Here is a 72,089-nt window from a genome sequence, read left to right as displayed (position 1 = left end):
TGTTTGACATGTTTAAACAAACGTAAATAGATTATTTACTAGGTTTTCTTTAGCTTTTCGGCGTGAATTTACACTGCCCACCTCATTTTGTGGGAGCCTACTGAACGCTAACTATTTGGACATAAATTATGAACTTTGTCAAAAGAAACCACATTTGTTCTGGACCTGGGATCGCTGGCAGCGACTTCTGATAAAGATAATCAAAGGTAAGGGGATATTTAGAATGTTATTATCGATATTAGATGATGCTAATGCTAACTGTATAGCTTAGCTTAGCTTATAGCTTAGCTTGCTGTTGTTAGCATAGTACCCAGTTTATTGCAAAATGTGATTTCCCAGTAAAGTTATTTTGAGATCTGGCCATTCGGTAGCAATTACGAGATGATAATATATTATTCTTTGAATGACAATATTATAATTTACCAATGTTTTCGAATAGTAATTCCGTGATTTGTAATGCTGGATTCACTGGGAGCATTCGAGCCGAAACAAATTCTGAATTTCACCGCGACTGTAAATGCTGTTTTTGGATATAAATATGAACTTGATGGAACTAAAAATGCATGTATTGTATAACATAATGTCCTATGAGTGTCATCTGATGCAGATTGTCAAAGGTAAGTGCATAATTCTAGCTAGTTTTCTGTCTGTTGATGCCCTTCTTTGAAATGGCTAAACATTACACACAGCTATTGTCAATGTACTCTCCTAACATAACCTAACTTTATGAATTCTCCGTAAAGCCTCTGAAAATCGGACAGCGTGGTTAGATTTAGGAGATATATCTTTCAAATGGAGGAAAATAGTTGATTATTTGATTATTTGAAATGATTACTCTTGCAGTTTTGAATTCCCCGCCATGGTCACATGACAATGAATCCCAATACCGGGATAAGATCCTGCCCCCTGGCCTCAACAGGTTTTAACTTCTTGAGGCTACCTGGGACGTTAGCGTGCCACCTGTGGCGCACCCTATCAACAGCAGGTGCATTTCAAGAGCGGCAAATTTGAAACCAAATAAATGTACAAATTCAAATTTCTCAAACATACAACTAACTTACAGCCTTTGAAAGATAAACATCTTCTTAATCTAACCACGTTTACCGATTTCAAAAAGGTTTTACGGGGAAAGCATAAAGTTAGGTTATGTTAGGAGAGTACATTGACAATAGCGGTGTGCAATGCATTGTCGATTCAAAGACAGGCTTTACCAAAACCATACAATCAGCTAAAATTATGCACTAACCTTTTACAATCTCCATCAGATGACACTCCTAGGACATTTTGTTAGACAATGCATGCATTTTTAGTTCTATCAAGTTCATATTTATATCTAAAAACAGTGTTTTACTATGGCGTTGATGTTCAGGAAATCGTTTCCCTCCAATACCGGCAGTCAAGTCATGACGACAAAATAATTAATTAATATTAGAAAACATTGCTAAAATATTATATTGTCATTCAAAGAATTATAGATTTACATCTCTTGAACGCAATGGACTTGTCAGATTTTAAATTAACCTTACTGGGAAATCACACTTTGCAATAATCTGAGCACTGCGCCAGAAAAATACGCATAGCGATACAGACTAACCGCCATGTTGGAGGAATCTAAAATCGAAAATACTATATAAATAATCCATTACCTTTGATTCTCTTCATCAGATGTCACTTCCAAAGAGTCCCAGGTCCATAACGAATGTAGTTTTGTTCAAAAAAGCTCATCATTTATGTCGAAAAACCTCCGTGTTGTAGCGCATGATCTAAGCCAGCCGGACTTCACTTCACTTCAAGAACGGAAAAAATATATTTCCGTTCGTTCAAACATGTCAAACGTTGTATCGCATAAATCATTAGGGCCTTTTTTAACCAGAACATGAATAAAATTCAAGGCGGACCATTGGGTTTTCTTTTAAAACGTTTCGGAATGAGAGTACCCACCATCAAATCGCGCGCCAGGGTGAATGATGGACCATCACGTTCCATGGCTCTTATTCGGTCAGATCTCACTGTAGAACACTCAAAACACTTTGTAAAGGCTGGGGACATCTTGTGGAAGCAATAGGAAGTGCCAGAATTTACCTCACCCCCTTTGTTTTTCAATGGCATAGGCTCAAAGTCAATTCAACACATCAGGTATCCACTTCCTGTCAGAATCTGTCTCAGGGTTTTGCCTGCCAAATGAGTTCTGTTATACTCACAGACACCATTCAAACAGTTTTTGAAACTTTAGGGTGTTTTCTATCCATATATAATAAGTATATGCATATTGTAGTTACTGGGTAGGTGTAGGAGGCATTTAAAAATGGGCACATCTTTTTTCAAAAAGTCTCAATACTGCCCCCTATACCCTAACAGGTTAAAGACTTCGTCTGGAATTTGCTTTGGCCAACCTGACATTACATACTGCTTAACCATTTTCAATAACAGATCTTTCTCAGTTTCAAGTGCTATATCCTTAGCAGTGACTGGCAAGTCATCTATAAATGACACTTTATTCACTGGATTTGGTGAAGGACCCCTACAATCACTCAGTGGGAGTCTGGACAATGCATCTGCATTGCCATGCTGCTCTGATGGTTTGTAGTATATCTAATATGTGTGAGCTGCTAAAATCAAAGACCATCGTAGCATTCTAGCTGCTGCAAGTGTTGGGACACCTGTCTTAGGACCAAGAATCTTAAGAAGAGGCTGATGGTCTGTCAGCAAGGTAAATTTCCTACCATACAGATACTCATGAAATGTCATAACTTCAAACACCAGTCCTAGTGCTTCTTTCTCTATCTGAGAATAGTTCCTTTCTTTTTTAGTAAGCATCCTAGAGGCGAATGCGATAGGTTTCTCAGAACCATCCTTCATTTTGTGAGAAATCACTGCACCTACACCTACAGGTGAAGCATTACAGGCTAGTATGAGTGGTAGCTCCAGTTTGTAGTGAACTAACACCTGGCAAGTAAGTAGATGTCTGTTAGCTTCTTCCGAAGCACTTTGGCTTTTCTGTGACCATTCCCATTTTACATCTTTCTGTAGTAGAGCAGTCATAGGCTTAACTATGGTAGACAGATTTGGAATGAATTTGCCATAATAGTTAAGTAACGAAAAAAAAGCCCTGAGCTCAGTGGTGTTTGTAGGAATGGGAGCCTTCTCAATAGCTTCAGTTTTCTGTTTCATGGTGTGTATCCCCTCTGCATCTATCACATGACCTAAATAGGCTAGGTTGTTCTGGGAGAAAGAACATTTCTCTATTTTTACCTTCAGATTGCAGACTTTCAATCTTTTTAGCACTTCTTCAAGATTTCAAGTGCTCTTCTATGTCACTCCCTTTGATAAGTATATCATCAAGATAACAGATTACCCCATCTATACCTTATAGGATCTGATCCATCATTTTATGAAAAATAGCTGGCGCACATGCAACACCATCAGGAAGGCCGTTGACTTTAAACCAACCCCTTATGCATATTAACGGTGAGATAGTGCTTAGAGCTCTCCTCTAGTTGTACTTGCTGGTATACCTGTGACAAATCCAGCTTCGGGAATAAGTCATGCGTTTTTGGTAATGGATACTGATCTACTTCCAGCCACAGATTGATAGTTCCCTTGAAATCTCCACATATTCTTACAGTATTGTCTGTTTTCGGTATACACACAATTAGAGCAACCCATTCACTGTAGTTAACTGGTGTAAGGATCCCTTCTGACTCCAATTTGACTAGCTGTGTTTCAACAGCTTCTCTAAGTACATACGGCACTGGGTGAGGCTTGCAGAACTTAGGTACAGCCCCCTTAGTTACATGTATCTAAGCTGTGATACCTTTTAGCATTCCCTGCTCTGGATTAAACACAGAGGAATATTTTTCACACAAACCCTCTACTGTCTCTACAGCTGTTACTCTGTGGACATGTGACCAGTCTAGCTTCAGTTGACTGATCCAGGCTCTACACAGCAGGGCAGTACTATTTCCTTTCACCACCAGCAAATCAAACATTTTAATGCTCCTATTACATGTGACCTTGACTGAGAGTTCCTCTCTTAGAACTATTGACTGTTTACTGTATGTTTTTAACACACACTTTGCAGGGCTCAATTTTGCCTTTTTGAACCTGTGGTTGTACAACCTCTCTGATATCACAGAAACTGCTGTACCTGTATCAACTTCCATTTTGAGTCTCACATCATCTACCCTTATATACACATAATACGGTTTAGTAATGTCTTTACCTGTATCTAATGTAAACAGTTCATCTACCCTTACATACACATAGTACGGTTTAGTAATGTCTTTACCTGGATCTAATGCGAACAGTTCAGTTCCTTTTACGTCACCCAACTCATAGTCAGTGGTGAAAACAGCTGAAGTCCCTTTATTAGAAGCCTCGCTCTCATTTGAGATGTACATGTAATGATCATCACTCTGGCACTTGAGTGTGACGCAATTCTCGTCTCTGTTGCACTGACGTTCTTGTCCTCTCTCTCGCTGGTGTGCGTTGCCCTGGTGCTGATCATCGTTGCTCCTCTCGTCTTCCTGCAGGCACAGGAAGTAGGCCTCTCCCTCAGTAGCATCCAGGTGCTTGATCCATTTCGCTTGATTAGCGTCATTGTTTCCCACTTGACGCGAGCGGCACGCCCTGGCTATGTGTCCTTTGTTCTTGCACTCCCGACACTCAAAATCTTTGGAGTGGCACTCATCTGGCATTTTTCCCACGCAACGGTAACATGGTTTACCGGTTGCCTCTGTTTTCTTGGCAACGCTTTTCTTCTCAACTGCATTTGCTTTAAAAGTATTTTGTGAAAACTGCTGTGCACTTTTCTTTGCTACTTCAAAAGAAAATCCCATATCCACAGCCAGTGCTAATGTTGTCTTTTGTATTGAGCTTTGTTCAGTAAACGGTCTCTCAGCTCTGTACTTTTAATACCGCACACATCTATCACGTAATGACGCTTCAAGAAACGGACTGAATTTACATGTGGCTGATTGTTTTCTTAAACTAGCCAAGTACCCACTAATCGACCCTCGAGTTGACTCCTTGCATGAAACTTGCAACTTTCAGCAATAAAATCTGTCCTTGGTATGTAGTGACTTTTCAACAACGCGACCAACTCTGTCAACGTTTTTTCACTTGGTTTCTGTGGCTCGCATAAGTCCATTAACAAATTGTGATACTTTCTGCCAACAATCGTTAGAAAAATGGCTTTAGACTTATCATCCTTGTACTTGAAAATTCATGAGTCCATCTGCACCCGCTCAAAGGAAGCACACTTGAATACCTTGGCCAACAACTAATGAGGCCTGCCAATAAAACTGTGCATCCAATCAGATACATATTTCCAATATCACACACTGAACACGTGCATACCATTTTAAACAGGTGTGCATAATAACATGCTGCTTATCTCTCAAACACTACACTCTGTCTGCTCAGTATGGACGACCTGGCTGTGGACAGTGACGAGGAGGTGGACTACAGTTAGATGGACCAGGTGGGTGCTTTGGATCTGTAGTCCCCTCTTAGCTAGACCTTTGAGTTCATTGTCTGCTGCTATGTATTATATTCATGTGATAGCTGGTTGTGTGCTATGTTGTGGTTGATTTGCTTTTTGACCTCAGTTTTGCTGTCTGTCCTCTATAGGGTAACAAGAAGGGTCCTCTGGGTTGCTGGGACTTTGACACTCAGGATGTATACAGTGAATACATGAACAACAAGGAGGCACTTCCAAAGTACGTTATCTTAGAGCTTTGTCCCAACAATAAACCTGGAATCCCTCGTTCCAGGTCTTTGTTTCATCACAGCATACATAATAATATCAACATATTTGGATTATTTTGCATTTCTATGAAATGCTTTTAATCAGGCCAAGTAATTTAATTTTAATTGCTAACAAACTGTGTTTGTCCTCTCAGGGCTACTTTCCAGTATGGCATCAAGATGTCTGAGGGGAGGAAGACTCGCGGCTGTAAGGAGAGAGAGTAGACCAAGGCGCAGCGGAGTTAGTGTTCATCATGATTGTATTTAATTAACGTATGAACACTATACAAAAACAAGATAACCGACAGCAAAACAGTCCTGTTCGGAAATAATCTAAACAGAAACAATTACCCACAAAACCCCAACGGAAAAACAGGCACTTATGTGTGACTCCCAATCAGCAACAACACTCTACAGCTGTGCCTGATTGGAAGCCACACGGCCAAAATCAACGAAACAAACCAACATAGAAAAATGCACATAGAACGCCCACCCAATGTAACACCCTGGCCTAACCAAAATAAAGAACAAAAAAACCCTCTCTATGGCCAGGGCGTTACAGCGGCTTCAGGGAGAACTATGAGAAGGCAGAGCTGGATAGGTAGTGGAAGAAGATCAGTGCTGTGATTGGATTGTTTAATTGCTCAATTTACAGGGTTGTGACAGTGTTGTCAGGTAGGATATAATGAGGTTGTGACTTATTAATCGTGTGCTTTGTCCCTCACAGATCATCGAGAAGAGAATCTACTGCAGCCCTCATCCTCCACATACAACACCTGTTCTGCCAGTCACATTCTGTTAAAGTTCCCCAAAGCACACACATCCCTGGGTCGCTCGTCTTTTCAGTTTGCTGCAGCTAGTGACTGGAACGAGCTGCAACAAACACTCAAACTGGACAGTTTTATCTCAATCTCTGGACAGTTTTATCTAAATCATGGTCACTCTTACTGACAGTTGTGGCTGCTTTGCTTGATGTATTGTTGTCTCTACCTTCTTGCCCTTTGTGCTGTTGTCTGTGCTCAATAATGTTTGTACCATGTTTTGTGCTGCTACCATGTTGTGCTGCTGCCATGTTGTGTTGTTGTCATGTTGTGTTACTATCATGCTGTGTTGTCATGTGTTGCTGCCTTGCTATGTTGTTGTCTTAGGTCTCTCTTTATGTAGTCTTGTATTGTTTCTCTTGTCGTGATGTGTGTTTTGTCGTATATTTTTATTCCATTTTTTATCTCAGCCCCTGTCCCCGCAGGAGGCCTTTTGCCTTTTGGTAGGCCGTCATTGAAAGTAAGAATTTGTTCTTAACTGACTTGCCTAAAATAAAGGTTAAATAAAAATAAGAGGAAGAACGCTGAGGCAGATGGGTGAGTACATTTCCTTCAGTCTGTTTTTCATCCTACTGTTAGTGTACGTGACTGAGAGCAGACAGAAAGACCGTACGATGATGCGAAGATGACGGTGTTAGCTGAGAGACTGTCAGAGCTGCTCAATGTGCTGTAAAGTGGTGACCTACTTTCTGCTCACACTCAGAAAGCAGGAGAAAAATCTCTAGCGTGATACTTGTACCAAGCAATGATGCAGTATTGCAAACCACTCTGGATAGTACCAAGCAGTGATGCAGTACTGCAGACCACTCTGGATAGTACCAAACAGTGATGTGGTACTGCAGAACACTCTGGATAGTACCAAGCAGTGATGCAGCACTGCAAACCACTCTGGATAGTACCAAGCAGTGATGTGGTACTGCTGACCATCCTGGATAGTATCATGTACTGACGCAGTATGGCAGAACACTCTGGATAGTACCAAGCAGTGATGCAGTACTGCAAACCAATTTGGATAGTACCAAGCAGGGATGCAGTACTGCAGACCACTCTGGATAGTACCAAGCAGTGATGCAGTACTGCAAACCACTCTGGATAGTACCAAGCAGTACTGCAGACCACTCTGGATAGTCCCAAGCAGTGATGCAGAACACTCTGGATAGTACCAAGCAGTGATGCAGTACTGCAAACCACTCTGGATAGTACCAAGCAGTGATGCAGTACTACAGAACACTCTGGACAGTTCCAAGCAGTAATGCAGAACACTCTGGAAGTACCAAGCAGTGATGCAGTACTGCAAACCACTCTGGATAGTACCAAGCAGTGATGCAGTACTGCAAACCACTCTGGATAGTACCAAGGAGTGATACAGTACTGAAAACCACTCTGGATAGTACCATGCAGTGATGCAGTACTGCAAACCACTCTGGATTGTACCAAGCAGGGATGTAGTACTGCAAACCACTCTAGATAGTACCAAGCAGTGATGCAGTACTGCAGACCACTCTGGATAGTACCAAGCAGTGATGCAGTACTGCAAACCACTCTGGATAGTACCAAGCAGTGATGCAGTACTGCAAACCACTCTGGATAGTACCAAGCAGGGATGCAGTACTGCAGACCACTCTAGATAGTACCAAGCAGTGATGCAGTACTGCAGAACACTCTGGATAGTATCATGTAGTGATGCAGTACTGCAGAACACTCTGGATAGTACCAAGCAGTGATGCAGGACACTCTGGATAGTACCAAGCAGTGATGCAGTGCTGCAGAACACTCTGGATAGTACCAAGCGGAGATGCAGTGCTGCAGAACACTCTGGATAGTACCAAGCAGTGATGCAGTGCTGCAGAACACTCTGGATAGGACCAAGCAGTGATGCAGAACACTCTGGACATTTCCAAGCAGTAATGCAGAACACTCTGGAAGTACCAAGCAGTGATGCAGTACTGCAAACCACTCTGGATAGTACCAAGCAGTGATGTGGTACTGCAGACCACTCTGGATAGTATCATGTAGTGATGCAGTACTGCAGAACACTCTGGATTGTACCAAGCAGTGATGCAGAACACTGGATAGTACCAAGCAGTGATGCAGTATTGCAAAGCACTCTGGATAGTACCAAGCAGTGATGCAGTACTGCAAACCACTCTGGATAGTACCAAGGAGTTATGCAGTACTGAAAACCACTCTGGATAGTACCAAGCAGTGATGCAGTACTGCAAACCACTCTGGATAGTACCAAGGAGTTATGCAGTACTGAAAACCACTCTGGATAGTACCATGCAGTACTGCACACCACTCTGGATAGTACCATGCAGTACTGCAGACCACTCTGGATAGTACCAAGCAGTGATGCAGAACACTCTTGATAGTACCAAGCAGTGATGCAGTACTGCAAACCACTCTGGATAGTACCAAACAGTGATGTGGTACTGCAGACCACTCTGGATAGAATCATGTAGTGGTGCAGTACGGCAGAACACTCTGGATAGTACCAAGCAGTGATGCAGTACTGCAAACAACTCTGGATAGTAATAAACAGGGATGTAGTACTACAAATCACTCTGGATAGTACCAAGCAGTGATGCAAACTGCAAACCACTCTGGATAATACCAAGCAGTGATGCAGTTCTGCAAACCACTCTGGATAGCACCAAGCAGGGATGCAGTACTGCAGACCACTCTGGATAGTACCAAGCAGTACTGCAGACAACTCTGGATAGTACCAAGCACTGATGTAGTACTGCAGACCACTCTGAATAGTACCAAGCAGTAATGCAGTACTGCAGGCAACTCTGGATAGTACCAAGCAGTGATGTGGTACTGCAAACCACTCTGGATAGTTCCATGCAGTACTGCAGACCACTCTGGATAGTACAATGCAGTAATGCAGTACTGCAGACCACTCTGGATAGTACCATGCAGTGATGCAGACCACTCTGGATAGTACCATGCAGTGATGCAGAACACTCTGGATAGTACCAAGCAGTGATGCAGAACACTCTGGATAGTACCAAGCAGTGATGCAGTACTGCAAACCACTCTGGATAGTACCAAGCAGGGATGTGGTACTGCAGAACACTCTGGATAGTACCAAGCAGTGATGCAGAACACTCTGGATAGTACCAAGCAGTGATGCAGTACTGCAGAACACTCTGGATAGTACTAAGCAGTGATGCAGAACACTCTGGATAGTACCAAGCAGTACTGCAGACCACTCTGGATGGTACCAAGCGGTAATGCAGCACTGCAGACCACTCTGGATAGTACCAATCAGTAATGCAGCACTGCAGACCACTCTGGATAGTACCATGCAGTATTGCAGTACTGCAGACCACTCTGGATAGTACCATGCAGTGATGCAGACCACTCTGGATAGTACCATGCAGTGATGCAGAACACTCTGGATAGTACCAAGCAGTGATGCAGAACACTCTGGATAGTACCAAGCAGTGATGCAGTACTGCAAACCACTCTGGATAGTACCAAACAGTGATGTGATACTGCAGAACACTCTGGATAGTACCAAGCAGTGATGCAGTACTGCAAACCACTCTGGATAGTACCAATCACTGATGTGGTACTGCTGACCATCCTGGATAGTATCATGTACTGATGCAGTTTGGCAGAACACTCTGGATAGTACCAAGCAGTGATGCAGTACTGCAAACCAATTTGGATAGTGCAAACCACTCTGGATAGTACCAAGCAGTGATGCAGTACTGCAAACCACTCTGGATAGCACCAATCAGGGATGCAGTACTGCAGACCACTCTGGATAGTACCAAGCAGTACTGCAGACCACTCTGGATAGTACCAAGCAGTACTGCAGACCACTCTGGATAGTACCATGCAGTGATGCAGTACTGCAGACCACTCTGGATAGTACCAAGCGGTAATGCAGTACTGCGGACCACTCTGGATAGTACCAAGCAGTGATGTGGTACTGCAGACCACTCTGAATACTACCAAGCAGTGATGTGGTACTGCAGACCACGCTGGATAGTACCATGCAGTAATGCAGTACTGCAGACCACTCTGGATAGTACCATGCAGTGATGCAGTACTGCAGACCACTCTGGATAGTACCAAGCAGTACTGCAGACCACTCTGAACAGTACCAAGCAGTGATGTGGTACTGCAGACCACGCTGGATAGTACCATGCAGTAATGCAGTACTGCAGACCACTCTGGATAGTACCATGCAGTGATGCAGTACTGCAGACCACTCTGGATAGTACCAAGCAGTACTGCAGACCACTCTGAACAGTACCAAGCAGTGATGTGGTACTGCAGACCACGCTGGATAGTACCAAGCAGTGATGCAGTACTGCAAACCACTCTGGATAGTACCAAGCAGTACTGCAGACCACTCTGAACAGTACCAAGCAGTGATGTGGTACTGCAGACCACTCTGGATAGTACCAAGCAGTGATGCAGTACTGCAGAACACTCTGGATAGTACCAAGCAGTAATGCAGTACTGCAGACCACTCTGGATAGTATCATGTAGTGATGCAGTACTGCAGAACACTCTGGATAGTACCAAGCAGTGATGCAGAACACTCTGGATAGTACCAAGCAGTGATGCAGTGCTGCAGAACACTCTGGATAGTACCAAGCGGTGATGCAGTGCTGCAGAACACTTTGGATAGTACCAAGCAGTGATGCAGAACACTCTGGATAGTACCAAGCAGTGATGCAGTATGGCAAAGCACTCTGGATAGTACCAAGCAGTGATGCAGTACTGCAAACACCTCTGGATAGGACCAAGGAGTGATGCAGTACTGAAAACCACTCTGGATAGTACCATGCAGTACTGCACACCACTCTGGATAGTACCATGCAGTACTGCAGACCACTCTGGATAGTACCAAGCAGTGATGCAGAACACTCTTGATAGTACCAAGCAGTGATGCAGTACTGCAAACCACTCTGGATAGTACCAAGCAGTGATGTGGTACTGCAGACCACTCTGGATAGAATCATGTAGTGGTGCAGTACGGCAGAACACTCTGGATAGTACCAAGCAGTGATGCAGTACTGAAAACAACTCTGGATAGTAATAAACAGGGATGTAGTACTACAAATCACTCTGGATAGTACCAAGCAGTGATGCAAACTGCAAACCACTCTGGATAGTACCAAGCGGTGATGCAGTTCTGCAAACCACTCTGGATAGCACCAAGCAGGGATGCAGTACTGCAGACCACTCTGGATAGTACCAAGCAGTGATGCAGTACTGAAAACCACTCTGGATAGTACCAAGCAGTACTGCAGACCACTCTGGATAGTACCAAGCAGTACTGCAGACCACTCTGGATAGTACCAAGCACTGATGTGGTACTGCAGACCACTCTGAATAGTACCAAGCAGTGATGTGGTACTGCAGACCATGCTGGATAGTACCATGCAGTAATGCAGTACTGCAGACCACTCTGGATAGTACCATGCAGTGATGCAGTACTGCAGACCACTCTGGATAGTACCAAGCAGTAATGCAGTACTGCAGACCACTCTGGATAGTACCATGCAGTAATGCAGTACTGCAGACCACTCTGGATAGTACCATGCAGGGATGCAGACCACTCTGGATAGTACCATGCAGTGATGCAGAACACTCTGGATAGTACCAAGCAGTGATGCAGAACACTCTGGATAGTACCAAGCAGTGATGCAGTACTGCAAACCACTCTGGATAGTACCAAGCAGTGATGTGGTACTGCAGAACACTCTGGATAGTACCAAGCAGTGATGCAGAACACTCTGGATAGTAGCAAGCAGTGATGCAGTACTGCAGAACACTCTGGATAGTACTAAGCAGTGATGCAGAACACTCTGGATAGTACCAAGCAGTACTGCAGACCACTCTGGATGGTACCAAGCGGTATTGCAGCACTGCAGACCACTCTGGATAGTACCAATCAGTAATGCAGCACTGCAGACCACTCTGTATAGTACCATGCAGTATTGCAGTACTGCAGACCACTCTGGATAGTACCATGCAGTGATGCAGACCACTCTGGATAGTACCATGCAGTGATGCAGAACACTCTGGATAGTACCAAGCAGTGATGCAGAACACTCTGGATAGTACGAAGCAGTGATGCAGTACTGCAAACCACTCTGGATAGTACCAAGCAGTGATGTGGTACTGCAGAACACTCTGGATAGTACCAAGCAATGATGCAGTACTGCAAACCACTCTGGATAGTACCAAGCAGTGATGTGGTACTGCTGACCATCCTGGATAGTATCATGTACTGATGCAGTATGGCAGAACACTCTGGATAGTACCAAGCAGTGATGCAGTACTGCAAACCAATTTGGATAGTGCAAACCACTCTGGATAGTACCAAGCAGTGATGCAGTACTGCAAACCACTCTGGATAGCACCAATCAGGGATGCAGTACTGCAGACCACTCTGGATAGTACCAAGCAGTGATGCAGTACTGCAAACCACTCTGGATAGTACCAAGCAGTACTGCAGACCACTCTGGATAGTACCAAGCAGTCCTGCAGACCACTCTGGATAGTACCATGCAGTGATGCAGTACTGCAGACTACTCTGGATAGTACCAAGCGGTAATGCAGTACTGCGGACCACTCTGGATAGTACCAAGCAGTGATGTGGTACTGCAGACCACTCTGAATACTACCAAGCAGTGATGTGGTACTGCAGACCACGCTGGATAGTACCATGCAGTAATGCAGTACTGCAGACCACTCTGGATAGTACCATTCAGTGATGCAGTACTGCAGACCACTCTGGATAGTACCAAGCAGTACTGCAGACCACTCTGAACAGTACCAAGCAGTGATGTGGTACTGCAGACCACGCTGGATAGTACCAAGCAGTGATGCAGTACTGCAGACCACTCTGGATAGTACCAAGCAGTGATGCAGTACTGCAGACCACTCTGGATTTTACCAAGCAGTGATGCAGTACTGCAAACCACTCTGGATAACACCAATCAGGGATGCAGTACTGCAGACCACTCTGGATAGTACCAAGCAGTGATGCAGTACTGCAAACCACTCTGGATAGTACCAAGCAGTACTGCAGACCACTCTGGATAGTACCAAGCAGTACTGCAGACCACTCTGGATAGTACCATGCAGTGATGCAGTACTGCAGACCACTCTGGATAGTACCAAGCAGTAATGCAGTACTGCGGACCACTCTGGATAGTACCAAGCAGTGATGTGGTACTGCAGACCACTCTGAATACTACCAAGCAGTGATGTGGTACTGCAGACCACGCTGGATAGTACCAAGCAGTGATGCAGAACACTCTGGATAGTACCAAGCAGTGATGCAGTGCTGCAGAACACTCTGGATAGTACCAAGCAGTGATGTGGTACTGCAGACCACTCTGGATAGTATCATGTAGTGATGCAGTACTGCAGAACACTCTGGATTGTACCAAGCAGTGATGCAGTATTGCAAACCACTCTGGATAGTACCAAGCAGTGATGCAGTACTGCAAACCACTCTGGATAGTACCAAGGAGTGATGCAGTGCTGAAAACCACTCTGGACAGTACCATGCAGTGATGCAGTACTGCAAACCACTCTGGATAGTACCAAGCAGGGATGTAGTACTGCAAACCACTCTAGATAGTACCAAGCAGTGATGCAGTACTGCAGACCACTCTGGATAGTACCAAGCAGTGATGCAGTACTGCAAACCACTCTGGATAGTACCAAGCAGTGATGCAGTACTGCAAACCACTCTGGATAGTACCAAGCAGTGATGCAGTACTGCAGACCACTCTGGATAGTATCAAGCAGTAATGCAGTACTGCAGACCACTCTGGATAGTATCATGTAGTGATGCAGAACACTCTGGATAGTACCAAGCAGTGATGCAGTGCTGCAGAACACTCTGGATAGTACCAAGCGTTGATGCAGTACTGCAGAACACTGGATTGTACTAAGCAGTGATGCAGTACTGCAGAACATTCTGGATAGTGGAACAGAAGGCCAGTATTTCTGAGTTAGCCCCGAAAGACCTCAGCCTGCGGAGAAAATACATGCGCTGTTGCACCTTAGCACACACATAGTCCACGGGCTGGCAGGTAGCCTAGTGGTTAGGGTGTTCGATTAGTAACCGAAAGGTTGCAAGATCGAATCCCCGAGCTGACGAGGTAAAAATCTGTCGTTCTGCTCCGAACAAGGCATTTAACCCACTGTTCCTAGGCCATAATTGAAAACAAGAATTTCTTCTTAACTGACTTGCCTAGTTAAATATAAAACATAGTCCACATGGACAGTAGCGGTGCATGGGTAAAATCACTGAGCAAGCCAAGCCAGTAAAAAAGCAATATTGCGAGGCCTACTGAGTAGTGCAGTGGTCTAAGGCAAAGCATTGCAGTGCTAGATGCGTCACTACAGATCTGGTTCAATCCTGGGCTGTGTCGCAGCTGGCCACGACTGGGAGCCCCATGAGGCGGCATACAATTGGCCCAGTGTTGTCTTGGCTAGGGGAGGTTTTTGCCAGCTGGGATATCCTTTTCCCATCGCACTCTAGGAACTCCTTGTGGCAGCCGGGCGAATGCACGCTGACTTCAGTTGCCAGCTGTATGGTGTTTCCTCTGACACATGGTGCGGCTGGCTTCCGGGTTAAGCGAGCAGTTTGTCAAGCAGCAGTGCGGCTCGTGTTTCAGAGGACACATGACTCTCAATCTTCCGAGTCCGGAGTTGAAGCGATGGGACAAGACGGCAACTATTGTACCAATTTGGATATCACTAAAAAGTACAAAAAGAGTAAATAAAAAACAAAAACCTATGTTGTGATATTTGCTCTATAACCCATTCGTTCATATGTAACAGGGTTATATTGGTGATTCCCCTTGCCACTTTATTGTTAAGCCAATGGGTTTTTGGTTTTAGTTTTGTCTTGCCTTCACCTACTCAACATGGCATCTTATTGGCTGGTTTGCGTAGCTTGCTTACGAGGGAGGATGTTTCAGTTAAAATCGTCCCAGTGAACAAGCACCAAACCAGCGGTAAGTTGTTGGTTGCAAAGCACTGTACGTCAAAAGTGATTTTTATACTCCCAAGTGATGATTTAAATGTACAATTTATATGAATTTGTTTGTAAATGTTATTCAAACATCACACATAAGATGCAGCATTTTTGGTGAATATTGGTTGTGCATTTTGGTCAAAACCACAAGTCCAAATTCCGCTCTGCATCAATTGCTTGGGAAAGGGACAATTTAGAAAGGTATTTACTGTAGAACATCAACACAAGCAGACCAGAAACAGACAAGTTTTTCTGAAAATTACGTTTTGCTTAGGAAGTCATTTGATTGGTCTGAAACCAAATCCAAACTGACATCCCTTGGGGGACTTGTTCTGCACCAGAACAATCCACAGTTAAGCTCAGCTCAACATTGATTGGCTAATTCTTTTATATTTTTTTTATCAAGGGAGGCCAAATGCTTGCTGGCATCAATCAATCAAATGCTACGGCGGCAACATTTTGTACTATTTTGGTCCAGACAGCATCATATACAGTTGAAGTCGGAAGTTTACATACACCTTAGCCAAATACATTTAAACTCAGTTTTTCACAATTCTTGACATTTAATCCTAGTAAAGATTCCATGCCCTAGGTCAATTAAGATCACCACTTTATTTTAAGAATAAAGTGTTAGAGACAGTGATAGTAGAGAGAGTGATTTATTTCAGCTTTAATTTCTTTCATCACATTCCCAGTGGGTTAGAAGTTTATATACACTCAATTAGTATTTGGTAGCAGTGCCTTTAAATTGTTTAACTTGGGTCAAACGTTTTGGGTAGCCTTCCATAAGCTTCCCACAATAAGTTGGGTGAATTTTGGCCCATTCCTCTTGACAGAGCTGGTGTACCCGAGTCAGGTTTGTAGGCCTCCTTGCACACACATGCTTTTTCAGTTCTGCCCACACATTTTCTATGGGATTGAGGTCAGGGCTTTGTGATGGCCACTCCAATACCTTGACTTTGTTGTCCTTAAGCCATTTTGCCACAACTTTGTAAGTATGCTTGGGGTCATTGTGCATTTGGAAGACTCATTTGCAACCAAGCTGTAACTTCCTGAATGATGTCTTGAGATGTTGCTTCAATATATCCACATAATTTTCCTTCTCATGGTGCCATCTATTTTGTGAAGTGCACCAGTCCCTCCTGCAGCAAAACACCCCCACAACATGATGCTTCCACCGCCGTGCTTCACGGTTGGGATGGTGTTCTTCGGTTTGCAAGCCTCCCCCTTTTCCCTCCAAACATGATGATGGTCATTATGGCCAAACAGTTCTATTTTTGTTTCATCAGACCAGAGGACATTTCTCCAGAAAGTATGATCTTTGTCCCCATGTGCAGTTGCAAACCGTAGTCTGGCATTTTTATGGCGGTTTTGGAGCAGTGGCTTCTTCCTTGCTGAGCGGCCTTTCAGGTTATGTCGATATAGGACTTGTTTCACTGTGGATATAGATACTTTTGTACCTGTTTCCTCCAGCATCTTCACAAGGTCCTTTGCCGTTGTTCTGGTGTTGATTAGCACTTTTCGCACCAAAGTACGTTCATCTCTAGGAGACAGAACGTGTCTCCTTCCTGAGGGGTATGACGGCTGCGTGGTCCCATGGTGTTTATACTTGTGTACTATTGTTTGTACAGATGAACGTGGTACCTTCAGGCATTTGGAAATTGCTCCCAAGGATGAACCAGACTTGTGGAGGTCTACAATTGTTTTTCTGAGGTCTTGGCTGATTTCTTTTGATTTTCCCATGACGTCAAGCAAAGAGGCACTGACTTTGAAGGTAGGCCTTGAAATACATCCACAGGTACACCTCCAGTTGACTCAAATGATGTCAATTAGCCCATCAGAAGCTTCTAAAGCCATGACATCAATTTCTGGAATTTTCCAAGCTGTTTAAAGGCACAGTCAACTTAGTGTATGTAAACATCTGACCCACTGGAGTTGTGATACAGTGAATTATAAGTGAAATAATCTGTCTGTAAACAATTGTTGGAAAAATAACTTGTGTCATGCACAAACTAGATGTCCTAACCGACTTGCCAAAACTATAGTTTGTTAACAAGACATTGGTGGAGTGGTTGAAAAATGAGTTTTAATGACTCCAACCTAAGTGTATGTAAACTTCCGACTTCAACTGTACATGGGCTACACATACTGAGACAGAGGGGTGCTGTTTCTCTCGCTCTGATGATTTTTCCGGTGAGATTCTGCCACTTGATGGAAAATTATGAAAACACAGACAGAGACGAAAGATACAATTATAAAATAATGTAGCTTTTTTTATTGGTGAAATATTGGGGGAAGACTGGCTTCCCTTGGCATCCATGAATACACACCATAGCACATGGACACTCCATCTCAGGCCATGGTCAACATGTACAGGCATGGCCAAACGTTTAGAGAATGACACAAATATTAATTTTCACAAAGTCTGCTGCCTCAGTTTGTATGATGGCAATTTGTAAATACTCCAGAATGTTATGAAGTGTGATCAGATGAATTGCAATTAATTGCAAAGTCCCAATTTGATATGCAAATGAACTGAATCCCCAAAAAACATTTCCACTCCATTTCAGCCCAGCCACAAAAGGACCAGATGACATGATGTCAGTGATTCTCTCGTTAACACAGGTGTGAGTGTTGACGAGGACAAGGCTGGAGATCACTCTGTCATGATGATTGAGTTCGAATAACAAACTGGAAGCTTCAAAAGGAGGGTGGTGCTTGGAATCATTGTTCTTCCTCTGTCAACCATGATTACCTGCAAGGAAACACGTGCCGTCATCATTGCTTCGCACAAAAAAGGGCTTCACAGGCAAGGATATTGCTGAAAGTAAGATTGCACCTAAATCAACCATTTATCGGATCATCAAGAACTTCAAGGAGAGTGGTTCAATCGTTGTGAAGAAGGCTTCAGGGCGCCCAAGAAAGTACAGCAAGCGCCAGGACCGTCTCCTAAAGTTGATTCAGCTGTGGGATCGGGGCACCACCAGTACAGAGCTTGCTCAGGAATGGCAGCAGGCAGGTGTGAGTGCATCTGCATGCACAGTGTGGTGAAGACTTTTGGAGGATGGCCTGGTGTCATGAAGGGCAGCAAAGAAGTAACTTCTTTCCAGGAAAATCATCAGGGACAGACTGATACACTGCAAAAGATACAGAGATTGGACTGCTGAGGACTGGGATAAAGTCATTTTCTCTGATGAGTCCCCTTTCCGATTGTTTGGGGCATCCGGAAAAAAGCTTGTCCGGAGAAGACAAGGTGAGCGCTACCATCAGTCCTGTGTCATGCCAACAGTAAAGCATCCTGAGACCATTCATGTGTGGGGTTGCTTCTCAGCCAAGGGAGTGGGCTCACTCACAATTTTGCCTAAGAACACAACCATGAATAAAGAATGGTACCAACACATCCTCCGAGAGCAACTTCTCCCAACCATCCAGGAACAGTTTGGTGACAAACAATGTCTTTTCCAGCATGATGGAGCACCTTGCCATAATGCAAAAGTGATAACTAAGTGGCTCGGGGAACAAAACATCGATATTTTGGGTCCATGGCCAGGAAACTTCCCAGACCTTAATCCCATTGAAAACTTGTGGTCAATCCTCAAGAGGCGGGTGGACAAACAAAAACTCACAAATTCTGACAAACTCCAAGCATTGATTATGCAAGAATGGGCTACCATCAGTCAGGATGTGGCCCAGAAGTTAATTGACAGCATGCCAGGGCGGATTGCAGAGGTCTTGAAAAAGAAGGGTCAACACTGCAAATATTGACTCTGCATCAACTTCATGTAATTGTCAATAAAAGCCTTTGACACTTATGAAATGCTTGTAATTCTACTTCAGTATTCCATAGTAACATCTGACAAAAATATCTAAAGACACTGGAGCAGCAACCTTTGTGGAAATTAATATTTGTATCATTCTCAAAACTTTTGGCCACGACTGTACTCCCAGGTATTTATAGGAGTCGAACTGCTGGAAGTGTTCACTGTGAGTGACGACCTGGCTCCAGTCAGCCACTGACCTGGGGTCAAAGATACCTTCCTGTGTGACATTCAGGACCAGAGAGTTTGCGTCCCACCACTGCACAAGGCTGTTTACTTTGCCTAGGTACAGTGGGAGGTCGATGTTTTAAAAAAACATATATATTTTACCTTTATTTAACTAGGCAAGTTAAGAACAAATTCTTATTTTCAATTACAGCCTAGGAACAGTGGGTTAACTGCCTTGTTCAGGGGCAGGACAACAGATTTGTACCATGTCAGCTCTGGGATTCGAACTTGCAACCTTTCGGTTACTAGCCCAATGCTCTAACCACTAGGCTATGCTGCCGCTGCCGTCATCCACTTGGGCCAGGGGGATGGTGTCGTCAGAGAAATTAATGATGTGACGCTTGGTGTTTTGACTTGTGCAATCATTGGTGTACAGAATGAAGAAGACGGCTGAGCTCACACAACCTTGCAGGGCCCCGATGAATTTATGAAATTGCTTCTTCCAATTAGTGATAAACATGCACCTGTTAAGAACCTGACTGTTACAACTGTTAAGGCTCCATGGATTGATGAGGAATTGAAAAACTGTATGGTTGAAAGAGATGGGGCAAAAGGAGTGGCTAATAAGTCTGGCTGCACATCTGACTGGCTTTCTTACTGCAGATTAAGAAATTATGTGAAAAGAAGAAGAAACTGCATTATGAAGCTAAGACCAATGACGTGAAGAATGATGAGAAAAAACTATGGAGTACTTTAAATAAAATTATGGACAGAAAGACAAATTCAACTCCATCTTTCATCGAATCAGATGGCTTATTATTAATGATTATTTCATTGGCATAGCAAACAAACTTAGGCAGGAAATGTCAACAACGAACAGTGAACAATTGTATTCATGCATAAAAAACTAATAATGGAAAGCAAGTTAGAATTTTGTAAAGTTAGTGTGGGAGAGGTGGAAAAATTATTGTTATCAATCAATAATGACAAACCTCCTGGCATTGACAACTTAGATGGAAAGCTACTGAGGATTGTAGCTGACTCCATAGCCACTCCTATCTGTCATATCTTTAATCTGAATCTAGAGGAACGTCTTTGTCCTCAGGCCTGGAGGGAAGCCAAAGTCATTCCACTACCCAAGAGTGGTAAAGTGGCCTTTACTGGTTCTAACAGCAGACCTATAAGCTTGCTGCCAGCTTTTAGCAAACTGTTGGAAAACATAGTGTTTGACTAACTACAATGCTATTTCTCTGTAAACAAATTAGCAAAAGACTTTCAGCAAGCTTATAGAGAAGGGCACTCAACAGTGCACTGACACAAATGACTGAGGATTGGTTGAAAGAAATTGATAATAAGAAGATTGTGGGAGCTGTACTGTTGGAATTCAGTGCAGACTTTGATATTATTGACCATAATTGACCATGAAAAAACGTATGTGTTATGGCTCTTCAACCTCTGCCATATCGTGGATTCAGAGCTATCTATCTAATATAACTCAAAGGGTTTTATTTAATGGAAGCTTCTCTAATGTCAAACATGTAAAGTGTGGTGTACATCAGGGCAGCTCTCTAGGCCCTCTACTCTTTTCTATTTTTACCAACAACCTGCCACTGGCATTAAATATAGCATGAAGTCACTGAAACCCTTAACAAAGAGTTGCAGTCTGTTTTGGTATGGGAGGCCAGTAAATAACTGGTCCTGAACATCTTTAAAACTAAGAGCATTGTATTTGGTACAAATCATTCCTTATGTTCTAGACCTCAGCTGAATCTGGTAATGAATTGTGTGGCTGTTGAACAAGTTGAGGAGACTAAATTACTTGGCGTTACCTTAGATTGTAAACTGTTATGGTCAATACCTATAGATTCAATGGTTGTAAAGATGGGGAGAGGTCTGGCCGTAATAAAGAGATGCTCTGTTTTTTTGACACCACAATCCAAAAAGCAAGTTCTGCAGGATCTAGTTTTGTCTAATCTTGATTATTGTCCAGTCGTGTGGTCCAGTGCTGAAAGGAAAGACCTAGTTAAGCTGCAGCTGGCCCAGAATAGAGCAGCATGTTTTGCTCTTCATTGTAATCAGAGGGCTGATATAAATACTATGCGTGCCATTCTCTCTTGGCTAAGAGTTGAGGAGAGACTGACTGCATCACTTATTTTTATAAGAAACAATGTGTTGAAAATCCCAAATTGTTTGCATAGTCAATTTACACACAGCTCTGACAGGCACACTTATCCCACCAGACATGCCACCAGGGGTCTTTTCAGTCCCTAATCCAGAACAAATTCAAGAAAGCATACAGTATTATATAGAGCCCTTATTACATGGAACTTCCATCTCATATTGCTCAAATAAACAGCAAACCTGGTTTCAAAAAACAGATAAAGCAACATCTCACGGCACAACGCCTCTCCCCTATTTGACCTAGATAGTCTGTGTCTATGCCTTAATATCTATGTTACGAGTGCCTTTTAAAAAAATGTATGGAGTTCTGTCCTTGAGCTCTTCTTGTCTATTGATGTTCTGTATTATGTCATTCTGTATTATGTTTCATGTTTTGTGTGGACCCCAGGAAGAGTAGCTACTGCTTTTGCAACAGCTAATGGTGATCCTAATAAAATACCAATTTTATTAGGTTCGATTGGGTTCAAGTCCGGGCTCTAGGTGGGCCCGGGTTGTCTTGGCTGTGTGCTTAGGGTTGTTGTCCTGTCTCCCAGTCCCTGCCACTGAAATACATCCCCACAGCATGATGCTGCCACCACCATGCTTCACCGTAAGGATGGTGCCAGGTTTCCTCCAGACATGACGCTTGGCATTCAGGCCAAAGAGTTCAATCTTGGTTTCATCAGACCAGAAAATGTTGTTTCTCATGGTCTGAGAATCTTTAGGTGCCTTTTGGCAAACTCCAAGCGGGCTGTCATGTGCTTTTCCTGAGAAGTTGCTTCCGTCTGGCCAATCTACAATAAAGGCCTGATTGGTGGAGTGCTGCAGAGTTGGTTGACCTTCTGGAAGGTTCTCCCATCTCCACAGAGGAACTCTCTGTCAGAATGAACATCAGGTTCTTGGTTGCCTCCCTGACCAAGGCCCTTCTCCCTCGATTACTCAGTTTGGCCGGGCGGTGGTTCCAAACTTGGTGGTTCCAAACTTCTTCCATTTAAGAATGATGGAGGCCACTGTGTTCTTGGGAATCTTTAATGCTGCAGGATTTGTTTGGTACCCTTCCCCAGGTCTGTGCCTCGAAACAATCCTGTCTTGGAGCTCTACGGACAATTCCTTCGACCTCATGGCTTAGTTTTTGCTCTGACATGCACTGTCAACTGTTGGACCTTATATTGACGGGTGTGTACCTTTCCAAATCATGTCCAATCAATTCAATATACCACAGGTGGACTCCAATCAAGTTGTAGATACAACTTATTTTTAATAAATGCAAAATGTCTAAAACCTGTTTTCACTTTGTCATTATGGGGTATTGTGTGTAGATTGCAAAGGATTTAAAAAAAATGTAATCCATTTTAGAATAAGTCTGTTACTTAACAAAATGTGGAAAAATTCAAGGGGTCTGAATACTTTCCGAAGGCACTGTATATACACCATTGATGCCAATGATTTATTTAGCATAGCATTGCAAATAGTGTAGAATGAATAGAATTAACAACCCGGTCAGAACCTCAGAATTAACAACTGGCTTTTGTTTTTTAATGAAAACATGTCGTTAATCTGTTTTTAATGTGTTGACAAAGCATTTATAAAAGCAATAAGGCCCTCGAAGCCGGGAATTTTTGTGAATAACACCCTCCTAAGCTCTGTTTTCCGGCCCTTGGCTTCGTGTCGGGCTGTAACGGCCGTCGTTCAAATGAGACCAAGGTGCAGCGGAGGATGTGTTCATCATGAAAGGATTTAATGATCAACGAACACTATACAAAAGAAACCAAAAAACGACTAGCAACAGTTCTGTTAGGAACACACTAAACAGAAAACACTTACCCACAAAACCCAAAGGAAAAACATGCTCCTTATGTGTGACTCCCAATCAGCAACAACGAGCTTCAGCTGTGCCTGATTGGGAGCCACACACGGCCCAAAACAAAGAAATACAAAAACATAGAGAAAGGAACATAGAACGCCCACCCAATGTAACACCCTGGACTAACTAAAATAAAGAACAAAAACCCCTCTCTATGGCCAAGGCGTTACAGTACCCCCCCCCAGGTGCGGACTCCGGCCGCAAAACTTGACACTGAAGGGGAGGGTCCGGGTGGGCCTTCTTACGGCGGTGGCTCAGGTGCGGGACGTGGCCTCTGCTCCACCCTTGGCGTCGCCCTCTTAGGTGGCGCACCTGGCCGCGCCGAAGGTCTGGTGGGCGACCCTGACTGCGCCCGGCTGGCGGGCGGCGATGGCTGCGCCCGGCTGGCGGGCGGCGATGGCTGCGCCCGGCTGGCGGGCGACCCTGGTTGCGCCTGGCGGCTCCGGCGGCACTGACCCAGGATTCACCAGGCTGAGGAGACATGTAAGAGGCCTGGCCCTAGGCGTAGGCACAGGACTCACCGGGCTGGCGGGCGGCTCTGACTGCTCTGGACAGGTGGGCGGCTCTGGCGGCTCCGGACAGGCGGGCGGCTCTGGCGGCTCCGGACAGGCGGGCGGCTCTGGCGGCTCCGGACAGGCGGGCGGCTCTGGCGGCTCCGAAACAGGCGGACGGCTCTGGCGGCTCCTGACTGGCGGGCGGCTCTGGCGGCTCCTGACTGGCGGGCGGCTCTGGCGGCTCCTGACTGGCGGGCGGCTCTGACGGCTCCTGACTGGCGGGCAGCTCTGGCGGCTCCGGACTGGCAGGCAGCTCTGGCGGCTCCGGACTGGCAGGCAGCTTTGGCGGCTCCGGACTGGCGGGCAGCTCTGGCGGCTCCGGACTTGCGAGACCCACTGGAGGCCTAGTCCTAGGAGGCGGCACAGGACGGACCAGGATGGGGAGACCCACTGGAGGCCTAGTCCTGGGAGGTGGCACAGGACGGACCAGGATGGGGAGACCCACTGGAGACCTGGTCCGTGGAGCAGGCACAGGACTGACCAGGATGGGGAGACCCACTGGAGGCCTGGTCCGAGGAGGAGGCACAGGATAAACTGGGCTGTGGGGGAGCACTGGAGTTCTGGTACGGACGCTCTTTACCCACACTCCAGGCTGAATGCCCACTTTGGCCCGGCACGGGCGGAGAGCAGGCATTGGGCGAACTGGACCCTCCCAGCGCTCTGGAGACACAGTGCGCAACGCCGGCGCAGGATAACCTGGACCGAGGAGGCGCACTGGAGACCAGACGCGCTGAGCTGGCACCATCCGCCCTGGCTCGATGCCTGCACTCGCATGGCACTTGCGGGGGGCTGGTATGTAGCGCACCGGGCTTTGAACGCGCACTGGGGACACCGTGCGCTCCACAGCATAACATGGTGTCTTACCAGTACCACGCTGCTTCTGGTAAGCACGGGGAGTTGGCTCAGGTCTACCGCCTGACTCCGCCAATCTCCCCGTGTGCCCCCACCAAAACATTTTTTGGGGCTGCCTCTCGTGTCTGCTGTGCTCCCTTTCCTCATACCAGCGCCTCTCAGCTCTCGCCGCCTCGATCTCCCACTGCAGGCTGCGATAATCCCCAGCTTGAGCCCATGGTCCTTTCCCGTCCAGGATTTCCTCCCAAGTCCACAAATCCTGAACGCTCCTCTCCTGGCGCTTCTCCTTCCTCCGCTGCTTGGTCCGTTGTTGGTGGGTAATTCTGTAACGGCCGTCGTTCAAATGAGACCAAGGTGCAGCGGAGGATGTGTTCATCATGAAAGGATTTAATGATCAACGAACACTATACAAAAGAAACCAAAAAACGACTAGCAACAGTTCTGTTAGGAACACACTAAACAGAAAACACTTACCCACAAAACCCAAAGGAAAAACATGCTCCTTATGTGTGACTCCCAATCAGCAACAACGAGCTTCAGCTGTGCCTGATTGGGAGCCACACACGGCCCAAAACAAAGAAATACAAAAACATAGAGAAAGGAACATAGAACGCCCACCCAATGTAACACCCTCGCCTAACCAAAATAAAGAACAAAAACCCCTCTCTATGGCCAGGGCGTTACACGGGCCTAAGAACAGCCCATTGTCGGGAGTTATTCACACAATAATTCCCGGATTCTCATGCCTTATTGTTTTTAACATAAAAGGCACGTTGTCAATTATGTTGAGAAATGTATGTTAAATTCACACTGCTCTATATTCATTTTACTCATTTTTATTTCAGGGAGAAACCGAAGAGGCCTAAGTATTAATGTTCTCCCCTCTTGCATCTTTTGGAACATTTTGAAAATCTGAACATCTTGCAATATATTGTTTGCTAGAAATCCTGTTTGTGTTTTGTGGAATACTAGATTGTGTATAGTTTTGATTACTTGTTATCTTTATTTTTGTTACTGTAACCATCAATGAGAATTGGAGCACAATGTTTTGCTTTTACACAAATGTCTCTATTAACTTAGCAGGGTCGATCCTGGTCTGCTGGACCAGATACTGCTGGAAATAGTGTTGGAGGGCCAGTAGGAGACACTATTTCCTCTGGTCTAAAATACAATATCCCAATGCCCAAGGACAGTAATTGGGGACATTGCCCTGTGTAGGGTGCCGTCTTTCGAATGGGACATTAAACGGGTGTCTTGACCCTCTGTGGTCACTAAAGGCCCATGGTGCTTATTGTAAGAGTAGGGTTGTTAACGCCGGGGTCCTGGCTAACTTCCCAATCTGGCACTCATACCATCATGGCCACCTAATCATCCCCAGCTTCCAATTGGCTCATTCATCCCCCCTCCTCTCCACCGTAACTATACTGCAGGTCGTTGCTGTAAATGAGAATGTGCTCTCAGTCAACTTATCGGTAAAATAAGCGTAAGAAAATATATAATAATAAAAAAAGTAACATCCAATAAATAAGAAGGGGAAAAAACATGTTTCTTGGTTTATGTCATACATTTTATTTCCAAGGGATTTGTCATAAAACTGTTTCAAACAGTTTGATGTAACAACATACAATTTTGTTATTATTTTACAGTCACCTAAATGACAATAAACCCATGTTGAATAAATATGTTTGAACCCGTCCATGACCTAAATGTACAATTCAAAAAAGTTTTGAAAACTACTATTGATAAAATGTTCTTGTTAACCCCACAATTAGCAGAAGGTGAAAGGGCACCCTGTAACCAAATATATTTCCAATATAAGCTTTCCTTGACAGCCAAATGCAAATATACATTACCAGTCAAAAGCTTAGTCACACTTACTCACTCAAGACTTGTTCTTTATTTTTACTATTTTCTACATCGTATAATAATAGTGAAAACATCAAAACTATGAAATTACACATAAGGAATCATGTAGTAACCAAAAAAAGTTAAACAAATATTTTATATTTCAGATTCTTCAAAGTAGCCATCCTTTGCCTTGATGACAGCTTTGCACACTCTTGGCATTCTCTCAACTAGCTTCATGAGGAATGCTTTTCCAACAGTCTTGAAGGATTGGGTTGAGGTTGGGTGATTGTGGAGGCCAGGTCATCTGATGCATCACTCCATCACTCTCCTTGGTCAAGTAGCCCTTACACAGCCTGGAGGTGTGTTTGGGGTCATTGTTCTGTTGAAAAACAAATGATAGTCCCACAAAGCGCAAACCAGATGGGATGGCGTATCGCTGCAGAATGCTGTGGTAGACATGCTGGTTAAGTGTGCCTTGAATTCAAAATAAATCCCTGACAGTGTCACCAGCAAAGCACCCCCACACCATCACACCTCCTCCTCCTCCTCCATACTTCAAGGTGGGAACCACACATGCGGAGATCATCCATTCACCTACTTGGCGGTTGGAACCAAAAATCTCAAATTTGGACTCTTCAGACCAAAGGACAGATTTCCACCAGTCTAATGTCAATTGCTCATGTTTCTTGGCCCAAGCAAGTCTCTTCTTATTATTGGTACCCTTTAGTAGTGGTTTCTTTGCAGCAATTTGACCATGAAGGCCTGAATCACACACTCTCCTCTGAACAGTTGATATTGAAATGTGTCTGGTACTTGAACTCTGTGAAGCATTTATCTGGGCTGCAATCTGAGGTGCAGTTAACTCTAATGAACGTATCCTCTGCAGCAGAGGTAACTCTGGGTCTTCCTCTGGGTCCTCATGAGAGCCAGTTTCATCATAGCGCTTGATGTTTTTTGCAACTGCACTTGAAGAACTTTCAAAGTTCATTGACTGACCTTCATGTCTTAAAGTAATGATGGACTGTCGCTTCTCTTTGCTTATTTGAGCTGTTCTTGGCATAATATGGACTTGGTCTTTTACCAAATTGGGCTATCTTCTGTATACCACCCCCACCTTGTCACAACACAACTGATTTGGCTCAAACACATTAAGAAGGAAAGAAATTCCACAAATGTATTTTTAACAAGGCACACCTGTTAATTGAAAAGCTTTCCAGGTGACTACCTCATGAAGCTGGTTGAGAAAATGTCAAGAGTGTGCAAAGCTATCGTCAAGGCAGAGAGTGGCTACTTTGAAGAATCTCAAATATAAAATATATTTTGATATGTTTAACACTTTTTTGGTTACTGCATGATTCCATATGTAGTACAAAAAAAGAAAAACCCTGGAATGAGTCGGTGTGTCCAAACTTTTGACTGGTACTGTATATTTTTTCTATAACTTAGTTATTAGTTCTTCACTCTCCATGTCAGACTCCTCTTCTTTACCCTGTAGATTGCAAGACATGGTAGGTAAACATGTCTAGTCTAGTTCATTGTCAGTCTTTCACTGCTTTTTGCTGCTATATGTTCCATGACCCAATAGAAGAGATGGAGCTCAAAGTGTCTTACCAGGAAGAGGAGTGTGTGGTGGATAATGAGCTCTCTGGTGAGCTTCACCATGTCAGTGTTCATGGCCAGCTCCTGGAATAGCGTGGGGACAAACACCAGCGCCAGGTTCTGAGCTGTCATACGGTTCTCTGCACTATACTGCTGAACTCTAGAAGGAGGGGTTGACAAAAGTGAACCATTAGTCATGCAGGTTAATTCCTTTGCCCTTTTAAATTTGACAGTCGTTGATCACATGTTGTTCTTACATGTAGAAGTGCCCGCAGAGGGCGTTGAGTGTGATTCTGTTGTCAGGGGGCAGCTTCTTCAGTAGTCCGCGGTATGTGGCCAGTCTAAAGGTCTCTTCTGTGTGAGCTATGGTGACAAAGGCGATGTATGAGAACCCCGTTATTTAAATCACAGCTTGTATTAAACAACTTCCATCTGCATCAGGGCTTATTTGTTATTCTACATACTGGTCAAATATGTCCATGGTGACCCTAAACTGTGGGGGGGGGGGGTCTTGCGTAATTGGTCAGATGCTCGATTAAGTTCTGGGTCCATGCGTGTTAATTTAAGAGAAGAGATAGAACGATGATCGGAATCGGAACACAGAGCTCCCCCCTCTCTCTTTGCAAGTTACAGGCAAGTCTATCGGCCAAATATCCCCTCCCCTTCCGATGTTCGAAAGATGCTAACAACTGCGGAATTGTGATTTGTCCAAAAGCACCGGAGCTAATGCTGCTCGTTATCTACCTCGTCTCCTTGTATCAGGACAGCTCTACAGTACCATTTATGTTGACATAGTCTGTCCACAAGAGATTAAGATGAGAAGGAGAGTACCTGCAGCCTCCACCCATAGTTTCCTGTGTGTTTCTGGGATGAGCACCACTTGCTGGCGGACATACTGCTTCAGGGCCCCCGCAGCGTCCAGGAGACCCTCTTCGTCTGTCTCCAGAGGGGTAGTTGTAGGTGAACTGCTGAGGGCCTCCACCAGATAACTGATCTTAGTGGCCAAGCCACAGCGCCGGTACAGCCCATCCACCTTTAAACCTGGGAGGGAGAGAGAGGAGTGGAGCTGATGCAGCTGTAGAATTGTGAGAATCATTTTTCCTTGTCATCCAGATCACTACAATACTTGTTCCAGTGTCAAATGGAACACACCATATTGTGTGATGTGTGAGATACACCTCTCGATGGCAGGGGGCACATTGCCAATGGCGTTGGGGGGCAGCTGGTACAGCTTCCTGTCTGTGGTCACTGCCCGTTTCAGTAGGCTGTGCCAGGACTGACAGCTGTGGTCTCGTTCAAACTGCATGGACATGGTTCTAGCAGGAAGAAGAGAGCAAGCAATAGATACATTGGACACATTCCTTCCTTTGAATGATGCTGAAAAAACGTTTGGCAACTGCTGCTATGACATAAGTAGATGCGAATGTGACTTGTTATAACAAAGTGTTCCTGTAGTGCTGACCTCTCTCCAGTGACCAGCTCTATGGTGTTCTCAGAGGAATCTATCTCTGTGGGCAGAAAAGAACACTGTCAGTGTTGGGTGAGATACACAGTCATATTACCTCATCATGAAACTTCTGCTCATCTGCACAAGGCATGTACATCATGCTGTGTAAACACGCAGTCCGAACAATGAGGTGAGATGGGACTTACTGTATTGCGTCTCAGGGTTGAGTGTTAGCCTCTCTCTGTGGCGCTGCTGGTCAGTAGGATAGATGAGGACCTGACCTCCACGAAGCACTGCCCAGACCTCGTTGTGCTGCAGGCCTCCTCCCTCCCTCAGAGACACCCGGGACATAGCAAACCCCCTGTCCAGCTCCTCCTCGTCTATGGGCCCGGGCAACACCACCTGTCAGGTGGGAGTACATATCAGTTATAACCACATTACTTTATTTGTTCTGTCTGTTTATCTGTACCCTTTACAGGATAGAGTACAGTTGGCACAACGGTTGCTATCATCACAGCTGTTTATTGTGCTACCTTGAGAATATGGAGAAGGTGTACGAGTAAACCATCTTCTGTATCAGCACTGCACAGCAACTGGTCCGTCAGAGTCACCATCTCAAACGCGTGAGTTGGTCTGTGGGGGAGGAGGAAATCAACAGTCACCCTTATGTCTTATCAACACAGATCAAATCATAAAAACATGTGTTTTCTCCCACAACGGGATCGATCATAAGGTTGCAATACCCGTTATAGCAGTCGAAGATGGAGATGACCTCCCTCAGGTCCAGAACATCACAGGCAGCAGAGTCATTCTCCTGGGAGAACAGGAAGCGGTCCTCTTCCAACTTCCCATGGAGCTCCTCTCCTGCCACACACACATTTACAATTGTACACCCACTACGAAGTCCCCTTTTAGGCAATTGTGATGCACTCATAGTATACGTGTACCTGCAGCAGAAAAGGGGACAGAGGTAGCAGGGTCTCTGCTGGGCTTCTGATGAGCATAGGCAGGGGCCTCTGTACAGGAGAAAAACAAACAGATAGGAGAAACCATGGTGAACAAGACCGACATTTGATGTACTGACTTCATGGAAAGTGACAAGTTGAGACTACGCACAAACACAAAACAACAGCAGTACTGTGGATCTTAGAGCCTGGACCTCTGATGTCAATACCTGTGTACTCGTTGTGTCTGAGGAACTCAGTCTGCATGGCCTGGCCAGCCCGCTCTGCCAGTGAGATGGGTGAGGAGCAATGAGGGTCCCCTGAGTGGCACAGGACCCGCGCCCCCGAGCACAGCAGGGACATGGTCTCTGGGACATTAGGGCCACACACTATCTCACACAGCCTCTGGAGGACATAGGGTGAGGGGATGATGTTGCCATAACAACCAATAACACATCTCATTTAGCACAGTTTTTCCTGTACAGACTCTGGGAGGTTTAGGTGTATGTTGCTTTCTTTTAAGATTGATAGGAATCAGAAATGGATGCTTACAAATGTATAATAACACAAGTTTGGAAGGGATCTAAACAAAAACCTGAATAAGTACACTGCCCTCTGCTGGTTGACAGCAGCAGTGTAGGCTGAGGCTGGCTGACCTTGTTGAGCAGGTTCTGGCTGGAGGCTAACGGATGGGTCCGTCTGTATCGGCCCTTGGTGTACTTGGCCCTAATGAACTCCCCCCTCTGATCCACTGAGGAGTCCGGCAGGATCTGCTCTGCACCCGGCACGTTGTGACCCCACACATCATTGGCTGCTTTGTTCCCATAATGGACAAAGAGCTATGGAAGAAAGAGAGAATATCATTTGTATATGTAAACTCAGCAAAAAAAGAAACGTCCCTGTTTCAACTCTTTCAAAGATAATTCGTAAAAATCCAAATAACTTCACAGATCTTCATAGTAAAGGGTTTAAACACTGTTTCCCATGCTTGTTCAATGAACCATAAACAATTAATGAACATGCACCTATGGAACGGTCGTTAAGACACTAACAGCTTACAGACGGTAGGCAATTAAGGTCACAGTTATGAAAACTTAGAACACTAAAGAGGCCTTTCTACTGACTCTGAAAAACACCAAAAGAAAGATGCCCAGGGTCCCTGCTCATCTGCGTGAACGTGCCTTAGGCATGCTGCAAGGAGGCATGAGGACTGCAGATGTGGCCAGGGCAATAAATTGCCATGTCTGTACTGTGAGATGCCTAAGACAGCGCTACAGGGAGACAGGACGGACAGCTGATCGTCCTCGCTGTGGCAGACCACGTGTAACAACACCTGCACAGGATCGGTACATCCGAACATCACACCTGTGGGACAGGTACAGGATGGCAAAAACAACTGCCCAAGTTACACCAGGAACACACAATCCCTCCATCAGTGCTCAGACTGTCCGCAATAGGCTGAGAGAGGCTGGACTGAGGGCTTGTAGGCCTGTTGTAAGGCAGGTCCTCACCAGACATCACAGGCAACAATGTCGCCTATGGGCACAAACCCAACATCGCTTGACCAGACAGGACTGGCAAGAAGTGCTCTTCACTGACGAGTCGCGGTTTTGTCTCACCAGGGGTGATGGTCGGATTCGCGTTTAGCGTCGAAGGAATGAGCGTTACACTGAGGCCTGTACTCTGGAGCGGGATCGATTTGGAGGTGGAGGGTCCATCATGGTCTGGGGCGGTATGTCACAGCATCATCGGACTGAGCTTGTTGTCATTGCAGGCAATCTCAACGCTGTGCGTTACAGGGAAGACATCCTCCTCCCTCAAGTGGTACCCTTCCTGCAGGCTCATCCTGATATGACCCTTCAGCATGACAATGCCACCAGCCAAACTGCTCGTTCTGTGCGTGATTTCCAAAATAAAGGAATGTCAGTGTTTTGCCATGGCCAGCGAAGAGCCCGGATCTCAATCCTATTGAGCACGTCTGGGACCTATTGGATCAGAGGGTGAGGGCTAGGGCCATTCCCCCCAGAAATGTCCGGGAACTTGCAGGTGCCTTGGAAGAGTGGGGTAAAATCTCACAGCAAGAACTGGCAAATGTGGTGCAGTCCATGAGGAGGAGATGCACTGCAGTACTTAATGCAGCTGGTGGCCACACCAGATACTGAATGTTACTTTTGATTTTGACCCCCCCTTTGTTCAGGGACACATTATTCCATTTCTGTTCGTCACATGTCTGTGGAACTTGTTCAGTTTATGTCTCAGTTGTTGAATCTTGTTATGTTCATACAAATATTTACACATGTTAAGTTTTCTGAAAATAAACACAGTTGACAGTGAGATGACGTTTCTTTTTTTGCTGAGTTTATACAGTAGTGCCTATTTTCACATAATGTTATTTTAGACTTTGAGTATTTGGCAAGACATACACTGTAGCATTATAACAGGAAAAGTAATCTCACCAGAATCAGAGGTTCGGTCCACACTTTAATGTCCAACTTCAGGCTTCTCACTTTGGACACATGCATGCCCAAAGACCGATGCTGGCCTTAGAGAAACAATAAGGAAACTATTAACAAAGGTCATGTCGAGCAAATTTCGCAATCCATACACATTCTGTGCCTACTTATTTAGGCTCACCGCAGTCCCGGCTCACCTGCACAGGCCTCACAGATGACCACCAGCAGGTTGACTGAGGCCCACTCAGGGTTGGCACAGCCACAGTCGGCACACACTTTGTTCCATGGGCTGGCCCAGAGTCGCTCGGCCACCTCGCTGCATGACAGGGCACTGCGGATCACCTGGGTCAGGCTCCCCAGCCACACTCCCAGCTCCCTCAATGAGTCTGTGGAGAAACTAGAGCAAACAAAGATTGTGTTTTTCAGTAGTCAGTAAAGCAAGGTGCTCACATGCACGGGCCAGATAATCTGCGAGAAGAGCAATTGTCTTGAGTCAGCTCAGACTGAGAGACAGCGAAAGAGAGAGAAGGAGCTGGACACTCACTTGAAGGTTTTGTACGGTGTGATGAGGCTGAAGTTATGACGGCCAGTCTGCTTCACTGAAGCTACATTCATGGACACATACGTCATCCCAACCCCCAACTGGAAGTCCTGCATGGCACAATGACAATAACTGAGCGACACAAAATGCACTGAAGATGTCCTACCAAATCATCAAACAATCATATATTGATGGATCACAGCTGAGTCCTGTTCCCTATCCCCACCTCTTTATTGTTGTAGATCCATAGGTTGTGTCCACAGATGGCAGCGTACACTCTGCTGCTGCGAGGGTTCTTCATGGTCAGGGCTCCATGCTGCTCCGGAGGGACTGGGGGGTCCTGTCCACGAGAAGCCAGAAGGGAAGTCACCCAGCCCTCCTGTACCTCTGGGACCAGGGAGAGAGGTGGGGAGAGTCAAGGCGCAGCACAAAAACACTTGGAACCAAAGGGAGAGTCCATATCCATCAGCAGCTCACCTTTGTTGTGTGCCATGAACTCAAAGTGTTTCTTGCTGAAGTAAATGGAGAAGCGTCCTTTCTCCTGCTTACGGACGTCGGTGATGCTTGACACGTGGAACACTATGTCTGGGAACTTGTCCTGCAGCACGGAAGATGGGGAAATAGTGTGAGGCATAGCCCGGGAGATACAATAATGCCATAACAAACGTTATGCCAAAACTCAAAGGAAGGGTCCATTGGACCATGGTGGTGGTGGTGGTGGTTCACTCACTGTGCGTTTCTTCCATAGTGATACCAACTGTCCGTCCAGGGTGGCCCACAGAACATTGTGCCTTCAGGGACACAAAGTATCTCAACATTTCCAAAAACATAGAAATGAATCTGAAACGTCATATGAAAGAGTGCGATTTCGGCAAGGTGTTGCTGAAACGTAACAGTGCATATCTCCCGTCCCACAGTGTTCCACATTACCTGCGTCCCTTCCATACATCCAGCCAGCTGGATCTGGACACAGTACTCTCCCTACGAGAGGACTCTGATATCTGGGCACCACCACCGCTCGCTGCTGCCTTCTTTCTCCTGCTGACGCGGATGGTGGCAGCACTGTGAACAAATGGAGGAGTTATCTAACAGAAACATACACATGAACAACTGTTTCATTAGCTGTCAGCTATCTTGAACAAACATGCTACACATTTAGGTATAGGTATGCGGAATACAGTGATCTGGATACATCAACAAAGGCGCTTGCGGAGTTCAGAGATGAGTTAGGTAAACAAGTATATCCCGCTCAACGTCAAATAGCTGCTGTTCCATGTCTGATCTGGCTACACCCCAATGATCATTTCAATGGGTTTTCAATTATACCATACCATCACAACCATGAAATACGTCAATATTGGTAAGGTACTATGTTAACATTTCTGTTGATTAGGTGGCGATTTTTATTCTATTGAACTCCCCGTGAAAGCTGTCTGTTCACTGTCTATCTGCTGTGATGGGGCGCTGTGACGTACCGTGGGGCCTTCTGTTTGATTGGTCTGGTCTGAAGAGATTCCTGTTCCACAGGAGGCTGAGGGGTTTCTCCATTGGGGACAACACCGACCTGCCTTGATACCACACTGGAACCGCGGCATGGAAGAATGAGACAAAGCCATTTCAACGTTTCTACCACCGTTTCATGTTTTCTGTGACCTGTAGCTTGTCACATAAATGGATATACATATTCTGCCCTGTCTTTGGACATGGCCTGTACTGTTTTGTTACCTATGCCTTTAAACCTGATTGCTAAAACTCACTTCACTCACCTGATAGCTAAAACTCACTTGTTCATCTGAGACGGGTTCTTTATTTCTCCAGTAACGGCATCATCATCATTGGAAGATTCCGATCCAAGGTCTTTTGCCCAGTCAGATACTACAGTGATATCGGGGTCATAATCTGCAGCAGAACTGTATGGAGGGGTGGATGACCAGGCAGATCTGTCGTGGAGTCCATTTGGATCATTACTGCCCAGTAATGGGCAAGACAGAGTCACTCCAGAATCAGATCTGAAGAGAGGGAAGTTATGCTGGCTTTGATTCTCATTAGCTGGGCTGGGGATGGCAGGGCTGAATGGAGGTTTATTTAGGATAATGGCATGGTTGTCTTCACTTTCTACCAGCAAATCATTTGTGGGTGGAATACCTGTGAACCCAAGACAAAATGGCATACAGTAAAATATGATGCGTTGTCTGGTGAGAAATTAAAGCAGGGAATCTTACAGAAGTCTGTCACCGAATCACAAGTATTTGTGACTAGAACAAAACCAGTTTTTCTTGTGTTGCTATTATGACAGTGCACTGGAGCTATCTTTAGCTTTAGGAATGTTTTACTGGAGATTACGTATTAAACTCAGCATCACATTGAACAGGATGCAGACTTTACTGATTGACAAGTGGGGGAGGAATCTCTTTCATGACTTGCACGGAACAAATCTTGTTTAGCATGATAGCAGATCGCTCCTTGGTGAGTTGTTGAAAGGTGAGCTGTTTAGCTGACGCATTGTGTCTGAGTCAATTGAATATGGCCTGTTATTACAGGTTAGTTCTAACGAAACTCATCTTGTTTCAAAGGAAATGTATATGTGGTCCAAATCTTTATCATTGATCAAATAATGTCATCGTTTTCATGGTAAGCACCAGGGTCTACCTTTGCTAGGATTTTCTGTACTTGCTGCTGGATCAGGTGTATCACATAGAAAATCCCTTGAAAACAAATGTAAAAACAAATAATTAGAAAATAATCACCAAAAACATATCAGGTGTTTGGTGAAACAAGTAAACATGATGAGGATAAGTCACCTCTCAGAAGAGAGCTGGCTCTGTAAGCTTCCGCCAGCCCGCTTGTACCGTGCCCGTGGTTTAGGGACCGGCACAGGCATGTCTGGACCGAGGAGGACAGACATCGAATTCACAGTAGGAGACACGTAGGGCACAAACACGTCTGAAATGACACATATCATCTTAATAAGGCCTTTTAATATGAAAAATAGTTAACTGAACTAACAAAAGACCAAACACATTCTAACATAATAATTCAAATGCACTATGATAATGTTATAGCAACTACTATCATTTTATTTGACACTTAGGCTGAGACACATTCTGGAGATAATCTCATTGTCTTTTTTCTCCTCACAGTTTATAGGTAGGCTACTATTGTTGCTCTTTCTTTTCAAATGTCTGAAGGCCGTTTGAAAATACATGGAATTATTGTCATGGTTATTTAATGGGGGGAAAAAACAATGTGTGCTTGGGCATTATTAAAGTGATGGTCCAGAACTTTTTGAAATTATTTCAGCCATTCGTTTTGAGAGCGGTGCTCACGAGTCAAAACGGTCCCCATTTATTGTGTACTACGTCGTACAATTGTCTACTACATCATCCATTTCAAATTATGTTTTTTTTTTTATGAATCCAATTCAAACAATATGTTACGAATATGTTGTTGGAATGCATCTTTAATAGTATATGTTGGAAATGTTGCTCTCGGCTACAGTCGTCGGCTTATCCCCCATTATAAGCTCCGAATCACAACTGAGTTCATGCTGTCCTGTGTTCAAAGGCAACAAACACCTGCCCTTGTTCCGAGCATGTGAAATAACTACGAATGAACATGATGGCTAGCTTTCTGCGTAACAAAGTGTTGAGAAAAAGGAAAAAAAACATGTTGAAATCCCAAATTAAATATTAGCCTACTCAACAAATTCAGTGACTGTGACCTAAAAAGCTTATTCAAATTTTACCTTGTCGCTGCTCTCCTGTTCTGCTCAATTGTGATGTTCAAACAAGCGTGATAACAGGCCAGGGAACTTGTAGACTCCTTACTCTCCTAACACTGAAGGGGTTTGTGGTTGTTCTGCTTTCTGACAACAGTGACGGTGTGTGGGCTATGCGCAAAAAATCTGTGCAGCATAGTCTCACCTGTATTACCTGTTCGGCTAGCTGAGCTAGCAAGGGCAGCAGATGGGCAAGGCAGGTAAATGAGTCTTATCACATGAATAACATTAAAGCTCAATCAATGTAACTGTTATTTATTGCCGTAGGCGTGCCGCAGAGCATCATGGGGGTTTGCATGTGTTGACTGATCACGTTCTAGATAAGTGGTTCAACCAAACTCCTGTCTTCCATCTCATCATTGTTGAGTTGTTATAAAGGTGTGGTTATGAAACCCACGAGACATAACAAAAGATTCCTGTAGGTTCAGACGAGTAAGTCAGAACCTATTCTGTCCAGAAGAAATTGGGTTTTACAAATTTTAAACTGTTACTTTCAGTGGTACAGTCTAGCTAATGTTAGCACAGTGTTTTGCTAGCAGAGGCAAGTGCTTAGTCGAGCTAGCTAAGAGAGCGAGTTAGCATCGTCATGGACCGCAGAAAAGTATTTGTGATTAAAAAGGAGCAGTGGCAACCAGTCATTCAGGGCAGGTGGATGTTTATGTGTATGTACAGTAAGAATGTACAGTAAAAATGCACATTTTGTCAGAATGATTTTATTCCCAGAACCCGATTACCCCAGGGTTTTCATTCCCGGAAGCACCTCTGGCAACAGGTAACCAACTTCCCCCTTGAACAACTTAAATGACAATAACAATGTCCAGGTGCAAACCCAATGACCTGACAGTGTGCCAACTTTCACATATCACACAAAAAAAACCACAAAAGAACCACGTCTGGCAACTAAGATCCTTAGTGATCCAGAGTGATATTTTATTGTGATTGGTTGTCAACACAAACAAATATCAACATTCGAAGGAGATGTATCTAGGGCTTGGATAGTTCCATCGGTGCCACTGACTTAGTCTGGCTTTAATTCCAGTTTGTCTACAAATGAATAATTGATATGTTGGATTCACATCTCCATAGCAACCAAAAATCTAAGTTAAAGAATTGGATGAAGCCAGTGGCTCAGATGGAACTATCCAAGCACTAGATGCATCTCCTCTACATGTTGATATTTGGTTGCGTTGTCAACTCAACAGAATTCGATATTACAAACTAATTTAACATTCAACCTTAAAAGGAGAAACAACATCCATTGTCACAATTGAGGTTACTTTAACATTAGATGTATTCTTATGTAATCGTATAAAGCGTGCATGTTCAAGATAGCATGCAAAGGTCGCAGGTCTGTGGAAATCTTCCCAATTGCTGTAATAATCTACGCAGAATCGCTAACAGCATTGATTACTTGCACTATATACTTTTAATGTAATCGCAACTGCAATCCAGGTCATTTGGTTGTACTGTTAGATGAAGCACAGTGATGACACATTCGGCTATATAAATAAACACAATATCTGACATTGTATTTCAACTTTAGTGTGCTTTTTAAATGGTTGAAAGCACAGTGATAGACATTTGGGTGATGACTAAACCAAAAATCCGACGTTGTTTTCCCATTGGAATTTGGTTGTGCTTTTAGATGGTTGAAATCATAGTTATAACACAGTGGAAATTCTACGAACTTTTGTCTTCTTTTTGAGTGGGTGAATATAGGTTGTAATCTCATTGATCAACATCTCAACCAAAGATGACCCAATTATCCACGTTGAAATGAGGTGGTGTGCCCAGTGGGTGGATTGTTGAGTTACTTTGCCATGACGAATATGTTGAACACAATGATGCTTTATAGGGTAAGTGAGACCAGGGATGGTTGTAATGGGATAGTTGTAACACTCTCAATATCTCCAATCAGTAACAAGCTAGAATAATGTGACTCACTGTGCACATGCTCAGTTTAGCACTCAACCCTAATATGAAGAAGCAAGACCCAGATTGTATTGAGAAAAAAATAAAGGTTTTGAGGTAAAGTCATTTAAGATTTTGAGGTAAAGAAAGATATTTGACCAAATTAGTTTTTGTGATGGCATCACCTGCTTTGCAGTTAGATTCATCAAATGTATATCAGCTTTATAACCAGTGTGTGTCGATATCTTTGACATAAATCAGCAATGCTAGTTTTAACATGTAGCCAAAATTGAAGCTAATGGCTGCAAGGGTCAGACTTAGTTGTAACAGCATGTCCAGCATTCAGTCTCACAGCGCGGGCGCACTCGCACACACACACGCCACCGCTCTGGCTCTCTCGAACTCACACACACACACCACAAACATTCAGTTGTTTAGTTCAGATGTTGTTTAGTTGAGAAGGGCCAGTTAATGGAGTGTAAAAATAATAAACATTTTATGATTTGTATCATTATTTTATTATGTCAGCCATACAAATATTAAAGATGGCAATGTTGTTCTCATCTTCTCAAAAAAGGCTTTCAATATTTCGTTGCATGTCAGGATTTATGCATTTTCTGATACTATCACATTTCACCCCAAGCTCTGTTACAACTGATCCGAGAGAAGGGGTAAATTGTATCACTTCACAGATTTAGAGATAATACCTATACCATTTCGTAGCAGACAGATGCTCCCCTGTCTGACAGCCCTCCAAATATGATGGCCCCATGCCACGACCCCACCATTGTAAATCGTCTGGCTCATCGGTTCCATAGGACGGAGGGTACAGACCAAGTCCCACTGGAAAACAAGATCGCAATCAAGCTTTTTCTTTAGCAGGATTTTAATAGGCCTATCCCATTCTTCGCCTTGCTATGTCATAAGGGCCACTGTTAGGAGATTATTAGGCCTATTGAAAGAGAATCATAATAGTAATCCTAATATACAACTTTATTCATATATTATTTAAAAAAATGTAATGGGTAAAAAGTGCATTTGCATACACACACTTTATTAAAAGAAAATGTATAACACCTAGCTTACTTATTTATGGAGCATGTAGCCTACTGTAAAAATGCGCATGGACTTACCTCTGACACAAATGTGGTCAGAAATGCAGATTTGTCACAAGGTCCAGCCATCCAGACATATCTCTGTCTCAGGCTCTGTAAAGTTAGCCTGATGTCCGATGACGCTCACATTTCTCTCAAGAAGATGCCACTGCGCTTCGACATACTGTGTGCACTTCGAAAATTCAGTCCTACTGGCATCAGCTGGGATAAAGGCTTGAAGGAGCTGTCTGTCATCCACTTCTGTTAGAGAATTTGATTCACTGCTCCGGTTTTCTTCATACACACGGGAAACTGTTGAGCGTGAAAAACCCAGCATTGTTGCCGTTCTGGACGCACTCAAACCGGTGCGCCTGGCACCTACTACCATACCCCGTTCAAAGGCACTTAAATATTTTGTCTCGCCCATTCACCCTCTGAATGGCACACATACACAATCCATGTCTCAATTATGTCAAGGCTTAAAAATCCTTCTTTAACCTGTCTCCTCCACTTCATCTACACTGATTGAAGTGGATTTAACAGGGAACATCAATAAGGTTTTCACCTGGATTCACCTGGTCAGTCTATGTCATGGAAAGAGCACGTTTTGTACACTCAGTGTATAAATAAAATGCCATTTTATTTGTCACATGCTTTGTAAATAACAGGTGTAGACTAAAAGTGAAATGGTTACTTACGGGTAAAAATGTAAATAATAACACAAGGAATAAACACACAGTGAATAACGAATAACAATGACGAGTAAAAATAACATGGCAATACAGGGAATACCAGTACCGAGTCGATGTAGTTGAGGTAGCTATGTACATATAGGTAGGGTTAAAGAGACTCGGCAACAGGATAGATAATAGACAGTAGCAGCAGCGGGTTACCATTTGATGAGCTATTTAGTCGTCTTGTTCAGCAATCTTGGGGGTAGAAGCTGTTCAGGGTGCTGTTGGTTCCAGACTTGCTACACTGGTACCGCTTGCCATGCGGTAGCAGAGACAACAGTCTACGGCTTGGGTGGCTGGAGTCTTTGTCCATTTTCTGGGCCTTTCTCTTACACCGTGTATAGCTGTCCTGAAATGCGGGGAGCTCAGCCCCAGTGATGTACTATTGTGGCCAAAAGTTTTGAGAATGACACAAATATTAATTTTCACAAAGTTTGCTGCTTCAGTGTCTTTAGATATTTTTGTCAGATGTTACTATGGAATACTGAAGTATAAATACAAGCATTTCATAAGTGTCAAAGGCTTTTATTGACAATTACATGAAGTTGATGCAAAGAGTCAATATTTGCAGTGTTGACCCTTCTTTTTCAAGACCTCTGCAATCCGCCCTGGCATGCTGTCAATTAACTTCTGGGCCACATCCTGACTGATGGCAGCCCATTCTTGCATAATCAATGCTTGGAGTTTGTCAGAATTTGTGGGGTTTTGTTTGTCCACCCGCCTCTTGAGGATTGACCACAAGTTCTTAATGGGATTAAGATCTGGGGAGTTTCCTGGCCATGGACCCAAAATATCGATGTTTTATTCCCCGAGCCACTTAGTTATCACTTTTGCCTTATGGCAAGGTGCTCCATCATGCTGGAAAAGGCATTGTTCGTCACCAAACTGTTCCTGGATGGTTGGGAGAAGTTGCTCTCGGAAGATGTGTTGGTACCATTCTTTATTCATGGCTGTGTTCCTAGGCAAAATTATGAGTGAGCCCACTCCCTTGGCTGAGAAGCAACCCCACACATGAATGGTTTACTGTTGGCATGACACAGGACTGATGGTAGCGCTCACCTTGTCTTCTCCGGACAAGCTTTTTTCCGGATGCCCCAAACAATCGGAAAGGGGATTCATCAGAGAAAATGACTTTACCCCAGTCCTCAGCAGTCCAATCCCTCTACCTTTTGCAGAATATCAGTCTGTCCCTGATTTTTTTCTGGAGAGAAGTGGCTTCTTTGCTGCCCTTCATGACACCAGGCCATCCTCCAAAAGTCTTCGCCTCACTGTGCGTGCAGATGCACTCACACCTGCCTGCTGCCATTCCTGAGCAAGCACTGTACTGGTGGTGCCCCAATCCCGCAGCTGAATCAACTTTAGGAGATAGTCCTGGCGCTTGCCTTCTTCCCAACAATTGAACCGCTCTCCTTGAAGTTCTTGATGATCCGATAAATGGTTGATTTAGGTGCAATCTTACTGGCAGCAATATCCTTGCCTGTGAAGCCCTCTTTGTGCAAAGCAATGATGACGGCACGTGTTTCCTTGCAGGTAACCATGATTGACAGAGGAAGAACAATGATTCCAAGCACTACCCTCCTTTTGAAGCTTCCAGTTTGTTATTCGAACTCAATCAGCATGACAGAGTGATCTCCAGCCTTGTCCTCGTCAACACTCACACCTGTGTTAACGAGAGAATCACTGACATGATGTCAGCTGGTCCTTTTGTGGCAGGGCTGAAATGCAGTGGAAATGTTTTTGGAGGGGATTCAGTTGATTTGCATGGCAAAGAGGGACTTTGCAATTAATTGCAATTCATCTGATCACTCTTCATAACATTCTGGAGTATATGCAAATTGCCATCATACAAACTGAGGCAGCAGATAAGAAAAATTTGATTACCTTTGCTGTTCTTCGTCAGAATGCACTCCCAGGACTTCTACTTCAACAACAAATGTTGTTTTGGTTCGAAATAATCCATAGTTATATTGAAATAGCTCCGTTTTGTTCGTGCGTTGAGGTCACTATCCGAAGGGTGGCGCGCGGGCGCATTTCGTGACAAAAAAATTCAAAATATTCCATTACCGTACTTAGAAGTCCTCTCGTGGATGCGCACTCCAGTGTCATTGTTCCCTGCCTGACCACTCACAAAAACTCCTGCTGTTTTTCGCCCAGAGACTGCAGAGACGTCATTCCACTTTCTGGCGCCTTCTGAGAGCCAATGGAAGCCTTAAATGTCACGTTACAGCAGAGATGTCCCAGAAGGAGAACAAATTGTCAGACAGGGCACTTCCTGTATGGAATCTTCTCAGGTTTTGGTCTGCCATATGAGTTCTGTTATACTCACAGACACCATTCAAACAGTTTTAGAAACTTTAGAGTGTTTTCTATCCAAATCTACTAATTATATGCATATTCTAGTTTCTGGGCAGGAGTAGTAACCAGATTAAATCGGGTACGTTTTTCATCCGGCCGTGAAAATACTGCCCCCCCAAAATTTGAAATTATATTATTTTATACTAATACAATTGCTCAGAGAAAGATATTTTGTTTATATATTTCTCTCCAAAAAATATAGGGGTCTTGTCCTTAAGGCAGAACTGAGAGATTTCTTAGCTAATTTGTAAAAATTCAAGAAAACAAAAATGAGCTTTTTGGTCTTCATTTAAGTTTAGGGTTAGGCATTAGGGTTAGCAGTGCGGTTAAGGTTAGGATTAAATCAGATTGTATGACTTTGTGGCTGTGGCAGCTAGTGACCACTCTGCAGAGCTGCCTCCAGAACAAGATTCATGACAAAAAACACTAACCTGACAAAATGATTTGTATCCGGTTTCAATACCTCACCTTGGGAGGATAACGGCACTGAGCCTTTTCCTTGGGAGGGACCATTCCTCCATACAGATTTTTTCCAGATCATTGATATCTTTCATCTGAGCTTATGGACTGCCCTCTTCAATTCAAAACAGAGTTTTTTTAATTGGGTTGAAGTCCGGAGACTGAAATGACCATTGTAAAATGTTGATTTTGTGGTCAATTATTATAAAAAAATATTTTTTTTTACAGGGGTCAATGCACATTAATCAACAGCAATATTTCAATAATGCAACATCCATGTAAATGTGCCAGGGTTAGTCAAAAGCTCATTTGCACCCGTAGCCCCAGGGCAGCTAAGGACCACACAGTCACAATACACATTGATAAGATAATTATCTAATAAAGGTAAATGAATCAATAAACCATGATGAATTATTAGTCATACAGCATCCTTAATGAATAATCAATACAACAGGGTTTGGTACTAATACTACCACACATCAACAACAGGGTTTGGTACTAATACTACCACACATCATTACACATCAACAATAGGGTTTGGTACTAATACTACCACACATCATTACACATCAACAACAGGGTTTGGTACTAATACTACCACACATCATTACACATCAACAACAGGGTTTGGTACTAATACTACCACACATCATTACACATCAACAACAGGGTTTGGTACTAATACTACCACACATCATTACACATCAACAACAGGGTTTGGTACTAATACTACCACACATCATTACACATCAACAACAGGGTTTGGTACTAATACTACCACACATCATTACACATCAACAACAGGGTTTGGTACTAATACTACCACACACATCATTACACATCAACAACAGGGTTTGGTATTGATTTCCGGTTTGGAGCAAGCAGTCGCACTTCGCTTCGCTCCACAGGTAATATTACACTTCATTACATTACAACGGTTTAATTTGTTTGATCTGAGCAATTTTTCTTACCTAGCTACATAGCCGTACATAGCCGTCTTTGTATCAAAGATAATTGTGTAGTTTAGAGTAATTAGAGTATTATCGAGGTTAGCTATTTTCGTCCTAACGTAGTCAACACTGCTGGCTAGCTAGTCAACACTGCTAGCTAGCCAACTAGCTAACTTCTACCGACTAGCAGCACTGTAGAAACTATTACATTACAATGGAACGACTTGATTAGTTTAGTGTTAGTGTTAGTTAGCTAGCCACATAGTTGTCTTTGCTGTCTTTGTATCTAAGATAATTGTGTAGTTTAGAGTAATTAGAGTATTATCGAGGTTAGCTATTTTCGTCCTAACGTAGTCAACACTGCTAGCTAGCTAGTCAACACTGCTAGCTAGCCAACTAGCTAACTTCTACCGACTAGCAGCACTGTAGAAACTATTACATTACAACGGAGCGACTTGATTAGTTTAGTGTTAGTGTTAGTTAGCTAGCTACATAGTTGTCTTTGCTGTCTTTGTATCTAAGATAATTGTGCAGTTTAGAGTAATTATCGAGGTTAGCTAGCCAGCCGCGACGCCGTTGTCCAGACTCCAGACTTAGTCATCATCAAACCCACTGCTAGCTAGCCAACCGTTACCGACTAGCAGCGCTGTAGATACTAATACATTACAACGGAACGATTTGACTAGTGCAGTGTTAGCTAGCTAGCTACATAGTTGTCTTTGTCATAGCTTGATAATTGTGTAGTTTAGTAATTATCGAGGTTAGCTGGCCAGCTATTTCCGTCCCCCGCGACACCATTTTTCCAAACCTAGCCAACGATTACCGACGAGCAGCATTGTAGAAACTAAATACATTACAAAGGAACGTCTTGATTAGTGTTATGTTAGCTAGCTACAAAGTTGCTTTTGTATCATGACAAGGTGTAGTACTGAAACTATCGAGGTTACCTAGCCAGCTACACGTTCAAACAAAGTCAACAACGCAGCCACTGCTAGCTAGCCTACTCCACCAGCCAGCAGTACTGTATCATTTTTGTCATTTTAGTCAATAAGATTTTTGCAACGTAAGCTTAACTTTCTGAACATTCGAGTCGTGTAGTCCACTTGTCATTCCAATCTCCTTTGCATTAGCGTAGCCTCTTCTGTAGCTTGTCAACTATGTGTCTGTCTATCCCTGTTCTCTCCCCTCTGCACAGGCCATACAAACGCTTCACACCGCGTGGCCGCTGCCACTCTAACCTGGTGGTCCCAGCGCGCACGACCCACGTGGAGTTCCAGGTCTCCGGCAGCCTCTGGAACTGCCGGTCTGCGGCCAACAAGGCTGAGTTCATCTCAGCCTATGCTACCCTCCAGTCCCTAGACTTCCTGGCGCTGACGGAAACATGGATTACCACAGATAACACTGCTACTCCTACTGCTCTCTCCTCGTCTGCCCACGTGTTCTTGCATACCCCTAGAGCATCGAGCCAGCGGGGTGGTGGCACTGGAATCCTCATCTCTTCCAAGTGGACATTCTCTCTTTCTCCCCTGACCCATCTGTCTATCTCCTCATTTGAATTCCATGCTGTCACAGTTACTAGCCCTTTCAAGCTTAACCTCTTATGACTAGGGGGCAGTATTTTCACGGCTGGATAAAAAACGTACCCGATTTAATCTGATTATTAGTCCTGCCCAGAAACTAGAATATGCATATAATTATTAGCTTTGGATAGAAAACACTCCAAAGTTTCTAAAACTGTTTGAATGGTGTCTGTGAGTATAACAGAACTCCTATGGCAGGCAAAAACCTGAGAAGGTTCTGTTCAGGAAGTACCCTGTCTGAACATTTCTTGCCCTTGTTGATTCTCTCTATCTATTACAAAGGATCTCTGCTCTTACGTGACACTTCCCACGTCTCCAATGGGCTCTCAGAGCCCGGGAAAAACAGGAATGACGTAATTCAAAGCCCTGGCTGAAGCACACGAGAGCAAAAGCTAAGTGGTCAATCAGTGGAGAAATGCTTACGCTCGCGACCTGCCCCGCCCCCGTCTTTCGGTTTTTCCCTCAGTTTACAGACATGCAGATTCCCGGTCGGAATATTATCACTTTTCTACGAGATAAATTGCATAAAAATTGGTTTTAAACAGCGGTTGACATGCTTCGAAGTACGGTAATGGAATATTTAGAATTTTTTTGTCACGTTCTGCGCCATGCGCACGACCGTGATTTACCATTGGGATAGTGTCTAGAACTCACGAACAAAACGTCGCTGATGGAACATAACGATGGATTATTTGGGACCAAACCAACATTTGTTATTGAAGTAGAAGTCCTGGGAGTGCATTCTGACGAAGAACAGGAAAGGTAAGACCATTTTTCTTATAGGAAATGTGATTTTGGTGAAGGCTAAACTGGTTGGGTGTCTAAATAGCTAGCCCTGTGATGCCGGGCTATGTACTTAGAATATTGCAAAATGTGCTTCATCCGAAAAGCTATTTTAAAATCGGACATATCGAGTGCATAGAGGAGTTCTGTATCTATAATTCTTAAAATAATTGTTATGCTTTTTGTGAACGTTTATCGTGAGTATTTTAGTAAATTCACCGGAAGTGTTCGGTGGGAATGCTAGTGCTGAACGTCACATGCTAATGTAAAAAGCTGGTTTTTGATATAAATATGAACTTGATTGAACAGGCATGCATGTATTGTATAACATAATGTCCTAGGTTTGTCATCTGATGAAGATAATCAAAGGTTAGTGCTGCATTTAGCTGTGGTTTTGTTTTTTGTGACATTATATGCTAGCTTGAAAAATGGGTGTCTGATTATTTCTGGCTGGGTACTCTGCTGACATAATCTAATGTTTTGTTTTCGCTGTAAAGCCTTTTTGAAATCGGACAGTGTGGTTAGATTAATGAGAGTCTTATCTTTAAATAGCTGTAAAATAGTCATATGTTTGAAAAATGGAAGTTTTCGGATTTTAGAGGAGTTTGTATAGGTTGACGATATCCGATCCTCGTTTGCTAAGTCAAATGACACCGCTGGTCCTGCTCACACTGCCCTACCCTGTGCTTTGACCTCTTTCTCCCCTCTCTCTCCAGATGAAATCTCGCGTCTTGTGACGGCCGGCCGCCCAACAACCTACCCGCTTGACCCTATCCCCTCCTCTCTTCTCCAGACCATTTCCGGAGACCTTCTCCCCTACCTCACCTCGCTCATCAACTCATCCTTGACCGCTGGCTACGTCCCTTCCGTCTTCAAGAGAGCGAGAGTTGCACCCCTTCTGAAAAAACCTACACTCGATCCCTCCGATGTCAACAACTACAGACCAGTATCCCTTCTTTCTTTTCTCTCCAAAACTCTTGAACGTGCCGTCCTTGGCCAGCTCTCCTGCTATCTCTCTCAGAATGACCTTCTTGATCCTAATCAGTCAGGTTTCAAGACTGGGCATTCAACTGAGACTGCTCTTCTCTGTGTCACGGAGGCTCTCCGCACTGCTAAAGCTAACTCTCTCTCCTCTGCTCTCATCCTTCTAGACCTATCTGCTGCCTTTGATACTGTGAACCATCAGATCCTCCTCTCCACCCTCTCAGAGTTGGGCATCTCCGGCGCGGCCCACGCTTGGATTGCGGCCTACCTGACAGGTCGCTCCTAACAGGTGGCGTGGCGAGAATCTGTCTCCGCACCACGTGCTCTCACCACTGGTGTCCCCCAGGGCTCTGTTCTAGGCCCTCTCCTATTCTCGCTATACACCAAGTCACTTGGCTCTGTCATATCCTCACATGGTCTCTCCTATCATTGCTATGCAGACGACACACAATTAATCTTCTCCTTTCCCCCTTCTGATAACCAGGTGGCGAATCGCATCTCTGCATGTCTGGCAGACATATCAGTGTGGATGACGGATCACCAACTCAAGCTGAACCTCAGCAAGACGGAGCTGCTCTTCCTCCCGGGGAAGGACTGCCCGTTCCATGATCTCGCCATCACGGTTGACAACTCCCTTGTGTCCTCCTCCCAGAGTGCTAAGAACCTCGGCGTGATCCTGGACAACACCCTGTCGTTCTCCACTAACATCAAGGCGGTGACCCGATCCTGTAGGTTCATGCTCTACAACATTCGCAGAGTACGACCCTGCCTCACACAGGAAGCGGTGCAGGTCCTAATCCAGGCACTTGTCATCTCCCGTCTGGATTACTGCAACTCGCTGTTGGCTGGGCTCCCTGCCTGTGCCATTAAACCCCTACAACTCATCCAGAATGCCGCAGCCCGTCTGGTGTTCAACCTTCCCAAGTTCTCTCACGTCACCCCGCTCCTCCGCTCTCTCCACTGGCTTCCAGTTGAAGCTCGCATCCGCTACAAGACCATGGTGCTTGCCTACGGAGCTGTGAGGGGAATGGCACCTCCGTACCTTCAGGCTCTGATCAGGCCCTACACCCAAACAAGGGCACTGCGTTCATCCACCTTTGGCCTGCTCGCCTCCCTACCTCTGAGGAAGCACAGTTCCCGCTCAGCCCAGTCAAAACTGTTCGCTGCTCTGGCACCCCAATGGTGGAACAAGCTCCCTCACGATGCCAGGACAGCGGAGTCAATCACCACCTTCCGGAGACACCTGAAACCCCAACTCTTTAAGGAACACCTGGGATAGGATAAAGTAATCCTTCTAACCCCCCCCCCCTTAAAAGATTTAGATGCACTATTGTAAAGTGGTTGTTCCACTGGATATCATAAGGTGAATGCACCAATTTGTAAGTCGCTCTGGATAAGAGCGTCTGCTAAATTACTTAAATGTAAATGTAATGTAATGATCAATGTAGTGATCGATTGGTCTGATTAGTTCCAGAAAGTCCAGGAACCACTGGAGAGGGAAAGAAATGTGTGTATGCAATTAGTATAGAGAGCAGGGGACAGATGGTAAAGGGAGTAAAACTTCAAAGGGTTCCTAACCTTGAGGGAAAGGAACAGGCTGAGCTAGGTAGTGATAGCAGTGTGAAGTCAATGGGGGATGCAGGTCACCAACAGTTTGTGTGTAAATGCATGTGCGTAAGCAAGCAAGAACTATAAAATGACTGTTTGTTATCCTGACCTCAGAACGTTCTCTGAATAAAGCTACAGAAACCTTTTGCAGAAAGCTGAGTCCTTGCCTAATTATTTAACCCATTGTCTTACAAACCTTGGGCATTAGTCAAGGCGAATTGATTATTGATTATTATCATCAAGATATAAAATTCCTTTAACACACATACTCACTAAAACAATACAAAATACAAATACATTACATCCAATAATATATCATTCTTAACAACAACACCATCATCAACTGTCGTCTTACAGATGAGAAACCACAGATAACTCATTTGTACAGGTTTGGATAGATTTTAGCCATGTTTTCAATTCAAATTTAAAACAATAATCAGTGCAGCTTCTCAAGTCCATGGGCATTGCATTCCAGTATATTCTAGCTCTAACAGAGTAGGCTGATTGGCCGATTTTACTCTGTCGAAAAGGGACAACGCAATCCCCTCCAGTTACTGCCCTTGTTATCCTGGAGGTGCTTTCCTTGAGCATGATATGCCGGCATTGGGGTGGAGGGGCAAGACCATGCAGGATCCTAAAGACAAGGCTTGCATCTACATCCTGCTTAAAGCTATCCAGACTAAATAAAATGTTTGTAAATGATATGACAATGATGGAAACTGTTTGGTTTGTTATCATAAATCTTAGGTGTTTGTTTGTAGTGATTCAATTGGTTTCAGAATAGTAGCTCCTGCTTGGGACCAGCATGTGAGGCAACATCTCAGATGTGAGAAGATCATAGCATGCATATATAGTTTGGCAGCCTCCAGAGGAAGGGATGGTCTTATAAACCTAAAGTTGGATAATCCAAACTTAACCGTGTTAACCACCTTCTTCGCGTGTTTCTTAAATGTCAAATTGGAGTCCAAAATGAAACCAAGATACCTGAAGTTAGACACAACTTTCAGATTCTCCCCATTAACAAGAACAGCTGGTTGGGAAGAATCAATGGATTTCTTAGAGAAGTACTGTAAGGGCTGTCTTCAGAAATTGACCAAAATGCAGCAAAGTTAGTATTCATCTTTCAATTTAATTAGAAAGAACACTATAACAAACAAACAAAACAAGGAAACTGACAGCCAACAGTCCTGTCAGGTGCAAACACACTAAACAAGAAACAATTACCCACAACCCCAAGGAAAAACACAAACTACTATATAGGACTCCCAATCAAAGGCAACTCAACACACCTGCCTTCAATTGGGAGTCCAACCCCAATTAACTAACACATAACACAAAACTTCTGCCATGTCCTGACCAAAACTAATACAATTACGCCCTCTGCTGGTCAGGACGTGACAAGTACATACAAACAGTCTTGTCGATATTTACACTGCCGTTCAAAAGTTTGGGGCCACTTAGAAATGTCCTTGTTTTTGAAGGAAAAGCACATTTTTTATCCATTAAAATAACATCAAATTGATCAGAAATACAGTGTAGATATTGTTAATGTTGTAAATGACTATTGTAGCTGGAAACTGCAGATTTTTTATGGAATATCTACATAGGCGTACAGAGTCCCATTATCAGCAACCATCCCTCCTGTGTTCCAATGGCACATTGTGTTAGCTAATCCCAGTTTATCATTTTAAAAGGCTAATTGATCATTAGAAAACCCTTTTGCAATTATGTTAGCACAGCTGAAAACTGTTGTCCTCATTAAAGAATCAATAAAACTGGCCTTCTTTAGACTAGTTGAGTATCTAGAGCAGTGGTTCTTAACCTGGGTTCGATCGAACCCCAGGGGTTCGGTGAGTCAGTCTGGCGCGCTCAGTAGTCGAATTGTGACTGTCGTGATGGTACGTCGTGTGATTTCTTTCTTAATATTTTAATCCCTTCATACTAACTATGTCGAGCAAAAAAAAAAAGTGGTCGGACGAATATGTACAATATGGATTCACATGTATAACGGAACGTGATGAGAGTCAGCGTCCTAACTGCATGATTTGCAATGCCATGTTGAGCAATTCTAGTCTAGCACCGGCAAAACTAAGAGAACACTTCCTTAAGCTGCATGGAGATGGACAATACAAGAACACAACGCTCGCTGAATTCAAGGTGAAGAGAGCCATTTTTCCAATTAAGAAGGGTTCGGTGAATGCGCATATGAAACTGGTGGGGGTCAGTACCTCCAACAAGGTTAAGAACCACTGATCTAGAGCATCAGCATTTGTAGGTTCGATTACAGGCTCAAAATGGCCAGAAACAAAGAATTTCTTCTAAAACTCGTCAGTCTATTCTTGTTCTGAGAAATGAAGGCTATTCCATGCGAGAAATTGCCAAGAAACTGAAGATCTCGTACAATGCTGTATACTACTCCCTTCACAGAACAGCGCAAACTGTCTCTAACCAGAATAGAAAGAGGAATACGAGGCCCCGGTGCACAACTGAGCAAGAGGACAAGTACATTAGAATGTCTAGTTTGTGATCCTCAACTGGCAGCTTCATTAAATAGTTCCCGCAAAACACCAGTCTCAACGTCAACAGTGAAGAGGTGACTCTGGGATTCTGGCCTTCTTGTTTTGCGGGTCCTATTTAATGAAGCTGCCAGTTGGGACATTAAAGGCAGAAATAGGAGATTTCTTCAGCCATATCTAAGAGAAACAGAAAAAATCTAGATTAGTCTTTCAATAAATGTTCTACCTGTTCACTCTTAGAAATAATGCTACGAATATTCAGAAGACCTACCAATATTCCTCTAGGCTTGGAACGAGGGTCCCAGAGTATTTTAGCCTGATTAACGGTTTGAAAAAGTTTCATGGTACAATGTTCTCAAACACACTTTGTTTGGGACATGTATCAAGAGTTGGCATTAAAAATGAATGATCAGCAGATTGCTCATTCTCTTGAAAAGCCATGTTAGCGACAGAAGTTATGCTCACATACACAGAATATCCTTCTCTGAACCAGATAATATAGGTTACTCAAATATAGATGATTTCTATCCTTCATCAATGATTTCTGTTTGGATGGCTAATTAGGGGGACTTTTCTCCACTTCTCCCCAGAATTACATCCTCCATATCAGCTTTTTTTTCTGCAGGTGACCTAACGCCAGACTCTGATGGGGAGCTTGGTACCCTGGGCCGCTTGGGCGTATGTTGATTCCGGATTGTTTGAATGAAAGCCAGCATTGATGTCTGGATGCCTTCTTTCGCATTCCCCAGAGAGTTGCACCGCCTTTGGGATCTCTTATTAACCTCAAGGTTTTCTATTGGGTTATGATTGTCACTAGTCTCAGTAGCCAATTTCCCAGATTCATTTTTAGCATTTTTTCTCTTATTCAACAAAGCATCTTTCACTCATGCTGCCAAACATACCCTCGTAAAACTGACCATCCTACCGATCCTCGACTTCGGCGACGTCATTTACAAAATAGCCTCCAATACTCTACTCAATAAATTGGATGCAGTCTATCACAGTGCCATCCGTTTTGTCACCAAAGCCCCATACACTACCCACCACTGCGACCTGTACGCTCTTGTTGGCTGGCCCTCGCTTCATACTCGTCGCCAAACCCACTGGCTCCAGATCATCTACAAGACCCTGCTAGGTAAAGTTCCCCCTTATCTCAGCTCGCTGGTCACCATAGCAGCACCCACCTGTAGCACACGCTCCAGCAGGCATATCTCTCTGGTCACCCCCAAAGGCAAATCCTCCTTCGGCCGCCTCTCCTTCCAGTTCTCTGCTGCCAATGACTGGAACGAACTACAAAAATCTCTAAAACTGGAAACACTTATCTCCCTCACTAGCTTTAAGCACCAGTTGTCAGAGCAGCTCACAGATTACTGCACCTGTACATAGCCCATCTATAATTTAGCCCAAACAACTACCTCTTCCCCTACTGTATTTATTTATTTTGCTCCTTTGCACCCCATTATTTCTATTTCTACTTTGCAATTTCTTCCACTGCAAATCTACCATTCCAGTGTTTTACTTGCTATATTGTATTTACTTCGCCACCATGGCCTTTTTTGCCTTTACCTCCCCCTTATCTCACCTCATTTGCTCACTTTGTATATAGACTTATTTTTCTACTATATTATTGACTGTAGGTTTGTTTTACTCCATGTGTAACTCTGTGTTGTTGTATGTGTCAAACTGCTTTGCTTTATCTTGGCCAGGTCGCAATTGTAAATGAGAACTTGTTCTCAACTAGCCTACCTGGTTAAATAAAGGTGAAATAAAAAAATAAAAAATAAAATTACCTTTGAACACAACATGTTTTCCTCTGACTGTTATTCCTCTGATCAGAAGCTTTGCCCTTGCTTCCTTACTGAGAATATATATACGTCAGAGTGCACGTACTCGCTGTGCTGACCTCAAGTAGTTTGGATGAATTTTATGTATGAGACTGTGGTAGAGCTCCTCCTCCTTAATGGGGTTGGCTATGGCCTCCTCCTTTGTCAGGATTTCTCTCTCCATGATAAATTTAAAACAGTCCCCTTTGGGGTATTTTGACCAACAACCTTGCTCCAGGTCTCATTTTCCTTGACATCAGTTTTTACATCGCTGGAAATAGACACAACTACAGCAGCCAGTTTAATTGTTATGCTAATGATTCAAGTAATTTGTTTAACAATGAAATATATCAACAAAACTATTCAGCATTATACAGTGAGGATACTTCTTACTTAAGAATTGATGGATGGTTGATCCACAAATATATATTTGCTGGATTCAGTGTTCTCCAGCAATTGAAGCTTCCCAGGCAGGCCAAATACCCAAACAAAAGGAGATGTCAAAACACAAGAAAACAAAATATGAATATATCATTCCGGACCTTACAGGCCGTCGGTCGATAAATCAAAAAATAATCAAAAAAACAAACAAGCAAGCAAGCCGTCTGGTGAGTATCAATTAACCTATTTACAAAATTCAATTATCTGGCAACAGCTCTGGTGGACGTTCCTCCTTGAAGCAGGCTCTGGAGCACCGCAGGGAGCACTACACTGACCTCACCAGCCTAACCATTTCTTTGAGGATTTTGATGTGTGCTTGGGGTTATTGTCTTGCTGGAAGATCCACTTGCGGCCAAGTTTCAGCCTCCTGGCAGAGGCAACCAGGTTTATGGCTATAATGGCCTGGTACTGAGTAAAGTTCATGATGTCGTTGATCTTAAGGGTCTCAGGACCAGTGGAAGAAAAATTGCCCCATAACAAAGATCCACTTCCATATTTTACAGGTGTGGGGTTATTTTCTGCATATGCACCCTTATTTTGACACCAAACCCACAACTGGTGTGTGTGGCCAAAGAGCTCTATTTTCATGTCACCCAACAAATCTAAACTCCTGAAGTTTGCTGAATGACAATGGCATTTGGATTGGAACCATCGGTGCTATGGTCAGACGACATGAAAATAAAACATCCTCATTGAAAAAATTGAAAAAAAGGCTCAGTGCCGTTATCCTCGCAATGTGAGTAATTGAAAACAGAGGTGCCTATAATTTTGGCACCCATCTTTGGGAATTGTTTTTATTACTTGTTAAACAAAATCGCCATCTGAGCAATTGTATTAGTATACAATAATATAATTTCCCCCAATATACCTCAGTTTTGTATAATCTATTTTATACATTCTTTGCTCATCTGTATCAAGGGTGCAAATAATTTTGGACCTGACTGTATCTTACTTCCCTTGAGATATCCAAGGGGTCCGACCCATTGCATAGACCCCACTGCTTGTGTACATAGATGGCCATAAAGTTGCCCCTGAGTGTAAACAGGGACAATAAATCCATTTTTTTGCATTACCTGGCCAATCAGAGATTGACAACAGGGGTCCTGTGACTGTTTAAGGCTAACTGGGCTGAGGAATAATTGACAACGGCAGCAGACTCTTTGCTCTGTATGTCTGGATCCTTCTCTTATAACATCTATTGGCCAGTATAAGGACAGTTATATCTTATCCACCTTGTCCTCTTCATCACCGATGGACCCCCTCATCATCATCATCTAGGGCACATGCCCAGGGGCCCAACCTCCAGGGGGCCCCCATTGATTTTGTTCTGTTTGATTCACCCAGATCGCATAAGAACACAGCATAAACCATGGCAAAATGTGTAGAACAGCAGGAAATTAGCTTTAAAACAAAATGTTTCCCCTCAGTCCCAAGGCAAAATGAGTACAATTGCTAGAAATTAAAACATCAAAATCTTCTCCGCCATCAAAGATGGGGGCCTCTAAAATGTTTCTGCCCAGGGCCCCAGGTTTGGTTAGTCCGGCACAGTCATCATAATCACTACCACCATCAAACTAATAACTCGTGGGATGACTTCTACATTTGAAGTACCAACCACATCTCATGTGAACTTGCTCTAGCAATTTCAGTCATTCACTCAATGTTTAAACCAAATTGTTGCTTATTTCAGGTCATTGCTGCCATCTACTGCTCAGATAAAGAACTGTAGCCTACCTACATCACTCAAACCTTTCATATTTGCCATCTCTTTTCCCCCTTCCCCCAAAAATTCTAATTGTCAGGGATGTAAGTAAAATGGGATGAGAGCATTCAACATCACAGTCCCAGCAGATGACTTATGACAAAGGCCTTGAGGCCAATATGTAAAGCTTATTAAAGAGCAGTGATAGAAGCAGGGGCAGTGATACTAGCCAGAGCAGTGATACTAGCCAGAGCAGTGACACCAGCCAGAGCAGTGATACCAGCCAGAGCAGTGACACCAGCCTGAGCAGTGACACCAGCCTGAGCAGTGACACCAGCCAGAGCAGTGACACCAGCCAGAGCAGTGATACCAGCCAGAGCAGTGATACTAGCCTGAGCAGTGACACCAGCCAGAGCAGTGACACCAGCCAGAGCAGTGATACCAGCCAGAGCAGTGATACCAGCCAGAGCAGTGTGCGTGTTTCTTCTTTCTCATCTTAATGTGTGGCACAAAATAGATGAGCCACACATTCATTGTGACACAAACATTGAAATTACGTTAACGTGGCATTAGGTGGTCATGTACCCAAAATTCTGGTGCATTCCCTACTAGCTCCTACTACTTCCATGTGCACTCAACTGAAAGATGTTGATAGAGTAGGTGTAAGCCAGATGGAACTATATCCTCCGCTATAGCCTACTCAGTGGAGGGCAATGTGGTGCCATCACCATACTGTACTTCTTAAACCAGTCTTCCGGTTAATGTGCCAGAGTGTCATTGAAAAACGTTTTTGGGGAGATTTTTAATTCAAGAATTGAAGTGGCATATGCAGCCTACTTACGCAATCAATGTTTGCTTGTCTAACCCTCTTAGGCTGCTCTTTTGCAAATAAATTGGCAAATGCTAATGCAACCATATTAAAGTTTGGAACATCTGCGTTTGCCTTTGATACTCGAACTCTGTTTCCCCAGCTCATACACACAAAACAGGATCAATCATGACTGATGAGAGCTTTTAAGTTTCCTTCATTTTTATTTCAAGTTTGATGAATTACTTACAAAATACTCCATGCAGTGCAGATACCAAGTGTCTTCAGGATGAACTGAGATGATGCTGAAAAGGTGGAGTGCCTCAGAAACGTCAACAATTCAGAAACAGAAACACACACCAACTGCTTAAGTTATTTTCTTTCATAAATTAAAAATGATTTATTTTGTGAAAATGTACAAAACTACAACAAAGAATTTTCTCCTCAAAACAGATTAGAGTACAAACTTTTTAGAGATGCTACACACCATTCTGTATCCTTGAAATAATTAAAAGTGAATCACTGATTCTCTCCCCCTCCTTCCCCCCGGTTCAAACAGGAATCATATGTTAAGGAGTACATGGTCTTTGAGGATCAAGAGACAATGTACAGAATGTGGATGGCTCCAACAACAACAAAAAACAAGCATTGCACCCTATGCAAGTTAGTTACGGTACATAGAATATTGAGCGATGACTTTTGCCACTAGTTCGACGCTGTGTAGGACTGGAGTTGCAGTAGAAGTGAGAGAGATTAGTTGTTGAATAGGGTTCAGGGACCGTCACTCTGCTTTGGTGCGCTTTACTGCCCCAGGGAGTTTGTCTTGAAGCCTGAAAAGGAAATAAATAATACTATACTAGAACAAGGTTGGTGTGGCTGGCCTTTCACCTTTATATACACTAGATGTAATATTTTATCTGGACAAAGACAAATCATTTTAATGGTGCCACCAAGACAGTTGATCATGAAGGTACTGATGCTGTGTTCCTTCATGCCATGACTCCAAAGGTAAAATGTCCACTTATACTGCCAAAAAACTGAAAATTGTGTGTTCTGTGATTTCACCTTATCTACACATTGATGATTAGAAAAAGAATGCCCTTACTTTGCAAGTGTGACTTCAACTCTGGTGCGAATCAGTTCAATGTATTTATCGATCTGAGTCTGAAAGAGAACAATTGTTAACCAACAAGCACACAGGTTGATAAAACAGTAATTGTATGCCAAATAAAAACTGCTTCCATTCACACTTACTTTATTTCTCTCATAAACCAGGGGTGTGCTGAAGAAGATAATATCAGCTGTCAATGAGAAAGAGTGGACGCCGGTCAAGTATGACGTTTCTAAAGAGGTTTCCAGATACACTACATGGCCAAAAGTATGTGGACACCTGCTCGTCAAACATCTCATTCCAAAATCATGGGCATTAATATGGAGTTGGTCCCCCCTTTGCTGCTATAACAGCCTCCACTCTTCTGGGAACGCTTTCCACTATATATTGGAACATTGTGGGAGCGACTTGCTGCTATTCAGCCACAAGAGCATTAGTGAGGTCGGGAACTGATGTTGGGCGATTAGGCCTGGCTCGCAGTTGGCGTTCCAACTCATCCCAAAGGTGTTCGATGGGGTTGAGTTCAGGGCTCTGTACAGGCCAGTCAAGGTCTTCCACACCTATCTCGACAAACCATTTCTGTAAGGGCCTCGCTTTGTGCACAGAGGCATTGTCATACTGAAACAGGAAAGGGTGTTCCCCGAACTATTGCCACAGTTGGAAGCACAGAATCGTCTACAGTCATGGCCAAAAGTTTTGAGAATGACACAAATGACACAAAAAGTTTGCTGCTTCAGTGTCTTTAGATATTTTTGTCAGATGTTACTATGGAATACTGAAGTATAATTACAAGCCTTTAATAAGTGTCAAAGGCTTTTGACAATTACATGAAGTTGATGCAAAGAGTCAATATTTGCAGTGTTGACCCTTCTTTTTCAAGACCTCTGCAATCCACTCTGGCATGCTGTCAATTAAGTTTTGGGCCACATCCTGACTGATGGCAGCCTATTCTTGCATAATCAATGCCTGGAGTTTGTCAGAATTTGTGGGTTTTTGTTTGTCCACCCGCCTCTTGAGGATTGACCACAAGTTCAATGGGATTAAGGTCTGGGGAGTTTCCTGGCCATGGGCCCAAAATATCGATGTTTTGTTCCTCGAGCCACTTAGTTATCACTTTTGCCTTATGGCAAGGTGCTCCATCATGCTGGAAAAGGCATTGTTTGTCACCAAACTGTTCCTGGATGGTTGGGAGAAGTTGCTCTCGGAAGATGTGTTGGTACCATTTTTGACTCATGGCTGTGTTCTTACGCAAAATTGTGAGTGAGCCCACTCCCTTGGCTAAGAAGCAACCCCACACATGAATGGTCTCAGGATGCTTTACTGTTGGCATGACACAGGACTGATGGTAGCGCTCACCTTGTCTTCTCCGGACAAGCTTTTTTCCGGATGCCCCAAACAATCGGAAAGGGGATTCAGAGAAAATTACTTTACCCCAGTCCTCAGCAGTCCAATCTCTGTACCTTTTGCAGAATATCAGTCTGTCCCTGATGTTTTTCCTGGAGAGAAGTGGCTTCTTTGCTGCCCTTCTTGACACCAGGCCATCCTCCAAAAGTCTTCACCTCACTGTGCGTGCAGATGCACTCACACCTGCCTGCTGCCATTCCTGAGCAAGCCCTGTACTGGTGGTGCCCCGATCCCGCAGCTGAATCAACTTTAGGAGACGGTCCTGGCGCTTGCTGGACTTTCTTGGGCGCCCTGAAGCCTTCTTCACAACAATTGAACCCCTCTCCTTGATGATCCGATAAATGGTTGATTTAGCAATATCCTTGCCTGTGAAGCACTCTTTGTGCAAAGCAATGACGACGGCACGTCTTTCCTTGCAGGTACCCATGGTTGACAGAGGAAGAACAATGATTCCAAGCACCACCCTCCTTTTGAAGCTTCCAGTCGGTTATTCGAACTCAATCAGCATGACAGAGTGATCTCCAGCCCTGCCCTCGTCAACACTCACACCTGTGTTAACGAGATAATCACTGACATGTCAGCTGGTCCTTTTGTGGCAGGGCTGAAATGCAGTGGAAATGTTTTTGGGGGAATTTAGATCATTTGCATGGCAAAGAGGGACTTTGCAATTAATTGCAATTCATCTGATCACTTCATAACATTCTGGAGTATATGCAAATTGCCATCATACAAACTGAGGCAGCAGACTGAAAATTAATATTTGTGTCATTCTCAAAACTTTTGGTCACGACTGTACAGCTTGTGTGGCCTAACATTTCGCGGCTGAGTCGTTGTTGCTGCTGCTAGACGATTCCATTTCACAATAACAGCACTTACAGTTGACCAGGGCAGCTCTATCAGGGCAGAAATTTGAGGATCTGACTTGCTAGAAAGGTGGCATCCGATGACGGTGCCACATTGAAAGTCACTGAGCTCATCAGAACAGGCCATTCTACTGCCAATGTTTATCTCTGGAGATTGCATGGCTGTGTGCTCGATTTTATACACCTGTCAGCAACGGGTGTGGCTGAAATAGCCAAATCTACTAATTTGAAAATGGTATCCACAGTTCCACATACTTTTGGTCATGTAGTGTAGTATTGGACACCTCTAACATGATAGTTTAACACAAAGCTATTCATTGAATACTTTCAAACCGTTTAAAAGAGCAATTTATTACAGCAGTACTGCACAGGATCTCACGAGGCAACTTAAACCATGCCTACTATACACCATTCAGACCCCCCCCCCTCCACCACTCTTTAGCGTGAACACAAGTCTAATTGTTTCAATTCAAAATCCCATAAGGGGCAACATTTTAGGCAGGACAGCAGATAAGTAAAAACAACACGACACCAAGAGTTGAATGAAACAGCATGATAAGTCTAGGTTCCTAGAGAATACTAAAAACAGACTATCATGAACATCAAGTGTCTAAGTGACTGGGTGCACCACACTGTTTTGTGACAGAGATAAATCAAAGACTGGAGTGTCTTACTCAGTATCAGGATAGTGATGCCATTGAAGACAGCGCCCACATAAGTCAGCAGCCACATGAAACCAGCCAGCTGCAACAGAGAATGACCAGCACATTTCAGACCACCACCACACTATAATCGCAAAATACCATGACAAGCATAAGGGCTGCATTTTCCTTGGCCACTATAGATCAATGTAATTATCATCGAAATTCTAACATTGTGTGTGTTTGAAAAAAAGGAAAATATAATGAGCATCCTATAATATGTAGCCTTTACAAAAACATATTGTTAGGATCCCACATACACTGGCTGCCTTCAGCTGTGTAATCCACTCCTTTCTTCATCTGATAAACTCTTAATCCCTAATTTGAGCATCGGCCAGGTATTTCTCTCTCTGCCAGTCCTCATCACATGACGGCTTTTCTGGCTTTCTTAGCCAGCCGTTTCAATGCATAACAGTGTGGACTTCAGTGTTGTGAAAACATATCGCCAACAGCACAGAAGGTGACCACAGTATATACAGTGAGGGAAAAAAGTATTTGATCCCCTACTGATTTTGTACGTTTGCCCACTGACAAAGAAATGATCAGTCAATAATTTTAATGGTAGGTTTATTTGAACAGTGAGAGACAGAACAAAAACAATTCCAGAAAAACACATGTCAAAAATGTTATAAATTGATTTGCATTTTAATGAGGGAAAAAAGTATTTGGCCCCTCTGCAAAACATGACTTAGTACTTGGTGGCAAAACCCTTGTTGGCAATCACAGAGGTCAGACGTTTCTTGTAGTTGGCCACCAGGTTTGCACACATCTCAGGAGGGATTTTGTCCCACTCCTCTTTGCAGATCTTCTCCAAGTCATTAAGGTTTCGAGGCTGAAGTTTAGCAACTTGAACCTTCAGCTCCCTCCACAGATTTTCTATGGGATTAAGGTCTGGAGACTGGCTAGGCCACTCCAGGACCTTAATGTGCTTCTTCTTGAGCCACTACTTTGTTGCCTTGGCCATGTGTTTTGGGTCATTGTTATGCTGGAATACCCATCCACGACCCATTTTCAATGCCCTGGCTGAGGGAAGGAAGTTCTCACCCAAGATTTTACGGTACATGGCCCCGTCCATCGCCCCTTTGATGCGGTGAAGTTGTCCTGTCCCCTTAGCAGAAAAACACCCCCAAAGCATAATGTTTCCACCTCCATGTTTGACAGTGGGGATGGTGATCTTGGGGTCATAAGCAGCATTCCTCCTCCTCCAAACACGGCGAGTTGAGTTGATGCCAAAGAGCTCCATTTTGGACTCATCTGACCACAACACTTTCACCCAGTTGTCCTCTGAATCATTCAGATGTTCATTGGCAAACTTCAGACGGGCACGTATATGTGCTTTCTTGAGCAGGGGGACCTTGCGGGCGCTGCAGGATTTCAGTCCTTCACGGCGTAGTGTGTTACCAATTGTTTTCTTGGTGACTATGGTCCCAGCTGCCTTGAGATCATTGACAAGATCCTCCCGTGTAGTTCTGGGCTGATTTCTCACCGTTCTCATGATCATTGCAACTCCACGAGGTGAGATCTTGCATGGAGCCCCAGGCCGAGGGATATTGACAGTTATTTTGTGTTTCTTCCATTTGCGAATAATCGCACCAACTGTTGTCACCTTCTCACCAAGCTGCTTGGCGATGGTCTTGTAGCCCATTCCAGCCTTGTGTAGGTCTACAATCTTGTCCCTGACATTCTTGGAGAGCTCTTTGGTCTTGGCCATGGTGGAGAGTTTGGAATCTGATTGATTGATTGCTTCTGTGGACAGGTGTCTTTTTTTTTTACAGGTAACAAGCTGTGGTTAGGAGCACTCCCTTTAAGAGAGTGTGCTCCTAATCTCAGCTCATTACCTGTATAAAAAGACACCTAAGAGCCAGAAATCTTTCTGATTGAGAGGGGGTCAAATACTTATTTCCCTCATTTAAATGCAAATCAATTTATAACATTTTTGACATGCGTTTTTCTGGATTTGTTTGTTGTTATTCTGTCTCTCACTGTTTAAATAAACCTACCATTAAAATGATAGACTGATCATTTCTTTGTCAGTGGGCAAACGTACAAAATCAGCAGGGGATGAAATACTTTTTTCCCCTCACTGTATGGACCAAGACTCTTAAGGCATGCACATTTATTTTTTTTAAACAATTATGAGTCCCATTTACAACCAATTTTTTCTACAGTCATAATAAATCCTAAGAAAGAAAGAGTATTGCCATTCAGTCCAGTAGACAAAGCTAGACTGACAGACTCACAAGTCACACAACTACTCCCCTTGCTATACATGTATGACAGAATAGTCTATCAAGAACTGCTAGAAATAGTCGTTTAAATCCAATTAAACCTACAACATGTAACTTCAGGCGACCTGACCAAATTCACATAGAAATGTGGGTTATATATATTTCATTCTCATTGAAAGCTAGTGGTAGATCTGTTCCATGTACGCTATTTCTATGCTTCCAGTTCTTAAGTTTTGTTTTTGCGTCTTTTACTTTCGGTTTTGTACACCAGCTTCAAACAGCTGAAAACACAATATTTTTGGTTAAGGAAAATAAGTTTCACAGCAGATTAGATGGTACAATGACTCTACACAATGACTGCTTGTTTTGTCACAAACTGAAATATTAGAATTTTAGCAACTAGGAAATGGCTGAGCGATTTCTGCATAGTGCATCTTTAAAGGCCATAGCATTGGAAATATCCTAGACCGCAGTAGTATATAGCCGATGAACACACCCTCAACCAATCAAATGTATTTAAACCCCCTAGAGTCGCAATCTAAGTAACATTAAAAAATCCCCATCAAAATCCATCAGTTTAAACAAGAGATATGTTTTTTTGCATTGGACGCATCTCAATCCACCACATCCGCCATTGTCACACTTCCGCATCTGTGGTGAAAGGTGGCAGAGCTAGAGCGGTGTTTGTCAGACCATAGAGACATCCCGAAAAATCGGTCTTCTCACCAAAACAGGTCGAAATATTATGACCACTATGGAATGGGGAGACTCTCACGAACATGACGGTGGTTTCGGTTTTACTCTACGACCCCCACAAGTGATACCTAAAGGGGTCCTACAATTTAAAATCAAATAGCTAAATAATCGATAGTATGACAATCTTAAAACAATTCCATATGTAATCTTAGAACCCCCCCCTTTACATCAGCAGTCTGCTTTACAGACACCAAGCCTAAAAACCCCAAAGAGCAAGCAATACAGAAGCAGAAGCATGGCTAGAAAAAACAGAAACCTAGGAAGAAACCTAGAGAGGAATCAGGCTCCAAGGGGTGCCTAGTAGAGGTCGACCGATTAATAGGGCCGATTTCAAGTTTTCATAAAATCGGTAATCGGCCTTTTACATTGCAATCCATGAGGAAACGGCGTGGCAGGCTGACCACCTGTTACGCAAGTGCAGCATCAAAAGGACCTTGTGGCTACACATGGTTGATGATATTACTAGGTTTACTAGCTTGTCCTGTGTTGTATATAATCAATGCGGGCCTGTTAATTTATCATTGAATCACAGACAACTTCAACTTCGCCAAACGGGTGATGATTTAACAAAAGCGCATTGCTGAAAAAAAGCACAATCTTTGCACAAATGTACCTAACCATAAACATCAATGCCTTTCTTAAAATCAATACACAGAAGTATATTTTTTTTAAGCCTGCATATTTAGTTAAAAGAAATGAATGTTAGAAGGCAATACTAAGTAGGGAAATTGTTTCACTTCTCATGCGTTCAGTGCAAGCAGAATCAGGGTATATGCAACAGTTTGGGACGCCTGGCTCGTTGCGAACTGTGAACTAATTTGCCAGAATTTGACATAATTATGACATAACATTGAAGGTGGTGCAATGTAACAGCAATATTTTGACTTAGGGTTGCCACGTGTTCTATAAAATATGGAACGGTTCCGTATTTCACTGAAAGAATAAACATTTTGTTTTCAAAATGATAGTTTCCGGATTTGACCATATTAATGACCAACGGCTCGTATTTCTGTGTTTATTATATTATAATTAAGTCTCTTATTTGATAGCGCAGTCTGAGCGGTGATAGGCAGCAAGCAGGCTTGTAAGCATTCAAACAGCACTTTACTGCGATTGCCAGCAGCTCTTAGCAATGCTTGAAGCACAGCGCTGTTTATGACTTCAAGCCTATCAACTCATGAGATTAGGCTGGCAATACTAAAGTGCCAATAAGAACATCCAACAGTCAAAGGTATAAGAAATACAAATGGTATAGAGAGAAATAGTCGACGCGTCATAATTCCTATAATAACTACAACCTAAAACTTCTTAACTGGGAATATTGAACCACCAGCTTTCATATGTTCTCATGTTCTGAGCAAGGAACTTAAACATTAGCTTTTTTACATGGCACATATTGCACTTTTACTTTGTTCTCCAACACTGTTTTTGCATTATTTAAACCAAATTGAACATGTTGTTTCATTATTTATTTGAGACTAAATAGATTTTATTAAGTTAAAATAAGTGTTCTTTGTTCATTCAGTACTGTTGTAATTGTCATTATTACAAATATATAAATACATTTAAAAAAAAAATTGTTAAACACACAAATCGTCCGATTAATCGGTATCGTCTTTTTTTTGATCCTCCAATAAATCGGTATCGACGTTGAAAAATCATAAACTCGGTCGATTTCTAGTGCCTAGTCCTCTTCTGGCTGTACCGGGTAGAGATTTAACAGTACATGTGGCCATTAAGGCCAGATCATTTTTCAAGAGTGAGTTCTTAAGCGAGTACCTTAAGTGAGTCCACGAGGTCCTCCACCAGCAGCAGGTGCCTGGCCTGTTTGATGGCACGATTCACATAGGTCAGACACACATCCACATATTTACGGAAAATCTCAGGCTGAACGGTCAGGTCCTTCTCCATCAGAGCCCTGAGGGAGACAAAGATTTACCATCATCACCTAACAAAACTAAGTTTAAACTACAACGACTCAAATCAGACAATGACTCCAAGGGGTAGATTTCAATGTGCCTTGTGTACTACTAAGTACACTAAGAATATATCCTTGTTCTCCCATCATATCCCAAACTGAGCTGTCGTACTTGAAGGGGTGGCCCTCCTCAGACTTCTGCACTGCCTGAATGACAGACTTGTAGACGCGGAAGGTGATAGTGACACAGAGCAGTGCCAGCAGCAGGTAGGAGACCACACTGATGACGCTGAAGGTAGCCAGGGACAGAAGGACCAGCAGGGACATGCCAAAGGCCACCGCAGACTTCTTTGGGTCCCGCCAGTACACCAGCTCCATCACTTGAGGAAGGATGAGGGACAAACAGGAGGGAGCAGGATTAATTATCAAGCCAAACCTGACGGTTGGGCGATCACATTTATGAAATGGGCATTTCCATTAAAAAGGATCCTGAGCACCAACATGTGAAGTTCATAGGAGCATGTCAAATTAAAAGAGATGTATGTGTATATATATATATATATATCACACACACACACACACATACACAGCAAAAAAGAAACATCCTCTCACTGTCAACTGTATTAATTTTCATCAAACTTAACAATAGTAAATATTTGTATGAGTATAACAAGATTCAACAGACATAAACTGAAGAAGGTCCACAGACATGTGACTAACAGAAATTGAATAATGTGTCCCTGAACAAAAGTGTGTGTGGGGGGGTCAATATCAAAAGTAAGTCAGTATCTGGTGTGGCCACCAGCTGCATTAAGTACTGCAGTGCATCTACTCCTCCTCTCATCCTTTAGTTCCACCTCCCACACATGCGGTGACCTCACCTGGTTTAAATGATGTTTCTAGAGACAATATCTCGCTCGTCACTCAATGCATAGGTTTACCTCCAATGTATTCACATCCTACCATACCTTTGTCTGTACATTATGCATTTGAACCTATGCTATCGTGCCCAGAAACCTGCTGCTTTTAGTTTGTTCCGAACGTACTAGACGACCAGTTCTTATAGCGTTTAGCTGTACCCTAATCCCACTTCTCCTCTGGTGATGTAGAGGTGAATCCAGGCCCTGCAGTGCCTAGCTCTACTCCTATTCCCCAGGCGCTATCATTTGTTGACTGTAACCGTAAAAGCCTTGGTTTCATGAATGTTAACATTAGAAGCCTCCTCCCTAAGTTTGTTTTATTCACTGCTTTAGCACACACTGCCAACCTGGATGTCCTAGCCGTGTCTGAATCCTGGCTCTGGAAGACCACCAAAAACCCAGAAATGTCCATCTCTAACTATAACATTTTCCGACAAGATAGAACAGCCAAAGGGGGCGGAGTTGCAATGTACTGCAGAGATGGCTTGCAGAGTTCTGTCTTACTGTCTTACCCAAACAATAAGCTTTTACTTCTAAATCCACCTTTCCAGAAACAACTCTCATCATTGCCGCTTGCTATAGACCACCTTCTGCCACCAGCTGTGCCCTGGACACCCTATGTGAATTGATTGCCCCCCCATCCATCTTCAGAGCTTGTGCTGTTAGGTGACCTAAACTGGGACATGCTTAACACCCCGGCCATCCTATAATCTAAACTTGATGCTCTAAATCTCACACAAATGATCTATGAACCTACCAGGTACAAATCCAAATCCGTAAACACGGGCAACCTCATAGATATCATCCTAACCAACCTGCCCTCTAAATACACCTCTGCTGTCTTCAACCAGGATCTCAGCGATCACTGCCTCATTGCCTGCATCCGCTATGGGTCTGCGGTCAAACGACCACCACTCATCACTGTCAAACGCTCCCTAAAACACTTCAGCGAGCAGGCCTTTCTAAATCGACCTGGCCTGGGTATCCTGACCTCACTCCGTCAGTAAAGTATGCCTGGTTACTCTTTAAAAGTGCTTTCCTCACCATCTTAAATAAGCATGCCCCATTCAAAAAATGTAGAACCAGGAACAGATATAGCCCTGGTTCACTTCAGACCTGACTGCCCTTGACCAGCACAAAAACATCCTGTGGCGTACTGCATTAGCATCGAATAGCCCACGCGATATGCAACTTTTCAGGGAAGTTAGGAACTAATATACACAGGCAGTTAGGAAAGAAAAGGCTAGTTTTTCAAACAAAAATGTGCATCCTGTAGCACAAACTCCAAAAAGTTCTAGGACACCACTGATAAATCCACGATAATTGATCATTTCAATAAACATTTTTCTACGGCTGGCCATGCTTTCCACCTGGCTACCCCTACCAACAGCCCTGCACCCCCACAGCAACTTGCCCAAGCCTCCCCCATTTGTCCTTCACCCAAATAGCTGATGTTCTGAAAGTGCTGCAAAATCTGGACCCCTACAAATCAGCCGGTCTAGACAATCTGGACCCTCTCTTTCTAAAATTATCCGCCGAAATTGTTGCAACCCCTATTACTAGCCTGTTCAACCTCTCGTATTGTCTGAGATCCCCAAAGATTGGAAAGCTGCCGCAGTCATCCCCCTCTTCAAAGGGGGAGACCCTCTAGACCCAAACTGATACAGACCTATATCTATCCTACCCTGCCTTTCTAAAATCTTTGAAAACCAAGTTAACAAACCGATCACCGACCATTTCGAATCCCACCATACCTTCTCCGCTATGCAATCTGGTTTCCGAGCTGGTCATGGGTGCATCTCAGCCACGCTCAAGGTCCTAAACGATATCATAACCGCCATCGATAAGAGACAATACTGTGCAGCTGTATTCAACGACCTGGCCAAGGCTTTCGACTCTGTCAATCACCACATTCTTATCGGCAGACTCAACAGCCTTGGTTTCTCAAATGACTGCCTCGCCTGGTTCACCAACTACTTCTCAGAGTTCAGTGTGTCAAATCGGAGAGCCTGTTGTCCGGACCTCTGGCAGTCTATGGGGGTGCCACAGGGTTCAATTCTCGGGCCGTCTCTTCTCTGTATACATCAATGATGTCGCTCTTGCTGCTGGTGACTCTGATCCACCTCTACGCAGAAAAACAACACAATTCTCTATATTTCTGGCCCTTCTTTGGACACTGTTAACTAACCTCCAGATGAGCTTCAATTCCATACAACTCTCCTTCCGTGGCCTCCAACTGCTCTTAAATGCATGCTCTTCAACCGATCGCTGCCCACACCTGCCCACCCATCCAGCATCACTACTCTGGAAGTTTCTGACTTAGAATATGTGGACAACTACAAATACCTAGGTGTCTAGTTAGACTGTAAAGTCTCCTTCCAGACTCCCATTAAGCATCTCCAATCCAAAATTAAATCGGCTTCCTATTTCGCAACAAAGCAACCTTCACTCATGCTGCCAAACATAGCCTCGTAAAACTGGCCATCCTACCGATCTTTGACTTCGGTGATGTCATTTACAAAATAGCCTCCAACACTCTACTCAGCAAATTGAATGCAGTCTATCACAGTGCCATCCGTTTTGTCACCAAAGCCCCATATACTACCCACCACTGCGACCTGTATGCTCTCGTTGGCTGGCCCTCGCTTCATATTCGTCACCAAACCCACCGGCTGCAGGTCATCTATAAGTCTTTGTTAGGTAAAGCCCTGCCTTATCTCTGCTCACTGGTCACCATAGCAGCACCCACCCGTAGCACGTGCTCCAGCAGGAATATTTCACTGGTCATCCCCAAAGCCAACTCCGCCTTTGGCCGCCTTTCCTTCCAGTTCTCTGCTGCCAATAACTGGAACGAATTGCATTTTATTTTTTTATTTAAAAAAATATATAATAAAATCACTGAAGCTGGAGACATATCTCCCTCACTAACTTTAAGCATTAGCTGTCTGAGCAGCTTACCGATCACTGCACCTGTACATAGCCCATCTGTAAATAGCCCACCCAACTACCGCATCCCCATATTGTTATTTATTTTGCTCTCTTGCACCCCAGTATCTCTACTTGCACATCATCATCTGCACATCTATCACTCCAGTGTTAATGCTAAATTGTAATTCTTTCACCTCTATGGCCTATTTATTGCCTTACCTCCCTAATCTTACTACATTTGCACATACTGTAGGTATATTTTTCTATTGTGTTAATGACTGTACGCTTGTTTATCCCATGTGTAACTCTGTTGTTTTTGTCGCACTGCTTTGCTTTATCTTGGCCAGGTCGCAGTTTTATTTAACCAGGTAGGCACCTGGTTAAATAAAGATGAGAATTTTTTTTTTTAAAGGCCCCTCACCTGTGAATATGTTGCCAGTTCAGAAAGGACTAGGCTACATCAATTACAATGGTCACATACACGTAATAAGTGATGATCTTGTACACAACTAAAGGTGACTGGTATAACAAAAGGTGGTCTAAAAACCAGAACAGGGCAATGCATCCTTATTTCCAAGAGGAATTAACTGACCTGACAAGGTTGGTTTTGATTATTGAAAGCAAAAGGCTGGTAACCATGCTTTTTAGGCAGGGTGACTATTAGAAACATTCGAATAGGGGCGTGTGCTCTTCCCAATCTAGTTAGGCATCTCTCATGTATCCATAGGAGTCTGACTCATGAATGTGGCAGTAAAACGTTACAGTCAGTAGTAGTCTTTTAGCTAATGTTATAGTAATATTTTATTTGAATAAGCTTGCTGCTTTAGCCTCAGTAAGTAGGTAGTGTATTAGTTAGCTTGCAACACATTCGAAATACAATAGTTACCTTACATTGCTAATAACACTGGTCAGAGATCAGCTGAGTGAACAAACGACCTATTGTGAGTTAACGTCAGCTACTCGAATATACAAAAGGCTTTCTTTGGTCTTAAACGGTCCAATTATTTATGGTATGGGCATTTCGCTGCACTGCTAAACGAAATATAGAGGGCCTTATCTATAGTTAGCTAGTTATTAGTGTATTTTATTCTACTTAGCTAGCCAACATGTGTGTCCTGTTGTGAAATTGCTAACGTTAGCTAGCTGCTAGGTCAGCCAGCTTGCTGTCAGACGCACCGTTGCTCAAACGAGTAAATCTTCCCGCACGTCAATTGTTCGAACTTGCATCGATGTATACAAGGGTGGTTGAACTTGAGCTCGAACTAAGTCAAAATGTTTGCATTCAACACAAAAACGCTTTAAAAAAATAAATAATGTCCTACCGTAATATGTGGATTCTTTCGTCGATGAAGCGTTCATAGCGGACGAAATCTGGGCAGACTGTGTCGTCGGATCTGCCATTTTTGTGATGATTTCTAACGAGACAACCAAAATAAACGTAATAAATTCGATTTGCGTAGCTACGTATGTTCTGGTCAAAGTCCTCCAAATTCTCTCTCTTTTTTTTTTATGGATGACAGATGGATGCTCAGTTGACTCCCCACGCCCGTTGGTCGTTTTGAAAATGGTTTTTCTGTTTAGTATTCTGGCACAAGCACAAATAATGACGTCACGTTCATATGGTAATGTCGAATCTTTCAAAATAAAAACCCAACATTTCAAAACTGCAATGTGGATTGAAAAATGTAATTTAAGCAATGGCCAATTTTATTGTGACAAAAAGAAAAGGCAATAAGTACTTTTTGAAAACAAAAAAAAAAATATGGTTTGAAAGTGGAATGGGAAATACTAAAGAAATACTAAATACTAAAGTGGAATGGGAAATACTCAGTAGCATCTTTACTAACCAAAAATGGTTAGTTTTGGAGGAGGACTATGTTGCACGG

At 43.6% G+C, this 72,089-nt stretch overlaps 2 protein-coding genes across 2 annotated transcripts; both read right to left on the bottom strand.

Annotated features, from left to right (window-relative positions):
* Positions 1–28,293: 28,293 nt before the first annotated feature.
* On the bottom strand, positions 28,294–37,705 carry LOC115154880 (arf-GAP with Rho-GAP domain, ANK repeat and PH domain-containing protein 1-like). The gene is made up of 24 exons (XM_029701566.1): positions 37,594–37,705; positions 36,650–36,791; positions 36,498–36,553; positions 35,633–35,993; positions 35,324–35,428; positions 34,779–34,910; positions 34,579–34,639; positions 34,326–34,446; positions 34,075–34,235; positions 33,852–33,958; positions 33,505–33,704; positions 33,311–33,396; positions 31,511–31,693; positions 31,085–31,259; positions 30,858–30,926; positions 30,654–30,774; positions 30,444–30,543; positions 30,117–30,312; positions 29,926–29,971; positions 29,616–29,779; positions 29,295–29,504; positions 28,721–28,826; positions 28,476–28,623; positions 28,294–28,353 (listed from the first exon to the last, which is right to left on the bottom strand). Exons 2-24 carry the CDS (start codon positions 36,751–36,753, stop codon positions 28,300–28,302), a joined length of 3,066 nt encoding a protein of 1,021 aa, XP_029557426.1. The 5' UTR covers positions 36,754–36,791; positions 37,594–37,705; the 3' UTR covers positions 28,294–28,299.
* A 20,038-nt stretch (positions 37,706–57,743) lies between these two features.
* LOC115154879 (reticulon-3) lies at positions 57,744–71,815 on the bottom strand. Its single transcript, XM_029701565.1, has 7 exons — positions 71,526–71,815; positions 66,528–66,735; positions 66,217–66,355; positions 61,427–61,496; positions 58,629–58,675; positions 58,480–58,538; positions 57,744–58,204 (listed from the first exon to the last, which is right to left on the bottom strand). Exons 1-7 carry the CDS (start codon positions 71,602–71,604, stop codon positions 58,156–58,158), a joined length of 651 nt encoding a protein of 216 aa, XP_029557425.1. The 5' UTR covers positions 71,605–71,815; the 3' UTR covers positions 57,744–58,155.
* Positions 71,816–72,089: the final 274 nt, after the last annotated feature.

The sequence above is a fragment of the Salmo trutta genome, chromosome 19 (genome assembly GCF_901001165.1).
Source record: "Salmo trutta chromosome 19, fSalTru1.1, whole genome shotgun sequence".
NCBI classification, from domain to species: domain Eukaryota; kingdom Metazoa; phylum Chordata; class Actinopteri; order Salmoniformes; family Salmonidae; genus Salmo; species Salmo trutta.
The sequence above is the reverse complement of the archived record's forward strand: the minus strand, read 5'-3'. Positions and strand labels throughout refer to the sequence as shown.

Excerpts from the sequence above, each read along its gene's own strand:
- LOC115154879 (XM_029701565.1), bottom strand. The coding sequence starts at position 71,604 with ATGGCAGATCCGACGACACAGTCTGCCCAGATTTCGTCCGCTATGAAC. Across the intron at positions 61,497-66,216 it reads ACCTCGTGGACTCACTTAAG|CTGGCTGGTTTCATGTGGCT; the intron begins GTACTCGCTTAA and ends TCTCTGTTGCAG. Across the intron at positions 58,676-61,426 it reads CATCACTATCCTGATACTGA|CTGATATTATCTTCTTCAGC; the intron begins GTAAGACACTCC and ends TCTCATTGACAG.
- LOC115154880 (XM_029701566.1), bottom strand. The coding sequence starts at position 36,753 with ATGTCTGTCCTCCTCGGTCCAGACATGCCTGTGCCGGTCCCTAAACCA. Across the intron at positions 34,640-34,778 it reads GATGTATGGAAGGGACGCAG|GCACAATGTTCTGTGGGCCA; the intron begins GTAATGTGGAAC and ends GTGTCCCTGAAG. Across the intron at positions 28,354-28,475 it reads ACCACACACTCCTCTTCCTG|GGTAAAGAAGAGGAGTCTGA; the intron begins GTAAGACACTTT and ends TGCAATCTACAG.